The sequence below is a fragment of the Bombus vosnesenskii genome, unplaced genomic scaffold (genome assembly GCF_011952255.1).
Source record: "Bombus vosnesenskii isolate JDL3184/JDL3185 unplaced genomic scaffold, Bvos_JDL3184-5_v1.1 scf7180000013301, whole genome shotgun sequence".
Taxonomy (NCBI): Eukaryota; Metazoa; Arthropoda; class Insecta; order Hymenoptera; family Apidae; genus Bombus; species Bombus vosnesenskii.
In genome coordinates this window covers 105,210-175,813 of record NW_022882950.1, presented here as the reverse complement: position 1 = coordinate 175,813, position 70,604 = coordinate 105,210, and the positions used below count along the sequence as shown (strand labels likewise).

The 70,604-nt window shown below is 45.2% G+C and overlaps 6 protein-coding genes across 7 annotated transcripts; 4 read left to right on the top strand and 2 right to left on the bottom strand.

Moving 5' to 3' along the window:
- Positions 1–10,467: 10,467 nt before the first annotated feature.
- Positions 10,468–20,393, bottom strand: LOC117233938 (homeobox protein Nkx-3.2). The gene is made up of 2 exons (XM_033494677.1): positions 17,721–20,393; positions 10,468–12,824 (listed from the first exon to the last, which is right to left on the bottom strand). The coding sequence occupies exons 1-2, from the start codon at positions 18,598–18,600 to the stop codon at positions 11,965–11,967; spliced, it is 1,740 nt and encodes a 579-aa protein (XP_033350568.1). The 5' UTR covers positions 18,601–20,393; the 3' UTR covers positions 10,468–11,964.
- Positions 20,394–41,895: 21,502 nt separating this feature from the next.
- LOC117233940 (39S ribosomal protein L2, mitochondrial) lies at positions 41,896–43,132 on the top strand. Its single transcript, XM_033494680.1, has 2 exons — positions 41,896–42,152; positions 42,402–43,132. Exons 1-2 carry the CDS (start codon positions 41,918–41,920, stop codon positions 43,097–43,099), a joined length of 933 nt encoding a protein of 310 aa, XP_033350571.1. The 5' UTR covers positions 41,896–41,917; the 3' UTR covers positions 43,100–43,132.
- Positions 43,105–44,990, bottom strand: LOC117233939 (sideroflexin-1). The gene is made up of 4 exons (XM_033494678.1): positions 44,806–44,990; positions 44,500–44,676; positions 43,722–44,110; positions 43,105–43,634 (listed from the first exon to the last, which is right to left on the bottom strand). Exons 1-4 carry the CDS (start codon positions 44,988–44,990, stop codon positions 43,390–43,392), a joined length of 996 nt encoding a protein of 331 aa, XP_033350569.1. The 3' UTR covers positions 43,105–43,389.
- Positions 44,991–51,438: 6,448 nt separating this feature from the next.
- LOC117233941 lies at positions 51,439–54,582 on the top strand. The gene is made up of 4 exons (XM_033494681.1): positions 51,439–51,980; positions 52,514–52,781; positions 52,971–53,231; positions 53,821–54,582. The coding sequence occupies exons 1-4, from the start codon at positions 51,753–51,755 to the stop codon at positions 53,916–53,918; spliced, it is 855 nt and encodes a 284-aa protein (XP_033350572.1). The 5' UTR covers positions 51,439–51,752; the 3' UTR covers positions 53,919–54,582.
- Positions 54,583–58,751: 4,169 nt separating this feature from the next.
- Positions 58,752–63,718, top strand: LOC117233964. 2 transcript variants are annotated; one of them, XM_033494707.1, is made up of 5 exons: positions 58,752–59,057; positions 59,174–59,782; positions 60,946–61,119; positions 61,310–61,602; positions 61,971–63,718. In XM_033494707.1, the coding sequence occupies exons 2-5, from the start codon at positions 59,332–59,334 to the stop codon at positions 62,391–62,393; spliced, it is 1,341 nt and encodes a 446-aa protein (XP_033350598.1). In that variant the 5' UTR covers positions 58,752–59,057; positions 59,174–59,331; the 3' UTR covers positions 62,394–63,718. The 2 variants fall into 2 exon arrangements, with proteins under 2 accessions (XP_033350598.1, XP_033350597.1); XM_033494706.1 differs by having other exon boundaries at positions 59,174–59,905; positions 61,000–61,119.
- Positions 63,719–65,063: 1,345 nt separating this feature from the next.
- LOC117233945 lies at positions 65,064–67,418 on the top strand. The gene is made up of 5 exons (XM_033494685.1): positions 65,064–65,227; positions 65,464–65,603; positions 65,833–66,145; positions 66,235–66,428; positions 66,597–67,418. The coding sequence occupies exons 2-5, from the start codon at positions 65,486–65,488 to the stop codon at positions 66,971–66,973; spliced, it is 1,002 nt and encodes a 333-aa protein (XP_033350576.1). The 5' UTR covers positions 65,064–65,227; positions 65,464–65,485; the 3' UTR covers positions 66,974–67,418.
- The last annotated feature ends 3,186 nt before the right edge of the window (positions 67,419–70,604 follow it).

Genomic DNA, 70,604 nt, shown 5'->3' with positions numbered 1-70,604 from the left:
ACGTCGTCCCCCGCGAACTACTGCGAACGCGCGCGCGACCCGGGGGATAATCCCGTGTATCTTTCGGATAAGAGACCTATAAATTTGTTTGGCCTGTCACCCACCCCGTTCCCCAGGCAAGAGGCATTAAGGCGGCAAGCTCCAATCTGTTGGTTTACCGGCGATATGGCTGCCGCGGATTCCGAGGACTTCCTATTTCAGACGACGACACTCGGCAACGAAGCGAGGCGGAAAAGGGGGAATCGCGGGCGATGAAGCTCACAGGCAGTGTACTCGTTCCACGGCTGCCTGTATCCCCGGGCTTTGCCGGGATTCTTATGAATTTCCACCAACCCCGCCATTTTGTCGCGATCTCGATGCCACCCCTTGTCTTTCACGTCGGCCGCTGCGGATTCGATTACGCCCCGGCATGTTTTACAGTCAGATCGGAATTCTATACGAAAACTTGCTCGAACAATACCGCTACGTTTCTGTATCGCGAGATTGGCTAAAGATTAACCGTGAAAACAGCGTCTTTCGCCGATACGGAAACCACAATGCCTCCGTTGCGAGCTTTCGTTTCGCCTTTCCAACACCAGACACCGTTTAAAATCGTTCCTCCATTGAAACTCGATCGGGGCTCGGTCGTGCGAACTCTACCTTTCACGCGAATTATTTGTCTCGCAGCAAAAGGGGTTGGTCTTCAATCGTAGAACAGAACCAGCTCCCTAAAAGAGCCCGTGTTTTCCTTTCCTCGCGGCATCGATCCGCCTCCGATGAGGAGGCTAATTGCACGTGAAAACGGCGCGCCTTTAACGCGCTCCTCACTTTGCCAACCTACGTGTATACGAGCATTCGCCATTCGTGTATACGCGTGTGCGATCGTGTGTACGCTTCTAGCGACGCACTGCACCAATTTCAGCCGGCCGATTCATTAATACGGTCCTCCAGAGACCGGCTCTCCTCACCGCTGTGCTAAACGACCTCATTAGGAGGCACGCCAAACGCATTTGTCGTTCCCGTTCGTGATTTTCCGTGATACTGCTCTCTTGTTATGCAACTCTATACGCTTTCCCGTTGTCCCGTTTCATTCTTTTATTATTGCAGACATCGTCTATTCACGACGGTATCGCGCGGAACGGGAAAATTCTCGGTATAATAGAAACTTTTTCAATGATAAAGAAAAGAATGCCGGGGCCAATTTGCGACTAAGGAGCGAGAGCGCGACAGAGAACGCTGGAGCGGGGGTGGGCAAAGGGGTGGAAGGGTGGCGGAGAGAAAGGAAACGGGGCGCGTTTCAAACGGACGCATTAGAATAAAGCGGAAGATTAAAGTTAACGCGTTCCGTCGGCTCTGTCGTCGCTGGATGAATGGCTCGATCGCGTTCGTCATTAACGGTGTTTCGAAACCGTTTACACTTGGGAAATACCAACATTTTCCCATCGATTACTTCCCTCTCCCCTTTCCGTTTCTGTTTCGTATCACGACCGTTTCTCCTGGTTATTTTTCTCGTTTTGTTTTACGAGGCTGGTAATACAACGACGCTTTTTCCAGAGAGGAATTTTAACGAGGAGTAATTTATCGACGCGAACCGCGAATGAATCACGCCAGGCGCGAAAATTTCGCGGAAAATTTATATTCCTCCGACACGTGTCCACGTTCGAAATTTAACGCTCCGCGGAATTTCCCCTCTGCACTCCAATGGGTACGAGAATGTTTGTCCAGAGCGTTCAAAGTTCGCCGACTAACGCCACGAAGCTGCGGAATTGGTAAATTCTCTTCTTGTTTCATAGATAATACATTTAAAATGTGCAGAAAACGTGTTATCCGCTTCTGGTAGATTATTGAACAAGGGTAAGCCACCCCTGCTCTGGGGTTGTTACCATGAGAGAAAACACCTCCTGATGGCAGCACCAGGCAACTAAGGGCGCATCCCTTGTGCTGGTAAGCGATGACCATTCGTTGGTAGTTTTCGTTCATTTGTAACACAGCATTTTTCATTATCTATCGTGAATGCAAGGTAGGAAGGAAATGATATTTTCCGCCGAACATATTGCAAATATACGTACCATGTGCAGAGAAATTTGTTCCCAACACGTTCCATTATAGGAAATGTACGTAACTCGAGCATTGTAGTAGGTACATGATTATTACCATTCGAGAGATTTCGTGTCCACGTTCCGCGTAAGTCTGATAATTCAGTGAACCAAGCATAGGACTAATCCTAAGTACAGGTACAAGTACCTATCCTCACCGATATATCGTGATGTACCACCAAAGATATTTATCATCAATTTTCCAATTACATCTACAAAATTGCAAAATGACTTGTCACGTAAGAATCTACCGAAAGGTCGAAGATTAGGTTCGATAAGATTTCATAAACGAAAGCAACGATTAACCCCGTGCATCGGAGCAAGGTCGCCATCGATACGCAAACTTTCCTTACCACGGAGACCGCGTCACGCTCGATTGAAGCTTCCTCGACTGCGAACAGCCCGGACATAATTTGCCGCGGTACGGGAGACACTAAGAAAGTAGGAGAGATAGAGAGTCCAAGAAGAAAGATCTCCGAAAGCTTCTCCTCCCCCGATATTCCGCCCCTTTCGATTCGGTCTTCCGTTCAACGGTATTCTACTCGAAAGGGTTCTTCTCGGTGTAAAGCCGAGAATCCCCGATATAAATGTCAAGTTCGCCTTCCGGCTTTGCCACTCGAATCTCTTCTCCAGCCTTTTCTCCCTCCATCCGTTTGCGCGTTCCTCTTTCGTCACCGAGGGTGGTTTCGGCTCTCGTTGCCCTTGACGTGGCTGTATCTCTTCTCTCACCCCCTTTCTGTCGTTACCTCCTCCCCGCCGCGGCATACAGTTCCCGAGTTTTCCCTGTTAGTCCCGTGGTTCCTCCCGAATTGCTATCCCTTTCGAGTACACGCTTACACTTCGCTTCCCTCAGTTGTAAAGTCCAACCCCCGCGATCTTTCTTCTCCTCCTCGTTGTTCCATGTACCTTGGATATTCGTTTCCTTGTCTATTTACCAACCGTCTCTTTCCGTTTCCTCATCTGGCAGCACACGTTGGCGAAACAACAAGCACAAAGTGCAGAGAGAAGAGAGGAACAACGGACGAGCGTAATCGTAGCGATCTTCGCCCAGCAAGTGAGAAGGCAATTTGGGCGAACCGCACACCAGTGGGCCGGGAAAGGTCCAGCGGATAACGAACGGCCCACGGGGAGGTAATTAACGGTGTTTTCCAACCCCCGGAGTAATGTTCGTCGTTACGACGGCTTCTGCTCGTAGAGAATCGCGTCGAGCTCGGCTCTCGAGAAATCGGCCCGAGCTTTCTTCGACCGCGCCGTTAAGCAACCATTCTACGCTTCCGACTGAATGTTAGATGTCTGACCAAAGACAACCTGATGAAGGAGAACTTTTTCCTCGGGATTAACCAGTTAATATGGTTCTTAGAATGGGCAAGTTGTCCTTTCGAGGGAAATTTTCTTTCATTAGGGGAACGTCTAAAAACGTCATACACGCTTCGAAGAAGCATCCGATCCTGTTCCTATCGTAAGAAAATTTCTCCTCTATTGTTAATTATATCCCCAAAAAAGGCATCGATCTAGTATTCTGTCGTTAATAACGATAATAACTCATTCATTGAATCGCCCCAATTCTCCAGAGTTGTCTTCCCTCGCAAGGGTCTCGATAAACTCTCCAACAGTTCGTAGAATCGGAGGTCATGTACCACATCCAGGAAAATCAACAATCTGCCAAATGCTCGGGAATGGTTGCACCCAAAAATAAACCACCCTTCGACATACATATTTCAGAACCATCGACACAGCCTCTTTTTTTTCCTCTCTAAACATCCCTTATACTTTCAGAACGGTATCATCGTACAAAATCAGCGATCGTTGCAACGATCTCCATCGCGGCGATCGTCCCCATTCTTCGTCCGTGTAACCAAGACGACGCCACGAGGCGGGTGTAGATGAACACGGCGGCAGGTATGTACGTGCATTTGGCGTCGTCGTGGCGTTCGTACACGGGCGAACGAAGCCCGTGTACACACACACTTGGACACGACACGCCTACCTAACGCCGCGACTGCGGCGGAACGCGGCCAGAGAGTTGCCTCGCACCGGTAAATAATGCAAGCCGGGGTAATGGCGCTATCTCTGCGCATCTTTTATTAAACGTTCGCTTCGCCGCCCCTTCCCCCGGGCCACCCTCCACCGCCCCTCCCGCCGGCACTCAACTATCCGAGCTGGAACCCACATCCCCTCGGCTGCCGGGTTATTGCCACCCTGACTGCTCTCTTCTTCGCGGAAAGGTGTGCGCGCGGAGGGTCGCCCAGAGAGCACGAGTTGCCTGGACGTGGCTCATTGTTCCTCTGGCCGAGACCCGTCGACGTCCTCGATGCACGACGATGCTTCTTTTGGAAATAGGCTGACTTTGATGGTGGTAGATTGGAACGCATGTCGATCTAATTAGAGACGAATATCGAAGATTTGGATCGGTATCCCTCGGTTTACGGATGATCTTGCGTGATATATTCGGGTAGGCTTGATACATTTTCGAATTAATTTGGTTTCTTAGCGGGAAAAGTCGATACAGCGGGTTGTAAAGTTTTCTTTTGATAGTGGGGTGTTAATCCAGTTAGAAAGCTATTTCAGAGATTCAGACTGGTATGCCTTGGGTCGAGGTCTTTACGCGAAACATCGGACTGTACTTGAGAAACTGTTCATCTCGTAGATTCGTAACAAGGAAGATTAAGAAATTGTCTATTTTACGCATGATCAGGCTTAGTCGAACGATTCAGAATGTATTTCTCGTTCTACGAATATCCTTTCTGTAGACGGATTCTGATATTAGTGTCTCAACGGAGATCCATAAGAAGCTATTGGAATCGCATAGCATACGGTAGATCGAAAAGACGGCCGAGTGATTCAAGGTGTTCGGAATTCGAGCGTGGAAACGCGAAGGGCTGCAGCGTCGATTTTCGCGGCGGTGCTGATTTCAATTAGCATTATTATTAGAACCGCATCGGCGACAAGGAGCGGGCGATCGTCCTGCTCCTCGTCGGCTTGCACACGCACACCAGTGCCGCGTCCGAACGCGCAGGTCTCTCACGTACACGTATACGCGGACGGGGACCACCCCGAGCGACTGACGCTTTGCTAGGGGGTGTTTGAAAGCGGTGAAATCAATGCTTCTGTTTGCACTGTTGAGGTCGAACCGAATTCCGTTCTCCCGGTTGCGTGTGTATGAGTCTGCTTGCCGCGTGTGCGTGTGTATGCGTGCAAGCAGATACGGCAGCCACCACGTTCACCGACACACTCCGCCGATCGCTAAGGTGAAAGTGCATGTGGATGGTTGCACGCGCGCCGCCACCGCGCCGGTTTCGCCAATTTTCGTCAGGCAGTTTTTGTCGAAACTCCGACCGCCACCCTCCCCCCTCCTCCTCCACCCCTTTTGCTTCGCTTCGTTCGCGGCAGCCTGTCTTTCCATTCGGCTGGAAATCAATCGACGCTGTCGCTCGAGGATTAGATCGACTTGCTCCGATGTCGATGGTAATTGAACGGGGATGGGTAATTTGCGGTGAACTCGTAGCAATAAGTGCGGTAAGTTGAATCACGTGACTGTAAGTATCGGTTATTATTGAGCGTATTCGTGATTATAAGTGAATCAAGATGATCTTGGTTAGACCACCGAGCAAGTTGGCAAGTAAAATTCTCGAAAGGATAATGGTCATACCGGAACCATACCTTTACTTAAATCGTTTTTGTTGAAGACGACTCCTTTGATTAAACGTCTACAGTAACTGTTAGTCGTGATTGACTTTATCGTTACAGGTAAACTTTAAAATGTTCTAATGATTTCTGTAAGAAGTTTAGAAACGGCAGGGGTCAAAGATCTTGTTTGAATTATTGTAAAATAGATTTAGAGACGGATACGGGGTGATAAAAATTCTAAATTAGCTAGATATCGAGTTATTTTGTGTCGTAAATGACAGGGCATTGATAGATACTAAGCATTTCGTTCCTTTCTTATCCTTTCTCCCTTTCCCTTTAATCCTCTCTTTTTTCTTATTTCCTTCATCTCATTATTCATTCTATTTGTTTCAATCTTTCTCTTCATCCCTACCATGCTTGTCATTACTACACCATCTTTGTGGAATCATTCTTCCTTTTCCACATACAACGCTAATCTTCAATCAATTTTTCAATTTAATTCATTTAATAATTAACCGATATAGAACCAAAATATTGACAAATTTATTCACGTCAACATATGACGGTAGTAAAATTGCCCTCGCGAAATTCTACGTTGCAGTATTCAGGGATTAAACAGTATCTGGTGATTCGTGCTACATGAAATCACGGCGAAGCTTCGTGAATGAGTCTCGAGAAGAAAAGATTGACTGGCAACGTCATAATCCTCGGTGATTCCGTTCCACTAGCGCGAGACAAGCGAGACGCGTCCACATCGCGGCGGGAAACAGCGGCGCGAGTTGAACAAGGAAAGAGAGAAGCGCGGACGCGAAAGATAACGGCTCGCAGCCAATCGATCGATTCGCGGAGGCTTTTGTTCGTCTACGGTCCTGCTATCCGATTTAACTACGACAGCCCGGAATCGAGCCGCCACCGTAAGAACCGACTTTATCTCTCGTCCCCTCCGCGGCCAAGGGATGCTGCGAAAATATTGCTCAATTGTATCCTTGCTCCCGCTTGTTTACCAACTCCCCTTTCGTTAACAAAGATCTGCCTTCATTCTGCAAATGTTATCAATTCTTTCACATGAAATTCGTATGAAACTTGAAACAAAAATTTATCATTTAAAATCCAATTTTTCTACGTTTCGTACGATGGGAGGTTTACCACGTTTACCTCGATCGATCACTCAGTTAACAGATTCCAATCGAAACACCCCTTTCGTCGATTCTTATTTCACGGTTGTACAAGGCAGGACAGTCTCGTTAACACGTTCATTGGTTCACGCGAATTTTATATATTTCGCCCTGCGAGTCGTAATAGACAGAGATATAGTTCGCTATAACGTTTAATTTTATCAAAATATTATATCGTATTTGCGTTGTCCTTTTTCTTTGACGATATTATTATTACCGTGATAGTCAACGCGTCAAACTGACGGGACCAATTAATGGGAGCAACGTCTCTGATTCTGCGAAACGTCTCGCAAGAACGAAGGACACTCGTGGGCACAGAACATCATTTTCGGGCAAGTATTTCGGTCGGAGGCGAGTCTATAAATACAGGCAGAACTTGTACACGCGCAATGGTGACCCTCGTCGTATTCGCAGACACGGGAACGACAGCTATTGAGCTATTACACGCTTAAGTGGAGCAGGCTGACTGCAGTGGCGTGCCTTGCTGCTTCCGATGCGTGCGACTCGACGACCTCAAACTGCTAATCCGTACACGAATCCCGAGGATCGGAGTACAAGCGTTGCCGGAGCTGCACGCCTCGTGTACCGGAAGCTACCGAAGGCGGGGACAAAGGGAATAGGCGGTTGACCGTGGATAATTGGTAACTCTAGTCCGAGCGACTTCCTAACCCGCCGGCGTGTCTTTTCACGGTAATTTCTCGCGGCTGATAACGAGCCGGCCGGGAGGATTTAAGCGGAAACGCGCCGCCACAAAGACTCAGAATTTAGGTGACTTTCTTTGATTTTAGCTAAGTACGAAGAGGAAATTTCTGTGGCTTCTTTTATGGCTCTTTTGGGTAAATTTAAACCTGCATTAATATCAAATAAAGTTAATGATAAGGTAAAAGCATCGAGAAACGAAGAAACTAAATTTTTGATACTGTCGATCAGTTGACAGATTTTTGACGTTCTTTGACGAGATAAGATTCAAAATTGCAGGTCAGTCGTTATAGATCATTTTTATCGTTTCTAGTAACGTTTTATAATAATTACGATAAGCGTTGAAACTTAATAACGTAATAAACGTATTTCCCTCGTAGCACTCTTTACGTTTCGATACTGTTAGAAACTGTTACGAAGAATTGTGGAAGCGAACTATAACAAATAACCTGTAATTTTTAATTTTCTATGTGTCAAAATTTAGAGATGTCATTCCTTTATGTCTAAATTTCGACGATTAATACCATTAGACTCGTTGTTGGCAATGGTTAATAACGAACAGTCCGCAGTTCGATACTTTATCTTGCGTCACCTTCGTATCGTTCTATACAAACAAATTTGATTCAGCTCAATGGAGAAAACAGTCTCCCTGTAGCACCTCTGTTCCCCAAGTTCAAAGCGTCGATCAATCGTTAATTCGCGACGCTAATGAGCCAGGCAGCCCGGAAGTACGCGGGTCCGGGGGCACTAAGAGTCCCGAGACAGATCGTTAATTAGCGCCCCCTGTCTATATCCGTGTTCTCGGCTGCGAGGTTAAACGTCCTCGAGAAAGAATCGCCAGGATACACGGGAGAATAGGTATCCGACGACGAGGTTACGCCACTGTGTCGGGGCTACGGAACGTGGGGTGCGCGAGTGTCGCGCGGGGGTTGGTTATTTCACGGTCCACTCGCTCCACTCACACCCCTTACAGGCGGCGGCAGCGGTGGCAGCCCCTTTCCAAATCCACCCCTAAGAATTAATTCGAGAGAATCGTCCGGCGGCCGAGCGACAGCCGCCTCTTCTGTTCTCTTCCATCGGCCTTCACCTACCCTCTTGGATCATCTTCCCTTAACCCACGGCCACTTTCTTTTCGTCTCTCCTTTCGCATTACGGTTCGCGTCGATCTAACTTCCTCCTGGCTGCTGGCTTGATAACACCGTCGTTTCGAAGGGTCGAGATAAAGCAACGAAGGCCTGAAACGAAGGACCGAGGCGTGGGGAATGCGGCCTTTTTCATTGTCTCCGGTTGAACGGACCGTGAGTCTGATAAGGCTAATTTTCGCTACCCCCGATTTTTCACTGATTCCTGTAATACGAACGCCGATTGATTCGTATTTGGGATTACAATGACTTCTGCCGCCGACGTGTAGTGTTCTGGATTGATTTGCACCCGTATGTTGCCGCGGCCACGAACGATGGATAAAAATATTTCACGCTGTCGACGATGGTTCGGTGGAAAAATTCCATTGGGCCAGCATACACCGACCATTCAAAATATCATTTTCATTAACTTGGATGACTAATAGGCGTTAGAGATATAACGCTTCCAATGATATATTAGCTGTTCATCGACGAACAGCTATTTTTCAATTGCTAGACGCGGATCGTTCTTCGAACGTGACACTGTGCGTTTGGCTTTGTGTCAATGAAACTTTCCGTTGTCCGTAATTCTGACGTTTCATTTAAACCATTTAAAACCGGTGTCTCGTTACGAAACGATCTTTAAAGTTAGTTATGTTTCAAAGTTTTAACGATAGATTATATTCATATTCATCTTTTACCTAAATTTATTTTCCCATAATTTTCCTCTATTATCCTTTTTTCGTGTGATGATTTTTGATAACTTCTTGTATATCGAATAGTTATAAAATTTTAGTTTCAAGATCCATGTGGTACTTCGTCGATTTCAAATTAACCAGACTGACCTCGAATGTGTAAGCAAACGCGTTATAAAAAGTAGTGTAAAAGAAGAAAACGATACAAGCGAATCACTGTGCTGATTCATAAAGATACTGATTTCTGTGTGTCAATGGTCCGCCATTGTCCCACAGACAGTCTATATTCGCATCTTTACCGCGGACCAAATCAGAGCTCCGCCTCGTGTCTTCTAATTTCGGCATCAAAGCAAGGCGCGAGCGATTTTCCGTCAATTGAACGTGGCTGCCTTGAGGATGGGCGACAACAAACCGCCGCTGTATATCACGAGCCGTGCGTGGAAGGCTGGATGAGTTTGGACGAGTAACCGCTCAAAGCGTTGAATATTCTTCTTCCATCCGGTTCTAATGGCTCGACTCACTTAGCGTTCTCCTCTTGTTCGTCGTCTTTCCATTTCTTACGAAAACGTTGGCTGTACGTGTAACACCGTTTAAACGATTATCCTCGCAACGAGGGTTGATCGAGAAAAAACGGACGGAATCTGTCCGACCCGAGGGACGATTAGGATTTCAGTCCCACGAAATTGATTAAAAATTACTTTAGAATGGTTCGAGAGATGTTAGTTGTTTTATACGAAAGTATGAAAACCTTCGGGATACGTAGTTTCTCACGAAGGAAAATTATTCAAGAGGTTGGAGGATGGAAGGACATAGTCGAGCAAAAATAAGAGAAATATAGAGTTCGAGGATTTTGCAATGACGAGTCGCATAGAGTAATGGAAAATTGGAACACGCAATACGTAAAGTACACGTCAACGGACAACGATGGTTCCATAGAATAACTGAAATCGAGGGCGTATAATAGTCAAACTTAGAAGAGGATTCGTGATAACAATGATTCTACAGGATCATTGAAAATGGGAACGCATAATAGACAAAGTATGCTCGATTTGCAGTTGCACCTGTATCGAGTACAGACGTGATCGATCTTTCGTTGGTGCTGCGCGTATGCTGTATGGGATAATCTGCGTGTATTTACTGGCAAAGGCTTACGAGTGTAACGTACGGTATTTTATTTTACACAGGAACGTTCCACTGCGTTCCGACGTGGTTCAGTTTTTTGCAGTTCAGCACAAAAAATTTGCTCGCTAAATCCTTTCGCGCTCATCCATTCGCGACGTGCAACAGACACACCCGGCCAACCGTTTCTCTTCCGTTTACTCTCACGCACACCTTACAGCTACCGGCGTTTTCTCCTTTCTTTTCATCTTCTTCTTCGTTTTTTCGCAACCCCTTGATGAAGTTTACTTCGTTTTTAAAACGGAAAGGGGAGGCGGGCCTCTCATTTGCTGCGACCAACGGACATATGTTACAACGAAGGTGGCGAAAAAAAAAACGACGAGGCTCGCGTGTTTCCGCTCGACGAGAAGTACAGCTTTGATTCCAGCTCTTTAATTTCACGTTTCCCCCCTTTTTCATTTGTTTTTTCGCTCTGTCTTCGTTCCTCTGGTTACACTCATGTTTCACAGTCATCGTTGCCCGTATACAAACGTCATCGCGAATATCGGCGTCGAAATGCGAAATAAGCCGACGCTCGCTGCTCCGTTCGTTTAATTTTTTAATTATACCCGAGCCAAAAGGGGTGGGAAGGGGGGCGGTTTACGCGCGGAGCTGTAATCGAGCGCCTGTTATTCTTCGGCCGCGTATCACCGCGTATTTATCTTACCGCTTGGCCGACGGATTCCCCTCTCTCTCGCATGCTGACGAATTTTAAACGACCCGACAATATCCTCCAAGAGATATGCTCGTTTTCCGCACTTCACCCCGCGTAAACCGATTACCCTATCGAAAACGTCCCATGTGCGACGATCAACGGACACGAAGTGGAAACTACGGACGAAATATCCGAGTTCGAACCTACGGACTTTTACTTTCACGAGCCAGAGAGCGTATTTCCTTTAGTTCGAGTCCTCGATGGTGCTGCCCGGAGTTGAAGAACGGAATTGGTGGTCTCTCTCGCCACGGTATATACATTTATATAACAGTGTCTCGTGCAGATCTCGACGAATTTGACACTCAGGACATAACGTAAGACGTATCTACAAATAACGAAGCTAGAATCAAAATCCGCAGGAGACACTTGGTCGACGTAATTAAAGCGACTCGCAAACCTCTATCATACACCATCTTACATGCCCCACCTTCTTACGTTCACCTACCAAACGCAGTCTCTTCACCCCCGTCCTTCTTTATTTTATCCAAATATCCATCTACACAATGCGCCGCAACGCCATCGATACTCAAAACGTATATATATATATAACAATATTCTCTCTTTCATACCAATCACATTCTCTCTCTTCTCCTCATCGATAATCTGCACTTCTCAAGACCTCAACGTCGAACCAACCAGCACACACCTCGACGACTACGAAGACGAAGACGACGTCCGCGCGATGGATTGTCGAGTTCGCTACGCGTGCGGATGCGTGTGCGGATGTGGATGCGTCGACAATGCCAAGCCCGTGGAGGATGGCGTGGAGGTGGGTGGAGGACCGGACGCCGTGGCGGTGGTGGCGGATAGGTGATGACCGAAGAACGTCGGCCCTGTCGGAGGATAAGGTGGCGCGGCTGGGTGATAATAGCCAGGTGGCGGCGGTGGCACGGGCGGCGGATGATGGACGTGGGCGTGAGGATGGGGATGTGTGTGCGAGTGTGGCAGCGGGTGTTGATGAGGATGCGTGGCGAACAGGAAGGCAGGCGCGTAAGGCGGAGGATGTGGCGGTGTGGTGGGCACCGTGGGACTATTCACGTCCAGTCCTGGGTTCTGTTTCTTCCATTTGGTTCGCCGATTTTGGAACCAAATTTTCACCTGGGTCTCCGTTAACGAAAGGGACAGAGCCAGGTTCAGACGTTCGCAGACAGACAGGTATCTAGTGGTCTTGAACTTGTTCTCCAGAGCGACGAGCTGTTCGTACGTGAACGCAGTCCTGGCTCTTCTAGGTTTGCCTCCTGTGCCACCGCTTCCGCTGGTTCCATTCTGGCTGGTTTGGTTTTGACCTTGGCAACCCTGCGCTTGCACGCTGCTGGACGACGACGAGGATGAGGAGGACTGCCTCTTCTTGCAGTTCGACGATGGAACGTTGCTCGTTGTGGTGGTATTACTCTCCCGTCCAGCGTTCGAGGATTCCTGATCCGTCACCCTCATCTCCACGTCCTCGTCCTCGTCCTCTTCGTCAGGGTCCTCGTCCATGTCCTCCATTCCCGTGTCCGGTGTGCCCTCCTCGTCTTCCTGGCCACTGCCGCAGGCGAACTCGCCCCGCGAGTCACCATCTGAAAATAGCAATAACACCAGAGGATCAGCGGCGGGGAACGTCTCGCGGAGGAAGATTGCCGTAGCAAGGAAAGCGATACGGTGTTGTGTGACGAAAATTGATTATACCACGGGGGGTATAAAATTGCGCCGCGGGTGTCGGTTTACCCATGACAAAGCGGTAACGCGATCCCGGCCGTTGTTTCACACCCTGTCCTCACATCGAGACGCGGAAGATGCGCCGTTCGAATTCGATACCGTATTATACGGAAAAAGTGAAAAAAAAAAGATGATCTCCATTTATCGGAGCGGAAAATAGGCGAAAGAGTGTATAACCAAATCGAAGTCCCAACCTCGTGTAGGAACCCTTTCATCCCATCACCGCTATCGCGGAACCGCAGTCACAGGGTTCGAAACGCGCGGCCGTGCTACGTTCCACGGCAATCAGTTTAACGAGCGTGTCGTCGGTGCGGCCGCAAAAGCTGGTCCCGCGTATCGTGCCGCATTTAATTTAATTTCTGTTTGCTCGAGACACCGTAATCGCGAAAAGGTATTCCAAGCAAGATATCCCAGCGACGATAGGGCAAACTGGCAGACCGACCAACCGACCAACCGACCAACCAACCGACCGACCGACCAACCGATCTCTCTAGCCGACGAACGATCGAAACGCGCGAAACTCATAGAGAGGAAGCGACCGACCAGCCGGCCGCCTGGAACGAGGGAAAGAGAAAGAGCGGCCAATCGGTCGCTCAATGAGAGAGGAGATTGGAGATTCAATCAGCACGCAGATGTCCCGGGGACAGATATTCCCTGGCTCTGGTCCGTGGAGGCTGGGGCGCCCCTGGGAGGTTGGGGGAGGAGGGTGGGGTAGGTTTCCGGATAAAACCAGAGACAGAGAAGGAGAGAGGTTGGCAGTGGCGCGCGATTGAAAGAGACGGACGGAGAGGACAGGAGCAGCACAGGGTGTATCGGTAGAGAAGAGAGGAAGATACACGGAGAGCAGCAAAGGAAAAAGAGCGAGACGGTGGAACTTTATCCGAATTGGCGTGGCTCGTGGCCCATAGCCCGTAGCCTAGCACTGTGCCTGGGGGTTGCAAGTCCGTAGGGGGCGACGGATCGAGAAGGTTTACGCCGTAATGGGATTTGTATCTCGTTAACGCGCGATCGTTCTTGCCCCGTCGTACAGGCCGCCGACCGACTATCATCTCTCTCTTCCTCCTTTGCTTCCTCTTTCTTTGCCTATTTCCGCCATCGGCCTCGTATCTTTCAGCTCCACACCGTGAGCCACAGGCTACAACTCTCTCTTTCTCCTTCTCTCTTCCTATATGTGTGTACGCTCCGATTGATTGCGTCTAATTGAATCACGTAATTTATATTGTTCCTCGATCGTCTCTTTTCATCGGCCACCAGGTGCTACTACGTTTTTCATGCTGACCGATCTCGTGTTCGCGGGTTACTTTGCTCTCTGATTATTCGGGGAAAAAGCGAGACGATGAATTTTTCAGCGACTCGGAGCCATGCGATCGACCTATCTTCCATGCATCTTGGTAATTGACGATCGTCGAATCGATCGTACGCGACACCGACATATACCGTTATAAAGCGTCTCGGTCAATTAAGTTCGAACGCATCCATAATGAATCGCCTCTTATCGCGTTTATCGACTTTTTATAGTGGTACCACCGCTCGAAACCATTTATCTTGTTTAGATCTTCTTCATTAAGCATGATCACGGGTCCAACGCGGGGGAACCGATCGCGGGGGTTGTAGCTTCCCCAGGGGCACCGTAAGGGGGCACAGGGGACATCAACACAGTCAGGAACACTTATTTCGGTTTTCCTCATTAAGCACAATGACAGAGTTTGACAACGAGCGCGGCGATCTGGGAATACGCGCGCACTCCCCTTTGGATCGCCGCCGATGATGACGTTGGCAGAGCGTGCGAGACGTGTCTCTTGGATCGAAGCCTAGAAACGTTCTCGACGCCACGGACGATATTGAGATCGGTGTGAATCTCAGCCAACGGGGAAAGATAAACGAGCCGGTTGATCGTGATCGATTCGATTGAACGGTGCTGTTTGTTTTATTAGCCGACAGCCAAGATTATGGATGGTAAGAGTTGAATAATCATCTCGGTTTTTCGTACATACGGCTTCGTAAAAGCTAAAGCCAGAGGTTAGAAACATATGGTCACTTGTCTAAAATCAGTGGGGTTGGAAATATCTCGGTGGTGTTGATGGATACTGTAGGGGGTCGAAATTGCTTTCGTTAGCGACGATCTAAACAGCAGGCTCGACACGATTGTTCTCGTTAGCTGTAGTCTAATTATCTCCCGTTGAACAAGTCCACTATATTACGCTCCATTGTCTAAAAAGCGATTCTCTGAATTTTATCTTCCAACGACCCTCCCCGACCATTACGAAGGAGCTTGTACTTTCTTATTTTGAAGTGGCTACAAATTTCGCACGCGTTATCCTTATCGCGAGGAGGTAGCGGGAAAATACGAGCAATTATCATATTATTTCCCCGTGCAGGAACAATGCGACGCGTCCGCAGTCTAGGAACAATGGCTCGACCGGTACAACAGTGGAATCGGTCTCTTAACGAGCGGCGACGATACCATCTAGCCGGTCTCGATAAGAAAAACACAAGAAGTGGCGTTTAACGGTATCTAACGGCGAGGTAGCGGCCGGTAATTACAATTTTTCTAGAAATCTAGCGGAAAATCCAGGAGACTTCGAATCGCCGAGTCTTTCGAAGGGGTGATAGAGAGAGAGAGAGAGAGAGAGAGGGAGAGAAAGAGAGAGAACTTCTCCGACGACGATCGGTGGCATGTGCAAAAGGGGGACAGGGCGTAGTGTGGCGGGATGAAACGCGGGGACGATGAGGGAACGAGGGAGAGAGAGAAGTCATTATGATGCAGAAGAGCCAATTTTCTGGGCGGCTTGGCGCGATGCGACGCGATACGCCGCGATGCTGCGCGATTATCATAACAACCGACGATATTATTCCGTCGCCGGATTTGCCATGGGGGCGGACACCGTTCGCCGCTAGCAGCAGTCGAAACGGATTTCACCGATCGGCCGGCTGGCTCTGATGCACTTTTAATGGGTGGCCTGACCACCCTGGAAGATGGATGGCCTGAGAATCGTGTAATCCCGATTTCATCGCCACGATCGATCCTCCAAGGAATCGCCTCGCTCTTTCGTTATACCGTTCTCTCCTCTCATCGTCCATCCACAGACTTTCCTTCGCGTCCATCGGATCGTTTTTTCCGATTTTCGGAGGTCGAAGACGTATACGGTCCACAGCGTCGGTTGATTTCGTTTGCAGCCAGTGTCCCGTACCGGGATAAAGGGACGATAATGATGGGGTTCAAGGACTGGTTAACGCAGATTAGCGGAGCAATTTGTCACGCTCCGACAGCCCGCCCTCGCGAACCCCCTCCCCGCGTCTATAACCCCCTACATCAGCCAACGGTGAGTTCCTTTCCTCTGTTTCTACGTCGTTTCACCCTCTTCGTCCTCTCCTACCGCGTTATCGGTACCCGGGATTCTTCCTCTTATCTGTCCGCCAGACTCCATTAAATTCGAAAGTCAACTGTGAAATTGGGATTCGGCGCGCGGACTCTCAATTCGATCATCGAGAGAAGATAAGCTTTCCGCGGCAGATGCCCGCTCGGATTAGATCGCTTGTTGTGGGAAAGAATTTAATAAACGTGCGAATTTCTACCGTCCTTGTTTCACTCATGTCTATTATAAATCAGAATTTTTTCTAATCGTTATTCTTGTATCAATCGATCAGTGATACAAAATCTCCATCAATTACGTTCGATATCGTGGTTAGACGTCAAGGATGGTGTTTACTTTCGGTGTACGTCCGATCGAATGGTTTCGGGCCTTCGCGAGACGCGTTTATTATAAATAAGAACATATCGGTTATTTTTTACCTGTCAATCGATCGGCGGTACAAAACTTGGACGAATTAAGCTCGATATCAAGGTTAGACGCGAACAATGGAATTTGCTTTCTTCGAGTGGCTGATTAAATGGTTTCAAGGCTACGCGAGACACGTTTAAGCGGATCACGACGGAACGAGTCGCGCGAGAATGGCATTAGATTCCCCTAACGTTGCCTCTGCGTTAACTGCGCGACGTTTGACCGGTCTGGTTCCCGTGTTCCCAGTAAGGCGTCTACATCATCACTTTTGTCGGAATCCCCGTACACGCAAATAACTCTGAAACGAGCGAAATTGCAAGACGCATGGAGAACAAGCTATCCTTCTAGCGTCTAAAGTTAGAACGAGGAAGAAGCGAGACAGCACGCGTCACGAGGTTCGGTGAAGAGGAGGAAAGATGTACCCGGTTTACGAAGACGAAAAAATCACTTTCAAGATCATGGGATCTCGCGGGAGACGAGGTCCATATGTCGCTCGAAGAAAAAAGAGCGCCCGCTGGGCCATGTTTTGGCGAACGGTTACAAGGCGAGGAAGACCCGTTCGAGTAAGGAGGAAGCAATAAACATGCAGCTTCGCGGAGAAAAAGCCACCGGAGATTAGGAGACTTGGCGAGTCACTCGAACGCGACAGATTCTTTCCAATTAATCGGTCGCGACGATCTTTCAGACGAAATTTATGGAAGACGATGACGGTATATTGTATCTGTGATAGATTGACGTATCGTCATTGTCGCGTAGACGATATTCGTGACGACCAATATTCGTCAACTCCATTTAAACGAATCAAATCTCCCTCTTAATTTTTCGTACTAGCAGCGACGATATATTTTCCAAGCATACCGATTATCGCACAACGACAAAACAATGTTACAGCTTTTCTTATTCTTTATCCACGAACGTCAAAGAAAATGTAAATATCCAGCCCGAATGGAGATCCTAAAGCGGATAATTAATCACCTTCGTGCACGCTGTCGGCCCGCCGATGTCGTCGGTGCTGAACGCGATTGTGAACGACGCGTCCGCCGGTGAACTTGTTCGGGTCCAGGATATTCTCTACGGAGAATGCCAGGCATCGTTTGTTCGCCTGTACGGTGCTGGCAGTCGTGGTGATGCTGCCGGTCGACGTGCCCGTCGTTCGGGCTGCGTTTCCGGATGTACAGACAGTCATCACCGTGGAAGCAGCGGCGGCATGCGCGGATATGTACACAGGAGCCCCGTGGCCAGTGGTTTGTCCGCCAGTCTGAACACACGAGAAAGGATGCACGCCTCGATTCGCGAACGGGTTAAGGAACTGATCGGATCCGCCGCCCCTGGACGAAGGAGCTGTTAAATCTACCGGGCTACTGGGGTTGCTTTCGTCCACTTCGTCTCGACAAACGTCCACTTCTACTTCCTCGTCCTCCTGATAGCTTCCGTTTCTATTCCCAGGATGCACTTCCTCTTCCTCTTCCTCTTGTTCCTCGTCGTCTTCTTCGTCCTCGACGATATTTCTCCTGACGGAAACGTTCCTCTCGTGTTCCCCGTCTTCCTCTTCCTCCTCGTCCTGCTCTTCTTCTTCCTCGACTTCGGTGTCTATCCTCTTCTCCCTGGCCGATGACGCGTCCATCTCGTGGAACTGATCCTTGTCGACGGATCGCAGGATCGGCGAGGTCGACGGCGAGTGTTGCTGACGCACGTTGTCGTAGTGCACAAAAGGCTCGCTGGTGCGTACGTGGAGCAACACGTGCCTCCTTTCTTGAGGCGGTAGCGAGAGCCCGGCACGCATATCCGCTTCCTCCCGCGGTAGGACGACCGGTCCTAAAGGCGACACGGTCCTGCCTTCCTGCATCCTCCACATAACCCTCGCGGTTATTCCTCTTTACCTCACCTCTCGATCCTCCATTCCGTCTCGTTGCTAGAAAACACTTGTCCGGTGCTTGTTTACGTGCACATCCGCGTCGATCTTTCAAACAGCGTGCAACATCCTGATTCTTCGAGGCATCACTTACACCGACGACGATAATATCACATTCTACTTTCCCAGGTGGATCATCACTAATTCCTCAACTGTCGTTTTACACACCGTTCCCGATACTTACACGAAATACACCGACGGCTCCGGTTAGTATCACGCCTCGAGTTTGTTCACCGAACTGGCCCGCGCACCGCGAGGGACAACCAACGACGTTCACGGATGACCGTGTGGGAGCGAAAAAAGAGGTATCGCCGCGCCGGGGGTCCAAGCGATCAGCGTGGTCGGTCGCGCGATTAGCAGTGTCTTTGGTAGGCAAAAGCCGCACGCGTCCCGTAAAATCTGCTCTCGGGACTTCCACGTAGAGCCATGGTGGCTGAATAGGTGGTATATCGGCGTATTATTAGTAGCGAAGAACCGTCGTAGGAACGTCGTCGCAGCGGAAAGCAACGAACCCTCTGGTGGGGTGTTGTTCCGCCTCGAATAGGCGTGTCCAACCCCTGCTGGCTTACCAGAGTATTCCGGTATGGTTCGAGGGGCGTGCACGTCTGCGTTCCGCGGGGGTTGCGCGCACACACGTGCTACCCCTTGTTCGTGGTGGGCACCACGAGCGATCAGTGTTGGTTCGTATGTGTGTGTTGTGTGGGTGTGCGCGTGCGTGTGTTGGTTCACGTGCGCGCGAACGTACACGAATACGAAGACGTACTCAGACATCGGCATCGGGACTGAATGGATGGGCACGAACACGAAACGGAGCCGCGTGCAGACGTTTCGCGGCCCCACGAGCGAGCTTTCGCCAGATACTCGGGTATGTACACACAGAGTCTACCTTTCCTCCCTCTCCTACCGTCTATCCAGCCCACTCTCACCCCACTCTCAGCCCGTCCCGCGATCCGACCGGCTAAAGTGGTTTGTCTTTGATTTAACCACCACCGCCGCCGCCACCGCCGCCGCTGCCGCCGCCGCCCGCCGACGCTGTCGATGGAGGAACGCTTTTCCCTCCACGCACGTTGCCATCGTTCAACGTTTCCCGGAGAATGTGTGCGGAGGAGTTGCACGCTTTACTCGCTCTCGGTATTCGTGATCGTGAAACGCTGCCGGGTTTGTCGATGATCTTGGTGTGTTCGCCGGCGGGGGCGGGGCGCGTGGTGCGCCTCCAGGATCGTTGTGTACAGTAATCGTGCCGGGAGTATAATCGTTCTGGCTATGGTGGGTATCTCCAACTCTATCTCTCTTCTCTCCTTCTGTACTCGTACTCGTATACACGGACGCGTACATATTATACAACGGAGACTCTGTTCCTTTCTCGTTCGCTCTTTCGTCTCTTCGTCCGTGGTTCTTTGTTTGGTTCATGGTGGAAACGAGAGTAAACCAGAACCAATACTATACGGTTGGCTACTCGACCAACCGGTCGACGGGTCGGTCGACCGACCAACCGACCGACGGATAAAGGAACCAGCTACTGCCGTTGCCGTTGCTACTGTCGCCCGTTCACGGTGTTCCGCTAGTGCTGTTGCTGGTGCTGGTGCTGTTGCTGCTACCGCCGCCGCTCTTAACTCGGCGCACGGATATTGTTTACCCGACCATTTAGGTAATTGCTGGCCTACCGCCCTGCCAGCCAATCGAACGTAACCGGCGGATGAGCCTGCAATACCGAGCCCTCCCTCTCCTCCAATCAACTCTCTCTTCCTTTGTCCTCTACGCACGCTGTCTCTGTCTCCTCTTCTGTCGCGATTTTTCATCCTTTCTCTCTCTCGATCCGCCGCATCATCGCGTTGTTCTACCTTGTTTGTCGTTCGATTCGCGTTTATGTTGCAAGCTTCCCTCCGATCATCATCGAATTAGCTTGGGCCCAATCGTTCGACGAGATTGACGCCGCTGCTCTGCCGGCGATGATCGATTCTTTCCACGAAATTGGAGAGACACTCGCGCTCCCGTGGCATCCTCCCACCCTCCTCCAACTCTGTCCACGATCGACCGGATCATTCGATGACCGATCAAGCGAGACGATCGCGATACGTCCTATTAATAGTTTGATCGACGACGACTGAAAGGTTACGCAAACGTTTCTCCGGAGCTAAGGGTCCAATTAATTGGCCCGAGGGATGTTCTGTTTGCCTTAAAATTGCGTAATTCCTGGAATCTGATATCGATCGCTCGTTACAGATTCTGGACGACGTGTCTCGTATTACAGATCCTTTTCAGAAAGCTTTCCTATTTATCAAACGCAAATGGATATTTAACAGTCTCGAAGCAGCATTCCTAAAGCGCGAACTCGTGCTAAAAATCCGCAGATTTTTACGCCCTTGGCAAATGCGTGAGATGAAATATATCTTGCTTTGAATCCGCTTTATTAATTAACCGTAAATACCGACGACAGACGAATATAATCATTCCATGGCAAACAGATATAAATCGGTCTATATCTAACCCCAACCTAACTTCACTCTATAGGAAAATAGTTAAATGATTGAAACGTATATTCCCGAGTCCTTGAGCGGCGGAAACGAGAGCGGCTGAAAAGCTGGCTCCTCTGATCCACCGTTAATAAGCTGTAATAATAGGTCGGGGGCGGGCGCGAGTCGGCGACCGCGTCGCGAATCGATAGCATAATGAAGCAGATCAAATATTTATAATCCTACGCGGCCGCTTTATCGGTCGAGTTTTACTTCGGCCGTACAGATGTTCCTGGCGGAACGGGAATCGCGTAATCGCATCGTTTTCGGCGCGTCGCTGGCGCATCGACGGATGGAACGACGAGAGCGATGGTTTTCCAGGCACTGGTAGTTGGCAGCCGCCGGACTAATTTTCGACGCGGCGCTCGCCGCGCTCGGCTAATGAGCATTATCGTAAATTTATTTCGGCCCGGCTCGCCCGGCCACCGCATAAGAACTAACAAATTAATTTAATTCGTAAATGACACGTACGGCGTGCACGGTGCATTTACTGCATTGAATGCCGGCGCGCCGGCTGCAGCTCAATTTGCAGCCGGCCACCAAAGCTTAATTAAAAATTTACACCGACAATGTAGCCGAGTAGCGGCCGCCGCTCACCGTTCTGCACGTGCCTACTCTCGTCGTTACTCGGTTTAACTATCTCGCTGACAAAAAGCTTTCTTAGGAATACTGACGAATGGAGAAATACAAAGAGTGTTTGTGCACGGTGGAGAAACAAGGAAAGTGAGAGAGGAAGATGTGTTACGGTCGACGTGCGACTTTCAAACGCGTTTTATCATCGGATCATCATGTACGAAGGAATAGAAAAGAACAGGTTGTTATCCATCGAATAGGTTAGGGGACGAAAGGGGTTGCGAGGTCGCAGGTGAACACACTGCCGGATTACCCTACCTGGCAAAGTGATGTGGGTTTAGGCGAGCGTTCCTAATAGTTCTGAAACGGTGCACGAGTCGAGGAGCAAGCTAGGTTGATAGATAGATGGCTAGACCGGCAAAAGGAGGAGCGGAGCGAGAGGGTGGCATAGGGCGTGTGGGTGCTAGAGAAGGATAGAGCGATAGACATCGGGTGAACCGGGATAAAGACCGAACGATACCGGTCGACGATCCGCCAGAGAAAGACGTAAATATAGAATAAGAGACGATAGGCTAAAGAGAGAAGGGACGATAGAAGGTAGAACTGGAGGAGAGTCGAGGGGCGGGGGGTAGTTTGGAACGGAGATCGAACAGACCAGCCGTGACCAATTTGCGCCCGTTCGTGCTCCCGATTCTGATCCCGATCCACGATTCGCTCACGTCCACATGCATACACACACACACGCACACACACGCAAGCACAAACACATTCTACACTATCTCATCCTGGACATCCATATACACGTACGTACACGTATACACAAAGATAGAACGAAAACGTAGAGTTGGCCTCGATCTTCCCTACGAGCTGGCCCCTAGCAGGGCCAACGATGCCAAAAGATACTCGTCAGAGAGGAAAGTCGCGCTGTGTTGTCGCTCGTTGTACGCCGGCCACCCCAAAAGTTTCACGCCTATCTGGACCGACGGCACCACTTCTATTCGCGCCACGATAATTGGCCAATTAAAACCGGCCGAGAGCGTTCGAGTTACCTGGCATCCGATAATTATACGGTATCCTCGCGGTGGTTCGACCACGTATCCACGCGACCAAGGGGTGTCAGAAAGGGAGGCAGGCATCCGACCTCCTGGCGAAGGGAGGACTCCGAGCCGGAGGATGGATCCTGACGTGGAAGGAGGAGAAGCAAGAGGGAAACGGAGGCTGCCTACGAACGTAAGGTAAGGGGGTTGGGAATCGACTATTCCGATTACGTGGCTTCGGATTCTGCGACTCCCTTTCTCTCTGCCTGTTTCCTCTCGTTCTCTCTTCGCGCGTGTCCCACCCCTCTTGGCCCTCTCCAGGTCTTCCCTCTCGACGTCCTGTCCTCTTCTACGTAAATCAATGCGGCCAGCACGCCCTCTCCTTAACCCTGTGACGCATGACTGGAATATTCCTCGGTTCTCCGCGTTCATCCGCGGTCTGTTTACCCGGACTCGTTCCCCAGGTATCGATATAATGGCGTTCGGCTTCGTGTTCGTGCCCGTTGATTCGATAAGAAGGGTAGCGGCTTGCTTGGTCGTGAACCAGCCTCTGGTCCACTTGATCGACAGCTCGTTAGCCGGCATGTTAATTGATTCGATTTCCTGCCGCGAGGACAAGAGAATTTCCTGGCTTCGTATGGGAATATCTTTTAGGGGTTTTAGATTGTTTCGATCAAAAAAAAAAAAAAAAAAAAAAAAAGGAAAGAACGCTCGATTCTGTATTTAAAGTTGTTTCACGCGGAAATATTGTACGAAGAATTATATCGCCATCTATAATAACGATGGGTTTCCGACACGGCAAACAGAATAGAATTATTTACTTGTTTATTTATAGCTGCGACTACAATACCACGTAATTCACCCTTATAGTCGTTTCATGCATAATTCGAGAATATTCGATCGCTTTCTCAAACGCAAATACCGAGCGTTCCTCAATGCCAATTGGCGCGAGCTCCTTTCGCGTTTGAAATACGATCGAGTTCGGTTACACAGGAACGAATATTTAATTTTTTATCGAACAACATCCGCCGAAAATGAAGAGCAAAACTAATGGAATTGTATCGGCCTCGCGATCCGTGATCTATGTCTCATTAAGAATGTTCCAGTTTGATTCATTCCAGAGGCGAGTGATTGATCGTTTATCCCTAATTAGAGATCGGGGAAGTCGTGAAAAAGTAGATGAAATTACGCGTGACACGAGCGGAAATTAGGTTCGTGGCGAACAGAATGATGTATGATCGTTATACTTCAGTAACCTTAGCGACAACTACGTTAAGATACTCGCAGGCCGCTGCTCTATTTCCGATGGAACTTCTTCTACGAGGTAATTATCCTCTTAATTAGAAGCATAATTCCCCGTTGACGTTCCGTGTTCCTTTTGAAGAGAAACTCGAATAAAGAACTAAAAAAAAAAAAAAAAAGAGGCAGAGGAAAAATGGTAGAAGCGAGAAAGGTGGAAAGTTTTTACCGTTTTTACAGTTTTTGACGTGTTGGTACTTTTGCGGTATCATTTTGCTCAAGCTCGTAATCAGCCGGCACAATGCGGTGACTTTTAATGCGTAATCGCGTAAGCGTTAATTGTTGGTGATTACTGGTTCACAATTAACATTTTCTATAGACTATTGAGCATCGATTGATGTTAATTACTAAGCCCCCCTTTGTTTAATAAAGCTCGTTTTCAAACGATTATTGCTGCGCATTCGACTGACATTATTAGCGGATAGAAACGTAATTGAAAACATGCCCGCAAGAATCAGAAATTCCATCGATTCGTTAATACTTTTCTTCTGTTCCAACACCTCGAAAATAAAATTCCGAATCCTTCTAAAACTTCCTAATCGCGTTTCAACGAACGAGACGAATGACCATTTCCACGGTACGCTGGGATAAGAAAAAAAGTCTCTTACCATACCGTTCACCGTATGATAATTCAAATTGGATCGTCAAATCAAATCGATTAGTCGCTACGATTCCTCTCAGCGACGATGTACATTCACGATAGACTCGTAAACCTCTTCTTCAAAAAGCTCGACCGTAAATGGACGATTCCTAAATACCTCGAAAAACTTCTAAGTATCCGCAAAAGCGTTAAACTGTATCAACGTCCATTCGGCAAATCCAATCGGATCGAGTCGGAGGGATTAAGCGTATCCGGGACAGGTTGCGACAATTTACGCTTCCCCGCAGAGTCTCGGGCTAGCCAAAGATATTCCAGAGGCCGCGTACCCGGCGTAACGGGAACAATGCCCGTAACGGGGATCATAATGGACCTAATGACGACACAGCTTTCCGGATAATTCGATGTCAAGGCAGGAGGAGGACGATTTCCAAAGGACGCGCGTGCGAAGCGTCGAATAGGGCCCAAAGGAGGTGATTACGCGATGCCTCGTACTCGAATGGTGAACGGCTGGTAAAAGGGTCGCCAGTACATATATAATATATCGCATTAGACGCGGGGGAACGGAGCTCGGGTATCGCTTACGCGTTATTATTGCAGCGATACGACACGCTACGGTGTCACCCGTGACCTCCCATGGGGGCCGCGCACCATATCATATACAATATAGGTACCAACTGTCACACCATCGGCGAGAGGCCGGGGATCCCATGGAAACCGGCTAGGCGTGCTTTATGGTGCGTCAAATTAAAAGATTCCCTCCTTTGCGTTCCCTAACTGCGATCTGATCCACTTGCCCGACTAAACGGGACGAGGAGCGTGTCTTTTACGATCTGCGTGCTGACGCTCGACGCAGATCGGCCCGCGGAAGTTCTTGCGCTCGTGATTGAGCCTTAATTCGCGCCCAATGGACCGGCAGCCGCGTGAAACTCGCCCAGAGAATTTTCTAATTCCATGGCACGGGATTTCTTAATCGTCTTCGATTGGGATGAGAGTGTAGCTACTGCGATAGTTGGATGAGCGCAAAGTGACCGAAAAGTCGTGCAATTGCGAATTTCTCGAGAAAGATAGGCTCTTGGAAAAGAATGATATTATTTTTATACCATTCTATATTATTCTACAACATAAATTCCGAACATCGAACAAGAATCTTTATAAACTGAATTATACCCAAACGCTGTTCGAATCGAGGCAGCAACCTTTCCTGTTCAATCGTCTATGAGATACGACGATATTTCCAGATCTCCAACGTCGGTCGTTACCGCGATTTATCGACAGCTATGAGACATTCCAAAGAATCTGTTAAATCTTTGTCAGCTCGTAAGGTGTCACGAGCATAGATATCGGACCGCGTAACGAATCGGTTCGATAATGCGACCGATTAGCCTCGAATCGTCGCCAAAATTCGAACGGCGCTCGATTAGTCGACCACTTTGCACGTTTCGCTCGAGAAACCGCTTGATACCGGAGGCGTACACTGTCGCGATCTTCACGGCAGTGGTACAGTGCGTGGTTAAACAGGCCGACAGCTATGAATTTCCGGGCGATGTGCCATCTGCCGCGAATTACACCTTGATCCGTCTTAGATCGTCTCGACGAGATCGTACATTGTGAATAACGCTCGCTAGCGCATCAAACAAACGTGACCGTTCATTTCGCTTCTTAAAGACGTACGACCAACGCTATTAAACGAGACAAGAGGATGAACACAAAGGGTAAAACGTTTGATGGTGATAATTCGCGGGAATATAATACGCAACTGTATTCGGATAAGCGAGTGTATTCGTCTGCCGGAGTGTAAGCTATTTTTGCGGTTGCCCGCTTTGTAAATAGTCCCTGGCGCGTTTCGAATGCGGGAAATGATACTGAGTTTATAACGAGACGGTACGAGCAATTATTTAATGGCGTAAGCTATGATCATCGGTACAACATGTTGTACAAACTAGACCACCCATTAAACTTCCAACGATCACTCATTCGATAAACGAATAGACTGTAATAATCATGCAAGTACGAATAGTACTCGTCCGAGGGTTTGCTTAAATCTATGGCGACTTCCGACTCTTTTAAACGTCAGTCTGTCAGTTAGTGAAATCTCGAGACTCGCGGATTCGATTTTAATTCATCCACGAAAAAGGAGAATAAAAATCTGGACGTACGTAGGTACGTAGAAAGTCGACAGAGTCGGTGACGGAAAAAGGTCCGCGGAGTCACCACAAAGGCCACTACACGCGTCTCGTAACTTCCAATTCGTCCGCGCGTCTCTGTGACGCCGCGCGGAACGCCGCGACGCCGGAGACGTCTGAATTCTTAACGACTGTACGCGTATTAACGACGCGGTCGGTGGCAATTTCGCGCGAAACTTACGGCCGCGGCCCATCGCGGCTCGTTAGTAAAAATAATTCCGTTCCTCGCGCCACTGGAGATCAGAAAGCGGCGCGGGCGATGGCGGGGGCGGGACGACGTTGGACGATCTTCGCACGCCGTTGCCGCTCGGATCGAGGGAAAACGGTGGAGAAAGGACGGGACAAAAACGCGAATACGCTGTACACGCGCTGGCAATGTAAACGAACGAGTCTATAAGTCCGCGTCAAGTCGGCCCTGGTGCGAATAAACCCGGACAGTTCTGTCTTAGCCGCGCACCACCTCCTTCTCTTCTTCCTACCTTCCCGCCCCCGTTTCCCGACGCGTTCGTTCGGCCCTCCTCCCCGTTGCGTTGGACGTTTGCCTCTTCAAAGTGTCAAGTGACAAACGGTCCCGCTACCGAGTAGGCGTAGTCGTCGGGGTGGATATAATTTGTCAGGAAATCACCCAATTAGCCTCCCAGTTATGCGGCCCAACAGATTTAACCAATTAGTTTAGCTATGCGAGCCCTAATACATTTCTACGCCGCCGCCGGCTACCGACCGCAGCCGCTTCGCCACCTCTATCTCCCCTTCGAGTTCTTCTCTTTTCTTCTCTGCCTCTCTTCTGCGATTCTTCTTGCGATCCTTGTTTTGCCTTTTCCCTCTGTACGGTTTTACGTTTGATCGGTTGGATACACTGCGCGCTGCTTCCAGGCAACGACGAATCGAACGTTCGGTGTGATCGTTCGAGGAGCGAGCAGATATCGGCTGGTTCCGATAGGACAATGCCGGTGAGAGCTCACGCGTTCTGCACATTCTGAACGCGTTCCACGCGCATCACACCGGGGCCAGGGGAAAGTGGTTAGTATCTATTTATAGAGAGAGCACCGTCGAGCTCTTCTCTCTGTGTTGAATAGCAGCTGAAAGAGAGAAAGGGAGCGAGAAAGTGGGGCTGGTATACAGGGAGTCGAGAGGTGAAGCAATTTGTCTCCCTAATGAGATGTCACCCCATCCGTACGCGTGCAGCCGCGGCCAGTAAGGAGACGGACGGGCCACGGTGAAACCGATCGAGCAGAAATTCTCGGCAACCGTGTCCGTTCTTCCACTTTTTCTGCTGGACGCGATTCTTCCACGGGGTTCTCCGCGATCGTGGTGGTGATTTTTTGACAGTGACCGATGCATCGAGCGGCATCGCCCTTTTTCATCCGCTTCGTCGGTCGTGAGAAACGACGATCGAGTTATTTTCGATACATCTTAAATTCTGTTGTCCTTAACAAGTTTGGTTATCGCTATCACCTGTGCTACGTGATTAATCTTCTATACAAAGTACACATTATTAACTGTTTGGTACAAGCGGGTACGATACATATTTCGATACGAGCAGTTACAATATTGAACTCATTTTCTAATATTGGGTTTCGGCTTGCTATGTGATTATAGAAATGCAAATAAACAAATGATAAATGTAAATAAACTAGCTGGTAATGTAAACAAACAAATTAGGAACGTAAATAAACAAACAAATTAGAAATGTAAACAAGCATCGCAATAGAAACAGTAAGCGAACGAAGAGTAAAAATGCACGATGTTTAACGTGATAAAAGTTGCATAATCGGATATTAATAGCACTTGTATTTGAATAATAGATTTCCTACCAACTTCACGTATGTGATTTAAGAGTAGCGTAGATTTAATTTCAAAGCGAATGAATATATAACCGAGGTGCCTGATGAGAAAAATGAAAGAAACAGATCTCATAGTTGGAATAAAAATATTGTTATTAAAGATTATTAATTATACCGTAGGAAATATTTCTCTATCTCTCCGTTCTTCAATTCGCCGTAGTAACGTACGTGTTAACTGCCTCGACTTCAAAGAAATATTACTTTTGAGTTACTTCTGATTAAGCGACCACGAGACACGGAAAGACGTCTCGGATAAAAAATGAACCGTCACTCTCTCGAACGAAGAAAAACGATTAATACCAGATTATACGAAGTCTAGCACGTCTATATAAAGCCTAAGCTTCCTGAACAAACAGCACGGCGCATAATAACGTTAATGACTGTTCGGTTGCTGTCCCTTGCACCGAATAAACCATTCCACTCTGGAAACCGCCCATGTCGCGGGTCGGGTCGCAAACGAATATACGTTCGAAGCGATAAAACGAAAGCCATGATTTTGTCAGCGACCTAAGACGTTCCGGAAATAAGCGTTTCGATTGCGCGATAGAAAAACGGGACTGGGGGCCGTGTCGTGGCCACCGTTGGAAACCTTTACGTCGACTGGTTTTTATTCACGAGGCAACGAGCCGCGGCGGCCCGGTTTCGTTAAACGCTAGGGGGATTTTTACTGCTCGGTCATTGGAGGGCGGGGGGCGGGTTCGTCGATTTTACGCGCTTTTACGGGGTAATCGGCACGCACCGCGACGCCAGCCTCCGAAACGTTTAAGGGCATGAAATCGTCAAATAGTTGTGAAACATTTACCGAAGCGACGGCGAACAAAAGAGGGCTACCAATGGATTTGCGTTTGGTTACGAAAATACGATTAACGTCCGTGAAATATTCATCGAGCTTCCGGTATTTTTTGGTTCTTCGCCGGTATCGTGTTATTGTATTATAATATTGGCGAGTTTACAATTATTTCTGTTGTTTTTTCTTTCTTTTTCTATTAGATATGAGAAAGACGGAGAAAGAACATTAGCAAGAACGTTACAAAGCTTCGCGTATTTTCGTCATTATCCCCAGCCAGGGTTTTTTTCACCGGTAGCAAATCTCTGCCAGTGCTTTAATCGCGGCCAAGAGAGGTCGATCAAATGGAGTAACACGGCACATGGGTAGAGAAATAGAGAGAGGACGGTCAATGGGACCAGTTGGAGTACAGGATTGCTCTGGTCGATTCTAATTGAATCGTCCTTTGGCCTCTAAGCGATCACAGTTCCGCCCACTGTTGCCGACGAGTGAGACGTCCGACTCTCCCGGCCTCTCGGCTTCTATTACGCGTTTCCAGCCGGAGATTCCACGACTCGTCTTATTTTAGGACGCCATCGAGACTGTTTCTTCTCCTCCCTATTTTTCTCTCTACACGGAAACCTAGACTATTCCTCGTCCCAGGCGATAATTGTTGGAAAATTAATTTCCCGTATCGAGAATTGGCGTGAAACGAGGTTCCGTTAAATCGAACGACTTCGATCGAAAGAGTATCGAACGAAACGGAGGAATCGTAGTTGAAATTGGGAAACACCGTTCGATGAATACCTTCTGTGCGCGTTAGACGAAGTGAAAGAATTTGGGTGATTAGAGCGATACATCGATCGCGAATTCAGATCGTTTTCTCTTCCAAGAAGACTCGTACGTCGAATCGACCTCCGCTTGCCTTCACCCACGCGGACCACAATTGCGCACGAGGTGTCCCGTTCACGCTCTGCTTCGAGCGTTATTTTTAAAAACCGTCCAAGAATTTCTCTCTCGTTCGACGAAACTTAATTCCGTCCTCGATAAAATCCGCTCCGAATCTCCTCCGTTTTTTACACAGCCAACGTCGATTGCGAGAGAGAGAGAGAGAGAGAGAGAGAGAGAGTCATCGAAAGCCACGAGGGGGTAAGTTGCAGGTGCTTCGTGATCGGTCACGCGTTTAAAAACGCTGCCAGCCAATGTTTCGTCCCCTTTTACGATCCAAGTAAGGAGTCTCCCCTTTCGGGAACAAACGGGCCGGCGCGCACGCGTGGGTATTAAATTAATGTAGTCGACTCCTAGGTCGGCGATTAAACAAAGGGTGAAAATTGAGCACCGCGTCCTCCCCGCGGCGGCATCGTGCACGCTTCGAAACGGCGCATCGGCTACACCCACCCTCGGCTATTTCGTCGCTCGATCGCTCGTAACGCGCGCGGCTTCCGGCGTGGACAGCGGTGGTTCCGAGTATCGCGCTGCGCTATTGGCGTGTGTTCGCGTGCTCGTACCTTCACGGACGAGTAATCGTTCCTACACTCGCGTCTCGTTTACTTTCACGGACGCGGAGCTCAGCCTGTGTGCGCGATCGTTTTCACAAATACACAGGCTACGAGACCAGTTACCAGTTCGTTCGTGTGCGAGAGCTGGTCGGTGAGAGAAAGGTGCAGCGGGGGTGTGCACACGCGTTTAATATATGTAAACTCGGCCGCGTATGTATATACGCGTCGGTTATACCTATGTACACATCGGCCGACCGCCGTGGGGCGGGCTTCGTTCGTTGAATGCGGTTTAATATTAATGGGAACTGATGATAAGCAGCGCAAACAAGCGTCGAGTCTCCCGGGAGAGATCTGCCTTCTGTTACCCGGGGTGCAGTGGGGCCCCATACACGCGTACACATCCACGTCAACGACGACGGATAGGATGGCTACGACGACGACGACTACGACCAAGATGTCGACCTGTTCCAGCGGACTAACGTTGCGCACGGAAGTGCTCGGCAGCGTAGGGCACACACGATCATCTTCCCGCAGAGTGGTACCACGATCGTTTATTCGTCACGCGCACACACGTGCGCGTAGTAGTCGTACACGTATTGACGACTTCTACACGCACAGATGCTTACAAATGAGGGAGAACTAGTGGGACATCGTTGGACCAAGGGGGAGAAGAGAGAAGGAGAGACTCGTTTGCCGGTACTTACTTTAGTTGCTTCGTCCTTTTCGCCTCCACCCTGTTCTCTGTGGACGCAACCCCCTTCTGTCGTGGCGAGCCTCTCTTCCGTGGCTCCGCGATTGTGCCCCGGCTAACCTATTCGGTTTCGGCGCGAGTGTTTGCTCGGCAAATTAGAAAACGATCGGCGATCGACTCGCCGAAGGGAGCCGAACAACACGGCGGGGGTTGTTTCGTCGATGGGGACGCGCGCGGGACCTAATGCGCTGCTCGAAATTGCTCGCTAATACGTTATAAATTCCCGGCTCGTTTGTTAACATGCTGTCCATTGTGGCTTAACCGTGTGTGTATTTCTGTTATAAGGATAAGTAGAACGTACTCGGAGATCGTCCGTCAGGGAACTTTGAAGAAATATACGTAATGATTTATCACGGTCTAGGTCTCATTTTGGAATTTCGAGGCCCATTGCCTGCCAAATTTAGGGCGTATTCCCGGCTCTATGGCTTCCGTTATGTTTCTGGTATTCAAGCTCGTCGCGCTGTACACTATCTGTGCTTGATTAAACGGCTCCACGCTCGCCTACAACGGTTATTAGTACGCTCGACTGAGAAACTGCAATTATACCTGCTCGGCAAATATTTCCGTTGCCTGTGAATTAATCGTTTAAGAATAAACGGAAAATTCACAATCATATTCGGTTCAATCCTAAGCATGATTCCGTAAACGAGTAATTCTTACGAACAATGAGGAATCCAATTGGAATCCGGAGGAGTCGGACGCGAATAATCGAGCATTGGCAACTAATTTGCGCGACGATCATCGCCGCGACGCTACACGATATCTCGGTGGTGCACGGATATTCTCGTCGCCGCGGTGGAAGCCGCAATGAGAAGTACAAAGCTCCCGCTAGTTTCTGTAGTAGGTGAGAAACGGGAGAATAACGGAGGAGTGAGTGAGTGAGTGAGTGAGTAAGTGAGAGAGAGAGAGAGAGAGAGAGAGAGAGAAAGTGAGGAGGGAGAAACGTAGAGTAAGTAGAGGAAGCGCGGAGGCGGTGGTGAGCGGGTGGGAATAGGGATTCCATTATTTAACCGAGGTAGTTTAGGCGAGTATTAGGGGTTTGAGTTTATGACACCCCTCTGCTGTCCGGATTGCCTATTAATACGATATGAGGCTCGCTGTACGGGCTCGCCTCTATTCGCATCATCGCGCCAGGCGAGAACCTACCCAGAGCACGAATTTTTTTATCACAACGACGTTTCGTATGAATGCGAAAATTCCTTTCCCCGCGACGCTCGATTCGAGCCCGACGCAACCCCCGCTGGTCCGAGTGTATCATCCCCTTTTCACCGGGCCCGATATCTTTATTGCCTGTTTTCGTTCCACGCAATCTCGCTCGGTAATTTATCCGTTCGCTTTTCGCTCGTCCGATTTTATTCGCCGCTGTATCTCACGGATTTTCCGCCAGGGGATTTTCTATTTTTTTCTCTTTTAATCGATCGCCATGGAATCCTCCGGTTCGAGCGCGTTTCTTTGAAAATATTACCTTCCTTTCGAAGGACAAAAGTTCTCTGTTAAACTGACTCTTGTTGCGTTCGAATCCTGCTTGGAAAGCTGACCTCGATTACAGATGGTTCGCGACTTCGCTTCGTACGACGGTTTCTTTCAGACACAACGCCGATGAACAAAGGAGGGCTCCTCCGCTCGTGGAACAACAAGCTCCGAGTAACTAGATCGAGAGGTTACGGATTCTCTGCTACGGTAACGATCTTTCCTGCGCCAGTCATGCTGCGGTCGCGCGATTCAAACTTTACGTAAACGTTTAAAACACCGCCACCAGAGAAGTTTGTACTTCGGCTTATATCCGCGTACAAATTGCCTTTCGCTTAAGAGCTAATTAAGAGGCAGACCCATCCCGTCGGGAAACGATTCTACCGCCCGGCACAAAATATCCCTAAACTGGCGAACGTATCCTGACCCCATGGAATCGAGAACTCGAGCAGAAGGAGCAGCCCTCCTTCTTGTCTACCTATACAGATCGGGTAATCGTTACGACGTACCGTAGACAGATAAGAGCATCGACTGCTTCCGCCTCGATTTCCTCTCCCCTGCCCTCCTTGCCTGTTCTTTCCCTTCCAACTCCCTCGACCGGTCCATCGGTTCTAGAAAGCATAGAATCCTCTTGGATTCCCCGGAGCCGATTTATCCGCGTATACTTCTAAAGTGGCGGGTGATCCTCGATGAACCGTGACTGGTCAGGATTCTAGCGATTCAGGCTAGAGTACGAGCAAGCTCGAGTCATTGAAAGCGTGTTACGTTCGATTTAAGAGTTACGAGCGACCCAGCGTTTAGAGTATGGCGAACGATCGCTAGGGGTCCGATGGTTTTACAGCTTTTTTTCCCATTTGATTTTTTACTTAGATTTTTCGGATCGTTCGATCGACGAGCGGTGGTTAAGATCATTGCGGACGAGGCAGTTTCGATGGAGGAAAGATCAGGGACAGCGTGGATAAAATGGCAGGCTAGTAAACTGTGAGAAACTCTCAGCTGATCTGGTAAGTAGATGCACTGGGGGATCACGCGATTTAAGGGGCACTTAATTGTGTGTGGATGGTGTGACATAAAGCAAAAGTAAAACGGTACATGCAATCGAAATTGGTGATCGTGGAAGTCAATTTATGACAGAGTTTTCTTCCAAAGTTATACTCTGGCGCTCTGAATTATTCGTATTAGTAATCGATACGTAAATGGTTTACTTTCCTAAGTTTATTGATTGCGCGAGGTTGACGAAAATAAGTGGTAAATTCTAAGTAAATATTGAAAAGAGAAAAAAGAAAACAGATTTTCTAATATCATCGTTCTTCCATATTTTTTAATTTCTAGACAAATCCAGAAATTAAAAGCGATATGGTTTGCGAACAAGACAATTGCGAATGAACACTCTAAATACTTGCCACGCAAAGTTCACAAACAATGTGATTTAAAACGAGTTTTGTCGCAATCGATAGATACCAATTATTTATATCGCACATCCGTCTAAAAATCTCCACGACGTTGATTTCATCCAAAAACTAGTAAGTGTCTTGTGATTTACGAACAGATGTGTACAATATTTCCCAGTTGTCTCTCGGTTTACCGACGCAATTAAAATTCGCCTCGCAAGCTCAAGCACGTTCATTGCCACGCCATTAATCCCCGAACATCCTACTAAAACCAACAAGCGTCCTATCCTCCCTCCACCAAAAATCCCCACAACGATTCTAGCTCTAAATACCTCTAAATATTCGCCGCGTGCTACGACCACTCTAAAGGAGCATCTGATTCTTCGAGGGAGCTACGACGAACGAAAGAAACGGCATGGAAAAGTAGTCGGAAATCGTAAACTGCTCGACACCTCGGCCCTCCTGGACAAATAAGACGGCGAGTGGAGAAGACGAAGCGGCGACGACAACCGCGGCGATGAGTGGGACGACGCGGTTTGGTGGTACGCGTTTCCACTACGCGGCATTCAGCTTGACACCGCTCTCCGACTCGGTTCGCCTTCCATTCAGCCCAAGAGGACGACGACGACGATGCGAGCCTGGTATGGAGGGAGGCAGAAGGCTGAGGGGTCGGGACGGGACAGCTAAATAATAATTCTCACTTAACTAACTCGGTTAACTAGCTTCGCCGCGGCTAATAATAAAGGCGTCGTCGTGAGCATGGACCGGAGCGGTGTGGGTCGAGTCGGCAGAAGAGAGGATCGTTTTCAGAGGGTGCTACGACGTCGTCGAGTCACAGGCGATGAGCATGGAGGGGAGGGAGGGACGACCGCGGACCGCGTCGAGGTCTGAAGTCAATTTGTCGGAGAATGCGTTGGCAACACGTGCGGCGCTCGACGAGCGTCTCTCTTCTTCTCGCTTGTCCCTCTCGGAACAGAACAGACCGAACGTCCGTCGAAAAACTCTCGACGAGATTTCGACGGCGCGCAGCCTAGCGGCCGGGAAAAAGCCAGACAATTAGCCGGCCGACGAATTTCAACGGGCCCTAGACCAGCAGTCTGCCGCTGAGGAGCAGCCGCAGGGATTTCCAGAAGGACTTCGGTGACATATGCTCCGAAGCTTAAAGTCAGCGATCTGCGTCCCTCCTTCTTCGTGGTCCAATTAAGAAAAAAAATGGAAAATTAAGAGATTCTGGGAAAAACGCAATGTACAGAGACCAACGCAGCGTGTTCTCTTGGAGGAAATACAAACGAATAAACAGACAGTCAGGGATTTAATCTGTTTAACAGAACGATGTGTCAGAAGAAACCACCCTACAGATGGACCAATTTAAAACAAAATACACAAAAGACTATCGAAGAGGGTCGACGGACTGACCACGGGGGTTAAGAAAGAAAGAAAGCCAAAGGCATCGAAAGGTATTTTTTATCGGTCGCCAGTCTATGCTCTCATGAGAAGGTGTATCGTGCCTCTCCTCCCCCTCCACCACTCCACATCTCGAGCGGTCCAGGATCGGAGATCCGGGTCGACCTTTCGGTCGTCGGGGGTGCTCCGCAGCCCGCCACTACGTAGGTATCCACTTATAAACACGACCCTACTTACTCTTTCCGTAGTCCTGGCCTCGTAGGACTCGCGTCAGAGCGGTAAAAGGGTAGATAGATACACGGCACGGTATTAGTAGGTATTAGGTGTTGGCCTGGGAAAGGCTGCACGTGCTTGCGAGGAATCCCATCCCTCCTGCGAGTTCGGATAATTCTTTAAGTGCTTCCTTTCCCCCTTCACGTTGCCGCCGATCTCGCCACTCTTACCCGGGGGGGCCGATCCTCGGTCTCGACCTACCCCCTTTCTCGACACCACCCCCTCTTGGAGAAGACCGACGTGCTCGCGGAGCTACAGGCCCCGGCTCCGGATCTCTCTATAGATGCGAAGTCGTCGCCTCTTTTTCCATCGTCGTCGTTCGTTTGTCGTCTTCGATGGATCGCGAGATCCTCCGCAGCCAGCCAGACGGCTTTCAGCAATTTTACGTGTGTACGACTCCGATTCGGCTTTCACCGCGTTTGAACGCCGGCACCTTCCATCGGAGGCAGGCTCCCCCTTAATCTTCTTAACGCGAAGTTAAGCATCGCCGAAGCTAGATGCGTCGACTTTAATGCATACGATAATCGGATAGGCTTGAATGGACGTCTAACGCGAGAGCGACGCTCTTCTAGATTAATTATCTATTAGAAGGCGGGCCATAGTTAGCGCGTGTGATCAAGAAATCGAACCCGTTGTCCTGTAGGTAACGAGGAAGAATTCACAAAACGGTAATGTTTCAAAATTTTTGGGAAAAGATTCAACGGCTGATGCGATTAATCGAACGATCGAGAATGTGTATTGTGAAAGTAAATTGGCCGCTATTTGCGAATCTATGGTTTCCGTAGGATATTTTCCGCAACTATTTGGCCGATTTACGTATTCTCATTCCGGAGCGACATGTCGCGCGATAGCGGTATAAATAGAGCGTTACTTTCGCAATTTGAAACGGCAGCTTTCATAATTAGAATAATATTGCCACACGCGAGACTCGTAATTTCCGTAACGCGGCGCAGTCGAGCGGCGGCGTAGTCGGTAAATGACATAATTATCGCTGAATGAGCGCTCGTATCGTGCCGGCGTCCGCCGCCGTGCGGAGCAAAATTACTTCGTAACACCTAGTTTTCCGCTCGGAAGTTCCGCCGCATCCGGTTGACGCAGCGAACGACGAACAAAATAATCCAACACGGAGCACGAGTCGGGCGTTCTGTTCACGGCGTATCGCCTCAACTTCGTCGACAAGGACATCTAGGAAGCCATTAGAAGGGACGACGATGCCGATGCTTCGCGCGGAAAAGTCAACGAACCGTTCGAAGGCTCCTCGACATCTGGATGAAATTAACTCGACCGGCTCTTCCGCAGACAGACTGTCTGCCGCAGCTTCTCGCCTCCTGTGATATTTTTCAGGAGCAAGGAGACTCCCGGTTTCACCGACAGACCGACGAATCGAGGATTAAGCGACCCATTACGTCCGGAGATCTTCCGTTCGCCGATAGCGGATGAACGATTTAAAGAATCTAAAGTGTAAACGCAGGCGAGGATATTCGTAAAAGACGTGTGAATTCGAGGACGGTGAATGGAAGAAGAAGTACAAATTATTCCCGTCGACGTGGAAAAAGTATCTTCTTTGGTTTTTCGATCGATGACAATCGACATCGTTGGCAGGCTACGCTAACAATGGCGGACAATGGCTGGCGCGGCGAATAAAAAGCGCAAGGTACGCGTGGAACCGGTGAAAAGCATTGAATTCGTCGCGGTGGATTTATAGGTAATTATTTTTCTGGAACGTGTCCGCGTGTTCGACGTCCCATAGGATGAGAGACGCAGAGGCGGAGGAGGTGGTGGAGACGGCGATAGAGGTTTTGAACGGGGGTTGTGGACGTGTTTCGTCAAGCGAATATCTCCGGCGAACGAGAGCCACCGCTGGGCGTGGAAACTAAAGCCTGATCATGTCGCGGATGTACATTTTCTACGGGATCGTATTCAGAGAACGACGCAGCCCGAGAGATGTGGGGTGTGGAGAACGAGCTGGTGCAGCCAAAAGGGGTGTGGGGGTGTATAACGCGACAATTGTCGGATACGACGATCCGCGCGAATCGCGCGCACAAGGACTTAGCTAGTCCGTGTATATATGTGCGTGAATCCTCACCGCGAGGCCGAGTGGAACAGCAGATCCAGAAGGATGAGTATCGGGTAAGATACACGAGCAAGAATAGGATAGATAGAAGGGAAATGGAAAGGGAAAGAGGGACGGTGAACGACAGCGAGGGCGAGGGGTTGTATAGATACATCCCTGCGGCGGTGGTTTGTAATATTATGATAACCCTCCCTGGCTGCCTGGCTGCCTCACCCCTACCTCGTTTCCCTCCTACGCGGCCCAGGCTGCGCGGCCACCCTCTTTCAGCGGCCATGTTGCCGGGAAATATGATTATTGTTATTATTTGCACCCTCCTTCGACCGCATCCTCCTGACTCCTCACCTCCTCGTGGCAATCCTCTCATCCTACCGCTGTTCTCTCTCCCTCTTTCTGTCTTTCTTTCACCAATTCGTGCCACCATCGTCTACCGTTATGATGCTCGCAACTCGGTCCTCGCTATCCTCTCCCCTTCCCTCTGATCTACCCTCTGATTCCTTTTTCTCCTTCTCTCGTTCACGTTCTCTTTACTCATCCCCTTCGATCAAACTCGATTCTTTCTCCTGCTGGCTCTCGTCTCTAGATCTTACGAAGCGACGACTCTTCTCCGCTCGACGAATTGAGAGGAAACGAACGAGAACAAGTCCGAGGCAACTAACCGTCAACGGTGGTTCTGTCTTTATCTTGTCGCATCGCTATCGAGACCTTCTCGTTTACTTCCATGTCTCTTCGTTCTTCCGTCTTCTCGTCTCTCTTCCGCGGTAGCTTGCAAAACTTTACGATGCGAAATGCCATCTCCGCGTCGCGCCTCTCAATCCCTCCCACCCTTTTCTCTCGTTCCACCTCGTTCCTTCGTCTTTTTTCGCTCCCGACCATTTTACTCTGCTTCTTTCTTCTATTCGTTTTATTTTTTCCAAACTTCTTTCTCTCTCCGTCATTTACCTCGGCCGCCCTTTTTCTTACTCGACGCGCAGTTCATCCGCAACTCGTCCCTGCGGAAACGTTTCATCGACCGAGACCATCGTTCTCCTTCCATCCATCCTTGTTTTTTCGCAGCTCTCCTCCGGGCTTTTTTTCACCATCCCCGAAACTTTCCTCGCGTGACTAATATTGAGAAGTATCTCCGCCGGTACAGGAGTAGGACAGCTATCTCGAATCAGCCTGATAAACGGAAACTTTCGTCCGCCTTTAAAAAAAGGGAGGGTGTCTCTTTAAAAGTAACGTTCGTGTACTAAAGTTCGAACCTGTTTTTCGATCTTCTTCGAATATATATATATACATACACACAAAAAAAAGAGAACGTGTTCTCCGGGAAATCTAGATTTCAAACTTAAATATCCTTGGCACGTACCCCAAAGTAGGCGTCGCGAGGATCGCGACGACCTGCAGGCCATTTCCCGGAAATTCGACTAATCGTGTTATTCGACTTCATCTCGGTATACGTGTCTAACGTCGACAGTAAGCAGTGTTAAGTGTAACGAGAACCGTGGCGTCATGTAAGAAGGTAAGAAATAAACGAACACCAACGGGGTGGAAGGGAAATGGGTGGGTGGTGGCGCGAATGACGAAGGAACGAACTAACCGTAGGTAGGGAAGAGAAAGAAAGGAAAAAAGAACGATGCAAGGAGGTGGTAGTTTCGGTCTCGTAGTAGTCGCGAGAGTCGTGGTAATAAATGGGCAACACGAGCGCTTATAAGGGGTAGGTAATCTAAAGCTTTCGAGGCGGCAGCGCGGCGGGGAACATCGAGAGAAAGCGAATAGGAAGATGGAAGTTGCGGAGGGAGGAAGAGGGGGTGAACGGCGTGTAGGATGAGAGAAGAACCGGCTGGAGGAGGAGACCACGGAGGAAGGGGGATAAGGGTGGTTACGGTGAGGGTGTGAGATAAGGTATAAGGTGGGTAAGATGGCGGACAATTTGCCGCTCGACTACTCTTGCCCGCACCCCTCCCTCGACGATTCCACCCCTCCCCCTCTGGCCCATGTACCGGGTAATAGATGTTCCTCCTTCGCAACCAACAGAGAAACGTTGAACGCGCGCGCAAGCACCGTTCCCTTCCTCCACCCCTTGCCTCATTCTCCCTTCCTCTCTTTCCTCTCAAGCTACGTTTCCTCTTTCTCCGTCTCTTTCTGTACGAGGAAAGAACCTACCCGTGGCTTTTCCATCCCTTTCGTACTCGACGCGTGCTAGGTGGATGCGCGCATGAACGTATACGCGACGATGAGAGGAGAATCACGCGTGCACGCGAACAGAGACACGTACACGGCGGAAAGTTGCGGCCGCGTTCGCATATACACGGGAAACTGGCTCCGCGGTATTCACGTTCGTGGTACGTAGGTATTTTAAACGCTCTCCACACCGTCACCTGCCGCCGCCACTGCTCGCTCCACCCTTCGCGCTTGCACCCCCGCCCCATCCCTCGGCCCACCACCGACAACCTACCCGCCAGACCGCACCAGCATGCTCTCTCTTAGCATTCCATCCGCCATCTTCTCACTTAATAAAATAATTACCCCAGGCCAATTAAGCGTTCCCTTCTCTCTCGCCCCTTCGTCCCTACCATTCCATACCTAGCCACTATCTTCGTCGCACCTTTTCCCTTTTCTGTCCCTCGTCACGAGGGTTCGCGTATACTCGCGCGTTCTTGCTCCTTTGAACAACGCGACCTTCTTTGGAGTCGCAAGCTATTTCGTACGGCCGTTACACAACCGTTTACTCGCGATTATTATTTCAAAAAGCCCGCCAAACAGGGTACGATTAAGCCACGAGAGAATTATTCAGACACGATTACGCGTGCCTCGGTACGTAGTTTCCGATTCGATTCAGTTCAGATAGAAATGATATTGTGCGCGAAAATGTCGTTCCGACCTTTTTTATTCAAAAGGTTAAAAAGATTACGATCGGTTGTTTTCCGAGTATACGGAGCAGGGGGACCGCGAGGGCGCGCTCGCGTTGTTCCCGCGTTTTATACGCGTATCGTTATTTAACGGCTCGTCACTCGCACTTTTTCCCGTGTACGGGAGAGATTTAACGTGCACCGGCGATAATGCATTTTATATTTATGCACCGGTGAAAATTTAGCATGAAACGACGATGCATTGCTCGTCAGCATGGAAAATCATTTATTGATTTCCAATATAACGTTGTTTTATCTTTCGTATAAATATAATGGCCCCGGTAACGTACCTGATGAATCTGGCACGCCCTATTTTTCATATCTGTCAGTGTTTCTTCTCAGCTCTTCATTTTCCGATCGTTTGCTAGCTGCGTTCAGGTTCTTAAGAAGCGTATATCTTTCAATGATCATTTTCTCAAGTACGTATGACGATCAGCGATACCGATTTAACTCTGTAATTACGTTATCTGTTACATTTTGCTTAGCACTTTCGCAGCACACTTAGTAACACTATCGCATTAATTTAAACGGAAAATTCTAAGTTAACACGACGCGGAACATTAACGCGTTCTAACTAACAATTACGAATCAAGATACATTAGAAACATTCCTAGTGACATCTACCGGTAACCGCTGGATTCAAACATGTTCTTTAGATGAGACGATGGCACTGTAATCGACCTGAGTCAAAATGTCTGCCATGTCGTTGGTAGCTCGTGTTTTCACGAGACATGTCGCCAATATTTGTTACAAACCTGCCTCAGTGCCGGTTCAAGTGCAGCCGAAAAGAAATCAGTGGAATTTTGTGAAAGTCCCAAAACCTGGAGTGAAAGGGAAAAGTTACCGAAGAATCGTCCACTTTAAAGACAAGTATACGGTTGAACCTTTAAATGTTACGAATTTAGCAGGGAGAGATACCGTTACAGGTGCGTGTTATATTTAAATTTCACTCGTTTTGCTTCAATATTGTTCTCTTTTGAGAAGACATTTTCATAATTCGATGAAAAATTACTTTCTCAAAGTTTATATCCCTAACCCTTATATAGATTTCTTGTTTTCGACAATACAGCCATCAGTCGGTAAAGGAATTTCCTACTACGGCGGGAAATTCGATTAGCGTATATCGAAATCAATGTTACATTTTTTCTCATTTATGTTATGTACGATTAAAACAGGAAGATTGGTGGCAAAAGGTATCGGTGGAGGAATCAAACACAAATATCACTGGATCCAGTGGATCAGAGATGGGCCTACTGATCTTAATGAACCCCCAAGAGAAGACAAAGTGTTAGCAGTATTCAAGGACGGTTGCAGAACCTCGTTCGTAGCTTTGATTGGAAGCGGTTCTAACTTGCAGTACATTCTCGCGACGGAGAATATGAAAGTTGGAGACATAATCCGTACTCATAAAGGCATTCCTGAAAATCATGTCAGAGCCTTTGAAGGAGATGCTTATCCATTGGGAGCGTTGTCCAAAGGGACGATAGTTAATTGCGTGGAAAAATATCCTGATAAAGGAGGTTTTCTCATTCACGCCGCTGGAACGTACGGCACGATATTAAGGCAGGATGGAGAGGATCGTGTGGTCATTAAAATGCCAAGCAAGAAGGAGTTCAGCATCCACAAAACCTGTATGGCGACTGTGGGTAGACTGTCGAATGTCGAACATGGTACGACGCCAATTGGTAGCGCACAGAAGAATAGGGAACTTGGAAATCGACCGAGAAGCGGTCTGTGGCAGAGGAAGACTGGTCGATTCGGCCGAAAAATAAAACCTCCGGCTCCTCTACGGAAGGTCGGCATAGATCAAAAGGATAATATCAAAACTAAACTTGAACTGAATATTGTAGCACTAAATAATGTAAATTTATAAATTGTATTCAATAAATGTTACTTTATTGTACCATTTTATTGTCTCCGTTACTTTTCCTTGGCGGTATTTGGTAGTTACGACGAGCAGTAGTCGTAATATCAGCGAATAGCGCTTGGGGATATGTTTGCATATTTATATATATGTTTGTATGTTTTTCGATTCTAATAGAATCACTTCTGAGTCGTCAGTGACTTATACATAGAAATATCGCGATTTAAACTCTCCACTTCGCGATACGTTTCTTTAATTTTACATATTTTCCCCGATAGCATTTCAGTCTTGCGACTTGTTCAAAGGCCTTTATTGTAATACACTGTTCGAAGATTAGGATTTGCGAAGAGCACCTGATCTCGTACATCTGGTTCTAAATCGTCCACCGAAATAGGTACTCGTTGTACGAACAGAGCACAACAAAGAGGAGTGGCGAACGTCAGGCAGACTCCGCAAATTAAAACTTGTATGGGGACGACTGCCCATTTCGCGTTACGTAACATTTGTCGTCGGTCCATGAAATTCATTAGAATGGGCGACAGTACTAAAACAGATATAACATTTTTTAATTCTCTATTCATACGACAGACTTCCATATCGAATAACAGATGAAAGCAATTTCAATACTTACTCATGCTCGGTGCAGACATAAGAATACGAGACAGAGTAACAGCGGCAATGGCTTTGCTTGCTGCTCGTCTACTGCTGCCGACCTTCGTACCTTCTTCCGTTTGTAATTCGATCCCGTTTTGAAGCTCCGGCATTCTCATGAAGGGAATGTTTACGCAGTTGGCAGCGGCAACTGCTGCGAACGGTACTAATCGACCTACCAAGGGTGGTGCATTCCGTAAAAGTCGATTTAACCCGAGGGCTGTCATCACAGCCCCTCCACTTGCAATGGCGTAACTTTGTAAAATCGTGTTCATGGGGATTGGACTCGATCCACTGCGGTTTGTGTAATTGACGATCGCGTTGAACGATTGGTTTATCCACTGCCAAATGACGACGTGCGCTGTCGTTCTGAAAAATTATAAATGAAATATTCTAACAAGGTTTGCTATGAGAATATCTTATAAAATTCATCAAAACGGATCCTTTCGCTATTGTCCTTGACATGCGTTTGACATCTGCGTCTGTTATGTCGAGCAACGAAGAGTCTCGAGATAAAGTTCCAACACGATAATTGAATTCTTCTGACATACTGATTGATTCTTCTCTTTCGCTTTTATCTGGTCGCGCGAAAACGTGACTGTCGGTCGCTGTCGTCGGACGTCTGTGTTTGTAATTTGGAATTACACAAGGTGAAAGGTCTAAACGGCGTTTATCGGCGCGTTCGATAAACTCGATCCCCTTTCCTCGAAACTATGTAGTATATATCGCGAGAATTTACGTCAGCAATGAGTACGTACTTGTAAAACGTCAACATACAGCCGGTGATCATCATATTCATCGGAACTTGGGCACTCATGCGTCCAATTAGCAACATTTTCTCGCCCGTGTCGGGGTGGTACGCGCTGTCGTATCGGTATTTGCATTTCCACAACTCGTCCTGCGTCACCTTTAATTGTGCCAGGCTATCTCCTTTTCTATGTTAATACAAACGTTACGTACGAACATTAAGCCAACAACAACATAAACAACCTCTATTAACATATATTCTGATGCAAAATAATAACGATGTCAGATGCATTATCAACATAATACATATTAACTACCTGTACTTTGTGACGATGTCTCGGGCGTGCTCGAGCTCCTTGGCGCTGAGGAATAGATTCAATGGGTTCGTGACCGTGAGGAAGTGTAGCGCCCTACCCTTGTACGTGCTTTGATCCCAGTATGGCTTCTCGATGTCGATCTTTCGCTCGTCAGCAAACGCGCTGACGTCCTTGTTATTCGACATTTTGCAAGTCTTTTCTGCTCCTCAAACTTGTTCCTCCTCCCACCACCGACACACACCAGTTTCTTTCCTACTCTTCCACGAGCACTCACCCCACCATGCGGTCGTACCGGTTCTATGCAAGTCAGCAGCTCCTGTCGGGTGTTGTTCGTTCGTTCCTGAAGTAAGAGAATTCCTCTTGGCGTGATCCTCGCGAGAGGACGCTCAGACGTCAACGGTAGCGGATCTTGCGCCGACGACTGAACGATTCCACCGTTCACAGCGGTGTCGTTCCGTCGAGTACTCGGCACCTCGTGTCTCGCTCGACCTTTCGATCCATGCACATCTCTCTCCTCTGCTTCTCACCCCTTCGACGTCGTTATCGATAACGTGCGCGCGTGCGCGACTACTGTCCATCATTTCTCGTTTGTTCCTTCCGCCAAGAGATGGTGGTGTGTCTATGTTCGGTTTGCAAGTTGAAATTCTGATTTTAGAGTAGACTGGGTTAAATTGGATGGCTTTAAATTTTAGCGAAAGGTATTTTGGTAAATTTATAAATTTAATGGAGGATTAGGAGATTATTTTAATATTTGGGATAGGAGAGTTGGTAAATACTTAAGAGCAAAGATACCAAAGGATAGTCACAACCCTTCTTAGTAAGACTTCAACCCCCCAATAGATGGGGCCACTTGCTTTCTATTGTTGTAAGAGCAGTTTGAAATATCAAGCGTTCGCGAAAATTTAAAGTTCATCGTAGAATACGAATGCTTTACTTCGTTTAGATAACACTCCCCACTATCTGGACGCTGCCTTATTCAACAAGTAGGCGTGATTTCGTGTTACTTTGCGATTACGCATCGCTTGACGACAATAAAAACACTGATCGAGTAGCAGTATTATTAACGACCAAGACACGATCAAACAAATTATCCTATTGCTGCATACCCTATTTGCTTTAAACAGAGTCGAGTTAGAAATAAAACGACAGACATGTGTTGTTTCGAGGATATATTTATTTTATAACTATTCGCTTGAAATCGAAATCTATTGCATCAAGTGGCGAATATTTTGTTTCCCTAGCCTGATGCATCTTCTAAAAGGCTGGTTTTATAAGGGTTGTTTCTCATCCTAGCAGAAAAATACCAAAACTAGATTCTGTGATTCCGGAAACCCCAAAAAATTGTTCTGTTTGTATATAATAACACATAATTAAGAGACGTATGAATTTAGACCGGGTTTTTACGGTTTCTGACCACTGTGCAAAGCAATTCTTTTCAAAGCAATAACAGTGCCCACTGAAAATTCACACATTCCATAAAAGGAGTAGTGGTCAGCCAATATAACCATCGACCTCGAATACCAGCTTCTTCGTTGTTTTCAGTTTTTTAGATTATCAATTAATAGCTTCTTTCATTTTCTATCCCTACGCTATTACTAGTTTAGTTTGTACATATTTGATTTATCGACGGGATAAGAAAGACATCCGTGCTGCGGTTCACTTTACTAATAGTCGTATGACATCACGTTTCTCACGTTCTTTGCATACGAGATGCACGTTACAAAAAAAAGTTAATAGGATGAATGCTCCTAATTAATAATTTCAGGGGGTGCCTATTTCTAGGTCACCAATCCACGAAGGAATGTTTTATCGAATTTATTGCATTCATTACCTAGCCAAAGAAGCATATTTACCGTTCTAGTTGCACTTCATTTTGTATATTTCAAAACGAGGTCGTTAGCGACACGTTGCATCGCCCCAGCTATGCATACGCGTTTGCAACGTCGAATCCACTGTTTTGTTTGATTTAATCAACCTCAGACGCATCGACATTGATTCACCATTTCTCTGTCGTGAGCTAGTTGTCCACTCTGCAACCTACTTCGTCGCCTGTGTTCGCGCATGCAACTGAAACCGAAAACGAAAGGCATGATGAGGCGCACGCGGTAACTTTATTCCGTTACGCGCGATTATGTGCGCGCGTTTATATTGATCGCATAACACGGATCTTTAAGAGATACGACTTTTCCCTGTTTAATCATACTGTCCAGTTTAATTACGAATCGATCGAATCCCGATCGTTCGTTTTTCCTCAATCCAGATCTGGATTTTTCTCAAAAACAGAGATATTCAGGACGCAGAGTTTTTCTCACCTTTACACGTGTTTCCGTCAACAGAGAAACAGATCAGTTTCTCTGTATTTACGAGCATTTTTTCGCAAAGACGTTTTACACTTCACCTAGTGGCATAATTCCATTGCCGGAGACGTATTGATGTGAGAACAAAGTCGACCAAGCTGCTATTCTTTTTGTCAGAAGATCAATAATTATTGATGATAGAGTTCAGTACTTTCACCGGAATAGATCTGCCGGCAACGATGCTCGTTCACGATCGCGTTCCAGTGAATCTCGAGAGTAATAATTGCATATTGCCGTAAATCTAGGTATCCTTGGCTTTGTATAAAATAGAGGCTACCAAAGGTAGACGATAGGCGAACCGTAAACGCGGCCTGACATGACGAATCTTCTTTCTTTTTCCCTCGTCCATTTCTAGCCGTGATTTCTAGCGATCACTCGAGTTTCCGAAACAATAAAATTATTCGCAAATTATGCAAAGCAGGAAATTACTCCGGTCGGGAGTCTAGAAATTTTATTGTCCACTGCGATTTTTCCTGCGAGGCCGTTTGTTGATTCAAACCTCTATTCGTTCCGTGAAATGTAGCCCAGTTGGTTTGACATCAATTTTTATGGTGCTTCGAAGAAATTCTGTTGTTCGTCATTATTTCTTTAAAAAGATTGGTAAGAAGCATATTAAGCATCTTTATTAATGTGTGCGCGTTTTGCTTCATAAAGAGCTTGTGTGGTATATATATACACACACATACACACACACATGTATATATATATATATTGGTCTAACGATTAAGATACACTGTATATATTTATATTATCTTCTGACAGATAATAAGAAGATAAAGATCCTGTTTCCTACTCGCTGCCCACATATGAATGGTACGCGTTAAAATAAGACCGCTGTTATAGTGATACCGTTTCAAGGAAGCGGTTTACTATCGCTGTCGATATTTCTTTGCGCTGAGATATTAGCTAATATTTGATCATTATAAGTAACTCCCACAATTATTACATAAAGCAGTTATCACCTACTTCACTTGTATTACTGGATTCGGATAATCGTTTAACACGTTCAACACATTATAAATTGTTTATACAATAGTTATTGTTTATTTACATTTTCTGCTTACATTTCTTCTTTAGCCTTCTGTCTTGTTCACAGATTTGATTTATTTACATTTCTTTATTGCCTTTACACTTGTCTACTTGTTTTCTTTTTACATATGTTATGTGTTCATTTGCGTTTTTTATTTGAACCAGATGCATGCCATCATAGGATGTTAACTGCAAAATTCTGCATCATCGTGATAGACGTGAAATAGAATGCATTAATCAACTCAATACTTTCGACGGTGATTAACGTGCCTCGAGTTCGAATCCGTGAACTACAATTCCCTCAGCCACATATTCACCGCAATCCTTAAATAACCGATGTTAATGAGCAATTCTGCTCTCCCTCTTTTTTTTCAGGTGTCAAAATAAAATCGATTCACGATCAAGATCTAATAATGTTCTTATTCGTTGTCACGTTGTTATGATTTGACCGGTCTGAATTGAATCGAACGTTCGATTTGCAACGATCGACGATGACCTATCTTCTCGTCGGCCGAATAGTTGTTTTATTATATGTTCGTTCATTTCTCCTGTTTCCTAGTATCGATTTATATCATATCACATGATTTGCGAAAACTGGGTCAACGAATGATCAAGTTAAACAAATTGCATCGTGAATGTGGCGTGTCTAAGGAATCCGCCCTCCAGGCATCGGTATCTTAGTTTAACCTGGTCGTCCCTACAATCAAATCTACATACATTTTTTTCGAAGCGCACATGATCATTGATAAAATATGTTTGATTTATCAGTAAATTACTTTTTAGAGCTAAGACATTCTTAATCATTGACTTCAAACGGTGTTCTAAAAAGGGTGAGGAATTTTTACTTTAAAGGTATTTTCGGTAGAAAAATCGTCACCTAATTAACATGATCAAGGATCATTAAAATAATTAAAATTTTAAGGTCAGCAAGATATCAATTTATAGTTGTTATTACGCTATACGAGTACAAATTACCAATATCGACGTACGCGGTATTTTACGTAGCTATTTACGACGTAAATAGTATTATGGTATGTAAATTATTTTGAGGAATGATTAACATCGTCTTGACAGCGATGAAAGTTTGTTAATCGCGAGATTTTATTCGGTATAAAATCTATCAGGGACTTCCTTTCCTCTATGAAACTACGCAACTCTATGTTATTAACATATCGCGTAATTAAGCTTCTCGATAGTGGAACAGCCGGAGATCTTATCCAAGATAGAAACTGCATGTGCACGAAAATAGAGAAGCAAGCTCATGGTGTTTAGAGAAATCCAAATAAAAGTTAAAATCGTGCGAATATTCCTTTTGCTTGGGACAAGTCACGTCGCCATCCTAATGCATAAATAAGACCAACGAGTAACTCATTGCGCTGCATCGAGGTCAAAAGAAGAATCATGTCTCCCATAAACCGAGATCGCAAGGTGTAATACATAAATTAATTCTGATATGGTTCTTGAATTTTTATACTTCGATTTTGGTCTCGTTTTAACAAATAAGATTTTAATGCTTTCAACCCTCACGAGGTTATGGCAATGGGATGATACGTTTCAGGATAATTTTCATCAAGATAGTTGGGCTGCTATAATTTCTGCAACGCCATTAAGACCTATCGGAGCATTGAATTATATGTACTATGAATGATTGTATATATGACATTTCAAAAATTATTTACGATTAATTTACATTTTTTTCAAATGTGGATGTTTTATAGTCTATATTATTATATTATTGTGTCCATCGTTAAAAGAAGAATTCATCTCCAAGGGTCTAAGAAAAATCTTACCATAAAATTGAAACAATATACATCCTTTCATATTTTAACTAACCTCAAATTTAAAAGTTACATAAAAGTAGATGGAGAATATTTTCTAAGATAAATGATACCATGAGTGGCCGTTATGTTCTGCATTTGAAATCTTATAAATCAGTTATGTAAATAGGCATAATTGATCAGGCAAGAAATATTAGTTACACGTATTAATTATAATATATAATACAAATATAAGTAAATAAGTAAGCCTGATTAATAAATCAACTTGGTCCAATTAAAACATACGTGACATTCATACGATACATGTAAACTTAAAATACTTTGAAAAGTAGTACATGTAAATTATATGTAACCGCTTTTGATAAAAGGTAAAAGGGAAGAACCTAATTACCTTATAAGTTCTGTATATACATGTAACGTTGAGAAGATATTTGACTGTGGTATCAAAACTAGAGTTCCGAGCACCATTTTTACCTGTTTGCTTTTTTTTTGTTTACTGGATCTTGTAGTTCTTGTTTGGACAATTCGTTCGACAACCATCATAAAATTGAGACGAGTTTTCGAGAATGTTACTGACAGTTAAGAAAACTATGTCACTCATTACGACCAGTTAGATAATCAGAAGTAAGTATCAAAAAGCAATGAGAAAGTAGGCAAAACCTCTGCCTGCTCTCCTTGCAGATCGTCAAACATCGTGATAAATGTTGCAGTTTATACTTTTTTTACCACCGAATGTAAATTTTTTTTTGCCTTTCAACTTGTCATTTGTTATAGAAAGCTTGTAGATTTGCAACAATGTATCTTTGCTGATTTGAGTTATTTTTTGTGAAGTATATGTGAAAGGCATTTCTGTATTTTCAAATTATTTCATTCTTATTTTTTTCTTATTATTTATTTCTTATCCTTATTTTTTCAAGTCTAATGTGAAATGTTTCTGTGCATATCTTATTTCAATTTTCCCACTTCATTAACCCAGTCTTTCAATCATACGTGTGCTCGTATTCGACTGAATCGTAATTCGACTGAAAACGTTTAACAAAACCTCTACTTCAACAACGAAGGGAACTAACCGGTCTCGGAAAGAGGCTGGTCGGGAACATCCAACCATGTACAACAGTGTATCTCCTTTCTCGACACATGATGGATGTGTTAAACCGAAGCAGTAGGTTACATTGAGAAGAAGTCGAAGAGTCGTGGGATGCAAATGTCTATGATTGCTATATATAATGCTAATTAGTTAGATCGGATCAGTATCAGCCAAAGATTCGTAGATGCAACTTTGCTTAAAATTCAAATTTTGGCGAATATCTCTGCAATTACGAACGAAGTCGTTTACTGGTACTATAATGACTAATTATCACAGAGTTTGCTGAAATTGCTCTACGTTTTAATTACGTTTTTGATCTATTGTGATAGTTAATTTCATTATGAGCACCGTTCACCAGGTTCGCCATTGCCTTTACAAACATTACAACGCGAAGAATCAAGTCTCTGTGCAGGATTATCTAAGCCATGGACCGGTACCCCCACCGACCTAAATGTACTACATATAAATGGTCCGGACACCTCGTAACTATCGTCAGAGAGCTTGTGGACTTAATCTTGTAGTCTCGTCTGCATAAACAAGGCGTGGTGCTCACGTACCTTCATTCATCTATTTCTTCATCTTGTGAATATAATTATGGAAATAAAAGTTCATCGAAAAAATTCCTGTATAAGTTCGGGATAGAGAGGATCGTTGCGTCGACGATCTTTGTTTTTTTGGATTTTCATTCGCAGAATCATGAAGTGTATACGAGACGATTGGAAGTTGGGCTGGTTCGAGAGAATTAGCTACGTTTTGTTAGTGACTTTTTATTGTTTTTCGAAGCACGCCTCTGTATTGGCGTTTGATAATTCAAACAATACGTTTGTCGAAAGATCTCGAGTAGACTGCAGCCTGCGCAAAGATATAATCACTTGTGGGAAATACGAAGTTGCCAGGTGGCTTCATGACATTGTGAGGGAGAAGGTATGACAGTGATATAGCGATCTTTATTTTGTTAAGAATTTTATCAGATTACAAATGGATAGAAATTTGAACATACGATTAGCTTCTAAGAAATGTCATGCACTACATAGCTCCAAATAGAAGTCCGCGCTGTTAAGCCGCATTGTACTCGTTATTTCGAAACTTGTCGTAAAAATGAAACAATCTTTTCCACAAGGTGCTTTGTTGTACGGGTAAAGACACTCTTTGAGGAAAATTAGTGGAAGTAGCGTGTAGCTGATTGAAACCCGTAACGATTTCGCTGCAAACTATTATTATCATTCGTGTTCGTGCAACAGCGAGAGTATCTACATACACGTTGTACCCACGTTACTTTCGTCAACTTTTACTTTTTAATTAACGCTGTCGGTAATCGAATCGTACAGTCGTGGCCTATATGTAGAGTTAATTCCAAACATAGATTTTCGCATCTCGTAACTTCAGACGACGTAGAACTACAATAAAATTGTAAACAATCCAATAAAATTATAATTAATTACTTTCATTTTTATTAGGAATACAGCTATGGTTCCCTGCGTATTGTGAGAATCCCATCCATATCTGGACAACCGATACTCCCAAAGTTACCACAGTCACGTGTATTCAAAACCGATGCGGTCGAGGCCTTGAACTTCGTCAGGGACTGCTTGGAGGATCTGCTGACGAAACGAGCTTTGGTTTACACGGTTGACAACTCTGCCACTGGCAGGAGTTTTGGTAGCGCGCCTATGATCATGGACGAGGATGAACTTATTCAAATGCAGAGCAGAAAATACCCTGCTGGTAATTATATTCTTAATTTTCAGAACTGAGTCTCTCGAATGTAAACCGTGTTTTCAAGAAACGTGTATTTCGTTTTATCAGCATTGCAGATAGTTGCATTACTGAATTTCTGAAATATTTCTGAAATACTGACTCGCGAATAAATTCTTTATCAATTTTCATATCGATGATATTAATCGTTTTATCTAGATAACTGGAGACTTCTGAAGAAGAAAACCTCCATAATCCTTCCTCTTCTAATCCTATTAAACCTATTGAAAGTGAAACTGTTGCTTCTACCCATTTTCCTCGGTGTTCATTTCATCAAGAAGCTACTAGTGCTAGCATCCATCATTGTTCCCTCGTTACTGGCGCGTCTGAAGATTTGTAAATTCGCGAATTCACATTACCAGGGTTACCCTTATCACATGTGGGGTACGGCCGCTGATACACCCGTCGATTATCCAACAGGTAAATGAACACGATTATATTTTTTGTGTCACGCTTCCTTAATTCAAAGCGATGAAAATTACATCGGTTGTAAGAAGCGATTATAGGAGACTAGAATAGCCGAGACGGTCGAAATATCATCAATATACGTTGAGCCAATGCTCGATGACACAATATTTCTCTCCTTGTCAATTAATTACAGTTATATAACACTCGATGATTCCTAAACGTGGAATTGTCGTATAGAATGCATTTCGATAGCTCATTGATAGTAGTAATTTTAATAATTGCACGTGTTTCTTGGGATATGGAAAATTTGAGTGTTACTCGAGTATGATGATCGCTCTTCCATAAGCACTGTCGAGCAATAGTTGCGTTATTGCCACTTTGGACTTTTCTATCGGGACGAAATTTCAATCGTTCCGAAATTTTCTATTTGAACGAATTATTTATTGGGGAGAGTCAACAATTACTTTAAACTATTTCGAATTATTATACAATATTTCAAAGTATCTCCATGTATATAAACTATGGGGAAATTATTTTTAATTATTTTAAATTACTATGAAATATCTCAGTGTCTATATAATTTTTTTGTTATTTTCTTCAGCATACGGACAAGAGGAGCCATGGTCTCACAGAAGTGATTACGTCTCAGCAAACTCTCCTTACATGGGATACCAGGGTTATCGCAACCCCTATGGATGAAGTTAGGGAGCACGGAAAAACATCACTGATCTACTTCAACTTGCCATTGCATCGAAACTCAAACGGACGAACTAAGATTGTGCACCTTCCGCTTTCTTCTCTTAGCAACTTTCGACTGTGTTCTCTACGCATTTGCGGTTTTCTTCTTGCAACTCGCTAATCCCCTTTCTTTATTCCTAAACATCCTAATTATGAGGCGACAAACTACAAACGAGTTATATTTAGCAATGATTATCGAGTGCGTTCCTCGTCGCGAAATGACTTTCACACGCCATGCTCGCTACCGTTACAAAATTGGTAATGAGCATCGCCGTACGTAAACGTTGCAATCACGAACACGCGTCTGATGATTTTCTTCTGCAAACTGCAGAAACTGTTCGCGAGTATTGTTGCGTGGCACGCGAGCCTCCAACGTCGTCCGTGAATATTTGGGTACCGTAATCTAATAAAATCGAATTCGCGAACAACAACGCCTCGCGTGATGTCAACGCTGATCACTTCCGGGCTAATAATCGGAGGGCGGGGTTGAAGCGTGTGGCCTGCTCGAGAATGTACAGACGCGTAGTTTGTATAGTAGCGAGCGATCGTCAGTGACCAGATAGTAAATAACTTTTGGTTAAATAAAGTTACGAATAAAGAAATGATTTATTACTTCCTTTAAGATAGGATAAGCTAGATAGACTTCATGTTTCATACTGTTCCTTTAGCATGTAATAGTACGGGTTTGGAAAAATCTATCTGAAGGTTAGGAACTTCTTATTCATGCAGGAATGGCCGTGCATTGTTTATTACCATAGTTGTAAGGGCATGTCTCAGTATGACAATGACCTCTGATTTCGGAACAGTAAGCGTTCTACCAGAAGTTCACATTCGCAGATGCAGACTGATTTCGCACGATGTTTCTTTCCAGCATAAAATGACGTCGACCTTCTCTAGAAATCTTTTCTCCGTTACGATCATCGCTACATATGTAATATCTAACGCTGGCTAAAAGTCATTTGTGCATTTCCAACGTTCTCCAAGAGATATATATACGTAGTTGCCATTACTCGTTGAAATAGCAAAAATACATCCAATTGTTTCACAAGCTTCTAAATTTTCCTCTTCCAATCTTCTAGTGCGAAATGGAGTCGGGCGATGGTCGATCAATCGGTGCAGGTGAACGGCGATGGTCAAGGTCATTGGAAACTTAAAGGAGGCGCGGCGGTTCCCCGTACGAATGACCTACTGACAGATTTGGACGGCCGCTCCGGCGTGTGACGCGTGCTTCCGCACGCGCGTGTTGACCCATGCACGCATGCACGATCGGGAAGACCGTTATAGGGCCACATACGAGTTCGAGGCGAATGTGGCGCGGCTGTCTTCGCGTTCGACAAATCCGCGGGCGAGTATCGCGATCGTTGCACGCGATAGCAGTTAACCATTCGCTGCATTTAATAACAATAATCCAGTCAATACATTGAAACAGTTGGGCCTGCGATCAGTGCGAAATATAGCCGACACGCAGCTTGCACTCGCTGTAACTCGACCGTTACGTTACAACCGACAGGGAACGGAGTATTAACATAACGGCATGCGCTATGTGTACTCCCGATGTTCGATATACCATGGGTTGGTTCGAATGGCGTTGAATTAATCGATACGCGAATCGATAATCGAGAGGGTTGCGTTTGTTGTTGATGTAGATCGAAGTTAGAGGAAGAGCGAACAGAGTTTTGGAGTAATCGTAATTTGGAGCGAGTAGGAAAAAAGAACAGAGTCTGAAGCAATTAGAAGTTGGAATGAAAAGTAAACGTAGATTCGAGTGAATCGATAAGAACGATAGAATGTGAAATAAGAAGCGTCAAGGTGAATTCTGTATTCATTTCACGTATAGAGAGTAAGATAGTGAAATCTCTGTTTGCGACAGATATTCGATTCTATTTCGAACGGAGAATGTCAGGTTATCTAGAAATTCGCTTAACTTCGGTATGTAATAAATCGAACAACTCGGCAAAAAATTGGTATTTAAGATAAATAATAAGATATAATAATAAGATTAAGACAAAGATAAGGTAAATTTGATATTTGATAAGCAGGGTTTGTTGTTACGTGCACGTTTGCTTCGATATTAATTCTCAAGAATTTGTAAGAGAATCTAAGGAATCTGAAAAGCATTTAACCTTAACGCAACGGTTCAAGAGGTCTTTCGTTTCGTTTTTAAGGAAACGATTATGGAAGATTGATGCGCGCATGTAAAAGCTGCATGGAGGAATCTGATCGATACAGAGCAAATGATGGAGCACTTTCTAAAACCGGTTGACTTTTTCTCTTTTATAATACTTACATTTTTCGAACTTTTTCTTACAAAATTGGATTAGCAGAGTTCGCTGCAGGTCCGATAAGCAGACGTACAACAACGTAACGTACAATTAGTCTAAAATATGGCCACAACAACAATATAATTTTCTCTTGAGTTATTTCGAAGTGGAACTTGCTAACACGTCGATGCTCTACCTCTTTCATTTCTTTCAAAAGTTATTGAATTATTCATCAAGACTTGTCAAAACTACGAAGCAGTTCATTAATAATTTCTTAAGACGATTTCTAGAAGGTTAATAACCCGTTTCAATTCCCAATTCCACGGACGCGAGTATCTATGAAATTTATTTAATCTTGAATAGCATTTAAGATTTAAATGGATAATAAAAATTACTTTGAATAACGAGAAGCGTTTAAACAAAATTTAACTGATTTAGTCTATTGTTCTCTCTCTCTCTTACAACAAAATACAAACATAGACAAACGTAGTCCCGTCGCGTGGATCCTTTCTCTCCGCTTGATATCTTCAAACGATTAAATCGATAAGAAATCTAACCCAAACCATTACAATCTCCGGATGACAGCCGTAGGTGAAGTTCTTGAAAACAAAAAAAGGGAACGATGTATTTTATCCTGACCCTGTTCTGAAACGAAAACTTTTTTACCGGTTAGGTGTACCTGTGCCATCGAACCAGCTCACGATAATGATTAAGAAATCGAACCGATGCTTCCAGCTTCTTGATGAATTATAGTCGTAAGGTAAATAGTAGCCCTTAACGAGTTAATGACATTTCCATATTTCATTCGTTTCTTAGATATCTTTTGTCGTATACCCTTGTCTAATTATCACGCCAAGACTTTAAACACTCCGATATCGATCTAACCTAAACCTCTCCGTTCTATTATGTTAAACGCATCTTGCTTTCTAGATACAATCTACACGATCGCATCTATTTTCTGAGATTAAAATTCTTGCCACGCGTCCAATCGAATTTTCCTTGGCTCCAAGTGAAACACTCGAGTACGATCATCGATTTCGAGGAATAACCGAACCGTCCGTGAATTCGGGACGCGGCCACAGTGAAATCGTCCGTAAAAGTGTGCTCGGTGTATTCGTGTCCAGGCTGTTTGGGCTTACACACGAGACACCCTTTTCTCCTGATTAACGTCATTAACGTTTATGATTTTTTCCACGTTCGTATCGAACAACGCTCTCTCGAGTACTACTTCAAACGAGCGCGCGATGAAAACGCTGGCTTCTGGATGCAAGATGTTTGCGATTTTTCTTTGCGCGATCTTTTCGACAGGAAGTAAAATAAAGTCGAAACCGGATTAGCGGCCTACTTGTATCTGAAAATACGCGTGTTAATATTTATGTCGATGGTGCAACGACACTGGAGACACACGAGTTGAATACCGGTGATTTTCCACGACGAGCTTTCCGCGCAAGCTTTGGTGTCATGCATTTATCGAATCCGATTAGATTTCTCCTTGCATTCGACGTCGCGTCTCTGACAAGCATAATAGTTACTCTTGTGTTGATCGCACCACCTTTTATCTATCGAAATATTTTTAATTATTCGTCATAGTTCGGTGATCCGTTCACGAGAATGAACGAACGAATTGATTACAAACTGACAGATATGATAACGATAAAAGTGAAGTATTCTAATCCTTGTTATTACACAGTGATAAACAGATAAATAGGGAAACTCCTTAACCAAATTTAACTGAACTTAGTTTTTAATACTATTTTTACAGTGCGTCGAGGAACAAGAAAAGTATTTTTTAACCCTATATTTCAGAAACAAAAAAAAAAAAAAAAGGAATAAAACTTTTCACGATACAATTAGTCGAATTTACGAATAGACATTTCTCTATTAATATGTTTGCTAACAAGTAAAACTCAGCCATTTGTGACGCTATTATGATTTGCATAAAATAAGTAATAAAACGCTATCGTTATAATAAGATTGCGGATTTCTATGTATTTATGGGTGATAATATTTAAGGACATAGGATAATATATAATAAAATATACAAAGTACAGTACTTGCTAAATTTTTAATAGGCGAAACACATTTCTCCCTAGACCCTTTAGTTATTTTCATAAAAACAGCATAACTATCCGTAGTTTGGTTACAACATTATGTCGCATCATTACAAAACTGGAGTCAAAAATTCGAATTGAAATCAGAATTAATACGATTTCTGGACCAGATCGAAAAAAAAAGGTAAAGAATGGTTCAGATGGAGCGTCATCAGCCGAAATTCCAACCGGTGAAATCGGTCCGGCGGTCGTTAGACCCGCGTCGAATTCGATTGGATTTGAATCAGAGGAGAACGACGACCGTCTACGTGCCAGAGGAAAAGAGACGAAGCGTTTGTGGCGGGAGCGCAACCAACGAATGAACGAACGTAGAAGAGAGGAAGGTAGAAAGGAACGGACAGAGGGACGGACAGACGGATGGCCGGGTAACCCAGATCGGATCAGCCGAGGCGATGCTACGGAGGCTCGGCAGTAGTATCGAGTCGATGGTCGCGCACCATTCCGACGTCTTCGTCGTTCCATTCACCAAGGTCTTTACAGTGTTCGATTCTAAACAAAATATCTAAACCCACACGTTCTCCAAAAATTCTTCGATATTTCTACAAGACGATTGCTAAGTTGGTTGCACACTTTCATGTCATTTACGTGTTATAACTGTGAGAATAGACAGTCTCGTGTATCTGGTGTCACTTCAAACGAACGATCATTTTGGGAACCAAGAAGTCAGAGGACCGTGAATTCTCGACTATCAATTAAGCTCCTTGATTTCCGAGAAGAACTCGTTCACGGTAATTATTACTTACTCAATTGACATTTACTCGATTGGGATACCATCTGTCATACGTCTCCGCTACCTCAGTTCAGAGATCCGTTGTACAAGATCGCATTGCTTTTATTATTTCAGGAGACATCGAGCGAACGTCGCGGACCGAGATGCAGTTATCTTTCGGCAATAAGAGAAGCTAGTCAAGAGAGAAAGAGAGAGAGAGTTGGTGAGAGAGAGATAGAAAGAGAGATAGAGAAAGAGAGAATCGTGCGAGACAGGTTCCAAGTTGGGGGAACATGGGTGGATCGAGAGACGGCGTCTTGCTCATCTTGGCGGTCGCGTGGCTCCGATTGACGGTCGGGGTCGAGGACCACGTGGCGGCCTTGAACGAGACCGACCATCCAGTTCAAGTGGATTCTATCGAAAACGAGGTATCGTTCAGTAGTGACGAGTTGGATCAGCATCCGCACATGATGCCCGGTAAACCTTCGAAACTCGACACGAACATTAATCAGATGATACAGACGGACGATAGGTCACAGTATCAGATCGAGGCGACACGAATGGAGAACGCCACAGCGTTTCCGTTGGAATCGATGGGTTGCCAGGACAACAAGACGACGCCTTGCGCGCGAAAGGATCTGTCCGATCTGTTCGACAGGTTGTCCAGGATCGACACGTACAACGTGACCGACTCGGTGCAGATCATAAGAAATCGGGACGTCATCGGCAGGAAAGACGAAAAAGGTAACGACCGGCCGGACGCAAGCCTACTCGATAAAGTTCGCCGGTTCGCAAGAGAACACGTAGTAAAGATACGTCTGAGCCAGGACTTAATACCCGGTAGAAAAGCTAGAACCTTCTTCAACGGTGAGTCTACGGAACGTGTTCGTGTCACGCTTTCGTAATCTCCGCTCGCACCAACGGCGCATCCGCGGGTTTCGCAGGATCGTTGTTTTATGTTGCTATGAACGTTGTTGCCTCTTCCGCGGACCGATTTCGTTTGCTTGTCGCTGTATTTCCCGCTCGCTGAGGAGTCGTGGAACGCGTTCGAGCTGATAAAACTGGGTCTTGATTGTAGTTGCTCGCGTTCACTCCTATACAATATTACGTATCTGTATGAAATGAAAGGTGGGCGTATCATGCGGTATCTGTCTATAGTGTTCCTTTGTGGACATGTTGAAAAATTCCTTTACAAATGGACTGGATGGCCAACACCGTCTAGAAAGTAGGCATGTTTGCGTAGTTTTTCAAGTCGACTTTCCCAAAACAAGAATCACGAGAAGTGAAAGAAATGGCGGAAGAGAAGAGTAAACGTTTGACTTGTCAGAAGGTAGAAACCTGCTTTCGGTTCATTTATTTTTACGCCTGAATTTCCAACCCGCCGATTCAGGTTTTGTCCAAAGTCGGAAGACTGGTTTCGACCAAATGACACTGCGATCAAGGCCCAAGCACGCTTTTCGAGAAATGTTACACGCAATACACGAAAATACACGCTGCCCTGGCGCCAACAGGGCGAAGAGTCGCGTAACGAAACGAACGGACAACACCGCCATCGCGTGTCGACGATACGCTTTTCACACATCACTGATTGGCTTCTCGCTAAAACATGCTAAAAAAGACGGTTAGCTGGTTCACCGCTGATTGGCAAAACGAAAGATTCGGCTTCATTCGCGACAATCACCAACGTTGCGTAATTGTATTCATTTAAGATCATCGTGGCAATTCGAGAAATACCTTACATGTATGTTGAATGATTTTTCAGAAAGAGATCTTATGTCTGCCACTGTGTGAAGTAACTGAGAAGGCGAGTGAGAAAGAGAGAGATATATATATACATATATGCTGGCTGCAGCATGGCTTACAGGACTAACCGCAAGGCTTTAATTTGCTGGTACTTTTGCTTTCAGCCATCTTTCAGGGAAAGAGTACCTTTTTAACAGGATTCGGACTTGGTTTTCTAGCATTTGGCCTGAAGAAGCTGCTGCTACCTCTGATCTTTGGTGTACAGATCATTAAGAGTGTCCTACTGGCGCTTTTCCTGCCCAGTATCATCGGAAGTATCGGTAATATCGTCGGTAAAGGTACGTACTTGTACCACTTACTTTAATTGACAATGTGATTCTGTAATTCTAGATATCCAAACTGTTTCACTTATAGTAGTCATCTTAAATTGGTAATTGAAACGTGCGATAACAGATTTAGTTTATCTGTTTGTCTTGTTTCGTGGTCGAATTGAGAAAAATCCGGATATTGATCGAATTTGCTTTGTAGGAGTTTCATCGTTTGCGCAATCATCGCATACCACGGCGCAGCCAGAAGAAAATTTCGAGTTCAAGGATAATTCCGATTTGTACAGCGATGACTACCTGACGCGACAGCCGGTAGGAACATTACCAGCCTCTGTAATGTACGATGAAAGTATGATGCAGTCTCAGAAGAGTCCAGAAATCGCATCGAGATATTCCTTCGTCGATCCTAGAATAACTCACGCCAATGCTGTTGCTGATCGTTATTACACTCGTCACGTTGCTGCTCATGGACTTTCTAAGAAGCAAGACTTTAAGGTAATGTCTCTTTTTCTAACAAATTTTCTACATCAATAAATCATCGACTGTTATAATATTACATTCACTGACGATTTCATTATTTTTCTTCAAGATCTCGCAACCTTCTTCGTACCCATACAGTTGTCGATATTTTATCTATTTTATTCAAAATTTCTCCAACAAATTTCCTAGTTCAATTAATTGTTAACGTTATATCCATTGAAGATCTCATTTTCACAAATCGTCATTCAGATCTCAAATCTTCAAATTTCGACTTACGATCTATGGTAATAATCAACATTTATCCAGTCTATTCACACTGTCCTACGAAAATATAATTTTCATGCATCAAAATTCTCACAAAAGTTCTCGTAAAAAATGAGCAGGTGTTCCACGAAATTCCAACGAGTTCACTGCTGCTAACTAACTACGACCCATTCTACTCACCTCTGTTATCTCGCCTGGATGCCGTGTTCTCTCGTCTGGGCCACACGACGGAGGGTTGCAGAGAATACGCCGTTTGTGCGATGTACCGAAGCCCCGCCAGGTACGCACCGTATTCGAATCTGGTCTCAGCACAGCTGTCCAGAGAGCTGAACGAATTAAGAAGACCCAGTAGCGATAATCCCGATGTCCTGAGGTTCTTCCGGTACATGAAGGCCGCGAAAGACGGACAAGATGGCGTGAAATGCGAGAATGCGTACGCGAGTTGCGCGATTGCACGAGAGGATCAAACTCTCAGGCAAAATCAGGCGATGTTGGCTACCTACCAGGACATCGACAAGCTCGTCCACGCGAGGAAGTTATAAGAAAGAAGATAGAACAGCGAGGATTCAATCCTGGGACTGAACGACCGATTGAAACCAAATCGTGTTTTTATTCGGTTACCTGTGATTCGTTGATCGTCGTTGGTTGTACTTTGGTATACAGGTATCGAGCACTTTGAGCGAATTTCTGTGGCGATTATAAGTTGCAGGGTACAGTTCTTGAAAATAGTCTGAATAGTAGGTATAATAGTAATTTAGGAAATCGGTGAATTTACCTCAACTATGAATTTTTATTATTTGGCTCCATGGTACGATCATTTATTCATACGACCACCGAGTACGTAATTTGGATATTTAATAACTCATTAAATTATATTAAATTTTAAAAGTTTTAAATTGTAAAAAGTTTCGATTAATTTAAATGGAATCTGAATATCGAAACTTTTGATATTTATGGGTTTAACAAAAGAGTAGTTTGGAGAGCGCTTCTTATGCGGACGTTGAGATCTCCGCGAGGTCGCTGTAGCGCCTAATTACACACGGCCTTCTTACATATATTTTCAGGTTCCTTGCTGTTCAGAATATTTAAAAGATCACTCACCAAGGCTCAAAGATCGCTATCTCTGTACCTGCTTATCTCTGTACACGACGACATATATTGTTACTCGGGCAATTACGTACTCAATAGTCCAAACAAGATCAAAGATGCTTAATACGAAACAATTTCACGCAATTAATCGGTCAGAAGGCTGACAACGAAGGAAACAAATGGCAATCATTAGGTCGACCGTGATAACGGTACATGATAGCTGGATCGCTGTATATCATTACCGGTATTCGAATGTTACGCTCTTACGTAATAGTCGACTTACCATGGTTAGAAGTAGGTCCGACAAATAATACGCGATTAGAGACACGCACGATTTACCAAGAAAGAATTTTATGGCCGTGTATTCGTGGAATTCGATGTTTCGAACTGCCAGGTTCGAATTTCCATATAGTGATGCTCGATTATATTTAGTCGAGTAATCATGGAAAATCGTGGTGTCGCGACGTCGACGACGCCTCAATTTTCCACCAATGAAACGCAGTCATTCGCGATTTAGCGGTTTAATTTCAATAACATATCGAATGATTGTACGACGCGGAACTTAAGACCACGACGTTTCTTTAATTCCTATTTAATTCCAATGTGCGTCGGTCCACGCTCCGCGGACTTAGATATTTATTTATTAGCCACGAGGAATCGTGGTTCTTAATTTATTAATTAATAGTGCGAGGCGTATGAACGCTCACGGACCGTTACTGTCTATTTATTTATTCGATAAGAGACTCGATCCGACGCGGGTCAACGCAATCAATTCTTGTACAGTGCGTGAATAAAACGCTGTGAATGCGCTACGATCTTTTCTTTCTCTTCTAGAAATTGTTCTATTTACTATAAGCAAGAGAGTTACATAAACTAAACGTTCTACGTGCGCAATTGATAACCTAAAAAATTATGTGTCTTGGTGAAATTTTAATTGCCGCAGAAGCTCGAGGAAGCTGTTACCTGTAGAATGGTTCCAAGAAAGGATGATCAAACAGAAGACACAAACACACGTACTATGTACGCGTGCGCTGGACACGAGAGAAAACGAAAGGGGCAGAGCGATGACGCACGCTCGATCATGGATTACGAAGGAAAGTCCAACGACTCTGTTTCATTCGTCGCTCTTGCTCGTCCCTCTTTGTTCAAAACCGCCCGGTTCCGGTCCTATATCCGGGGACCACTTTCACTTTTGATTTTTTTTTACGTCTTTTTTTCCCTCTGTTCCCGCGTCAACCCACATCCTTCCCCTTTCACTGTACCCTCTATGAACGCTCGTTCATATAAATGAAGTGATCAGACGCGAGCGGATGCATCGCATTGCTCTAAGTTCATCCTCCGGTGTTATTAGCTGTAATCTCGTTCTATCCTGCATCTCTGTCGAAAAGGTGAGAGTCGCGCTCGCGACTGTAATTTGTGTAGTCTCTTCCAGAATGATATTAATTTGACAGTGTAATTTTGTTGTTGTGGTTGTAGCATGGCCATTGCGGTAACATCGTGATAAGGTTAATATTTTAGTACCGGTTTAGTAAACGAAAAGTGGTTTGGTTTAAAATAATGGAATGAATTATTGAAATTTGTTTCGTCAGTGGAATTTTGTGGTCACTGGGTTGCGGACTTTTATGCACTTAAAAACGTATTTTTACGTAGGTTCTATTCTTTTGGCTTTTTATAAAAATATAAAATTGTATAAATCTCGTAGTCTGATGATCACACGTAAAATGCTTATGGAGTTAGATTATTATGTAATTGGAATTATAAGAAGATGTAACGTTTACATAGATTAAGGGTTGTAATATCGATGTACGAATCAAGTCTTCGAAGTTGAATCTTGCAAAATCCCACGAAATATTAAGGTCTAACGAAGATTAATCCCTAATGATTAAGAAATAACATATCGTTCGCTGTATTTGTATTTCGCAATTATTTGTAAAACAACAAAGGTTTCCACGAGATCGTTCGACGTATTGTAGAGTCGAAAAAAATTAATCATAATTAAGTTTGGTGGCTGGAAAATTTGGCGCTCGATCAAAGAGAGTGCGTGATCGGCGTAACAAATACTATGGACGCGCGACCGGAATACAAGGTTATGGACCCGGTTCCTTTGAACCAGGACTCCGGATTGGTTCGTCGAGGTAACGGCACTTCGATATCTACCGCGCGGTTACGATCGAAGTTGGTCTCTGCCAGACACTCGAGTGCGGTTCGTGAATCGCGACCAGCGTTCTTTTTTCCACTAAATCGTGAAACGATGTCGTGCCGGGATCCAGTCGGTTGATGGAGTCTGGTAAGAGATAGCTATCCATTTTTCATTCGAAATTATTCGCTGCTCTCTGTTTTTGTTTTTGATTGTGAATCGAACAAGGCGCAGCTATTTTGACAGAACGCGAATGGCGCTACGGTATCCGTCAATAATTCGTTTGCTCGTTTTGGTTCTTTGTTTCGTGTGAATGACGTATCGAGGGATATTGTTTGACGAGCGTTTCACGTGAAACTAGTGTCGATAAAGAAACGTGACTGCAGGTACAACATTCAGGTGAGAAGCATGCGACTAGTGCAATTGCTGGTAACACACGGTCTGGTGCTGTTGTTGACGCTGTTGGTACCCTGTCTATCGGTTACCTTTGAGGATGGAACTTCCTATGAGCGCTCGGAAGCGCGCGGTAAGATATTTCATATTTGAAATAAAGAATGTTTACTTTAAAATTAAAGTAGAAGTTGATTTATGGATATAATTGTAAGAAATATCTATCGTCAGTTTGCTAGAAGAGTGACACGTTTAAAGAACCGTCAATGTTGAGATATCTGTAAAATGTGGTTTAAAAGCAAGCTATTTATTAGAATAGCAACGCTATAATTATTATATAATAATATTTGAATTTATAATTCCAGAGAACCACGTGCCAGAGCCGCCAGAGCCGCAAGAGCAGGTCGTTTTCAATAAAACGCGTCAAGGTAAAGGACTTTTCGACTGGATCGGTCTAGGCACAGGACGAAATGTAGATCCATACATAGCGAAAATAAATCAAGGCTGCTTAAACGGCGACCTGGCGGAATGTTTCAAATCTCAGGCTTTGAGTTATTTCTCCGATTTCTTTGATCACTCTCATTACGACCTGAATGATTATGTAAAGGTCGTTAGAATGTCCAGGGACGTGGTACAGGAAGTCAATCGTCAGCCGTACGAATATTCTGGGGAATCAAGGTGAAATTTATTCTAAAAACGTCTACGTAATTTCCTCTGAGATCGATACGACGCAAAATTTCTCTTTACTAATACTTTTATCATTTCAGGTCTAGCGACTCTGAATGGGATCAACTGATGAAATTCGTTCTTAGAAAGGCGGAAAAATTCGTGAAAACCGTGGCTATCGAGTTGCACATCCCTTCCGAAGAAACTGGAGAAAATGAAGTGTACGCTCCACGGTTTTTGGATGAAATTGCCGACGAAATTGACACTCTTGAGAATAAAAAAGACACTCTCTTCTGTGAGTCTATCTCCAACAAACATTGTATCCCTTTTTCAGCTTCGATACTAATTAGTACTATTACTAACTATTATTAATTTTATTCTATTTATATAATATTATATCATTATAATATCATTATAATACTATCCTTACGCATATCATTAATTCCATTTTTTCTCCTAACAGCCCGTCATCAATTGAAGAAACTCCTTATTCCAATGCTCATCGTACTGAAGCTCTTCAAATTGAAATTACTCCTGTTTCTACCTCTGATCCTGGGTTTAGCGTCTTTCAAGAAATTCCTCGGTTTCTTAGCCATTGTGATACCTGGTCTAATTGGATTTTTCAAGTTGTACAAGCCACTCACGCAGAATTATCATCCACCAGTGTATAGTCAGAGCGGTATAGCTTATCCTTATTACAAAGAAAATTCCAATAGTTATCTTTATCCTGAACAGGATGACCACCATGGTCTCGAGTATGCAAGTGGATATCACAGAGATAGCAGCGTATCTTTTGGTCAGGATCTTGCTTATCGAGGCTATCGGCAATACCAATCATAAAAACACTCAATTTAAAAAATTGTTTTACATTGCCTTTCTTCGCTCTCTTTCTTAATGTTAAAGGACCTGATAGTATTATGATATTTGCGTTGATTATAACCATTTCTATCTTTATATGATCGCGTTAAAGTCTTTGAGATAAGAAATTTTTGAGAAACTCTAATTCGTAAGAATTTATATGTAAATTTTCGATATGAAAATTTACGACACAAGCTCTCTTCCTAGATTAGAAATTATATTATGCTGGGACGCGTTGCCATTGTTGAACAGCCAAGCTCTAGCTGGTGTACAAGCTCTAGCTGATCAGCCATGTTTTTGGTTATAATAGGCGAAACTTTTAATTGATCTATTAAGTTCTGTATATATTACTGAAGTGCGAATGTAGATACTTGCATGATCAATGGAAAGTACTATTCTTATGTTATACGTGTGCTATTATTTATTGTGTACGCCGTTTAAAGGTTTGTAAGCCTAGCTTTATAATATAATTAGTTATTATTAATAAATTGAATCGTTTTCTGTACGAATTTCATAATTTGATATTATTATTTATAATTTGATAAGTATTATCTATAATACAAAATTATATGACAATAAAATAGAATATTGAATCGGATTTCGATATTAATGTCAACATTAATAAAATTTCAACATTAATTTCGCCAAAAGTATCTACATGTCTCCATTTATGTAAAACAATTTCTCTGATAATAACGATGCTTCTGGTTTTCTATTAGTCTGTAGTTGATTTGGTGTTGCATTACGATAACAATCCAATGAAACGGAAATTGCAATAAAATTGGGTCATTGGACATGAAAAATGAAATCTTGACCAGAGGTGGAGCAATAACATTGTCGATTGCAGTTTTCTTAGCTAATAGGTATAGTGAAACGAAAATAATGAATAGTAGGTCGATGCGAACAAATTCATCGACTTGATTCATTTAATTTTTCAATTCCTTATTTTTGTATTACGTTCATGTGAATTAATGTTTACATTTATTATAAGATTGTCAAAATTTGTTAGTTTAATCAAAGATATGGTTATCGTTCTATCGATATATTTCTCAATGGAAAATCATTCGAGAGCGGTCTTGTACAACGTTCCGTAAATATCACATTACCTTGTTACCCCTTTTTCTTCATTTTTATAGTTCATCATAAGTTTTTCGAGCCGGAAGTCGCTGGAAAATAAGGTCACGACACTACCAATATCGTAAAGAAGATCAGATTCAGTTTCTGATTTTATAGATTTCGCACATTGATGTGAATTACGATGTTCTTGAGGAAGTACGAGAAACGAAGAGAAGCACGTACTTCTCATAGTTTATTGCTACTCCTCTCTTTTGAAATATCCGGGGCTATACTCATAAATAATTAACAGTCAGTCTTCAATGTCTTCTAAATAAAAATCTAAATTCAAATAGACGTTAAAGTCTACTATAAAAACTTATCAAAGTATACCTCAATTAATCATGTAAATATAAAATTCAAACTTCACCTACGATTTCTTTTCTTTTACAATAAATTATGTAATTTTAGATGACTAATTAAAAGATCGAATTTATTACATTAAAATCTGATATTGAAAGCTCTGTAAAGCGTAGCTCAATGAATTATTCTACGAATAAAATTTCTCTACGTTTCATCCTTCGAGTTAGCAGAAAATAGTGTGTCATCGAAAGCCATGTTAATTGTCCCATCGATAATATTAATTTCTACGTTGTCGCTTACATTACCATCCCTTCCTTAAGACACAATTTCTCTCGTTAACATTTCCAACGTATTGACGGAGAAGCAGTGGAGTTACAGTAATAATACTCCCGATCAAACGGCAAGTTCTTCCATTCGACTCTTTCATGTCGATAGACGTTTCAGCGTGGTTCACGCGTCCCTTCCCTCTTTTCTCCGCGCGACAATCCCGTGACAAGCGCCTCGAATCGCGTGAAAATCTTGTCGCAAGGATCACGCTTGATTTTTTCTCTCTTTCTTTCCTTCGTACGCTTGAAAAGGAGGAACAAGCATGCACGCGGCAACCGGTTCGATGCGATTCTCACTCGCGATCCAGAGAATCGGATGGAACGGACCTGTTGACCAAGTGGCCTCATTCGATCAGAAGACCGGAAGCGGCCCGCCGTCCCCAGCTAATACACGGAAAACACGGAAAGTCATGGCGTATTGCCTGGCAAAAAGAACCGATTTTGCAAACCAGTTTGTACGAACGATGAAATCCCGCATTTCCGTTACACGTGCGACACTCCATTCCTCAGATTCTTCAGGGTGGTCGAAGATTAGCCCGAGTGTGGAGAATTAATCAGAACTAAATGTAGGTTTGACTGAATACAGTTTCTATAATCATTCAAATGTCTTTCTTCTTATGAAAACCGCGAGAGAAGAACACGGTAAGTCACACTTCCCATTTTTCTTTTTTTTTTTTTTTTTTACAGAGAAGTAATTTTAAAACTTATTTATGTCGCCAATTAATCCCACGTTACTATTCACTTTTGTCGAGTATCTTGAAAAAAAGTCGCGATCGTCGTTTCCGATCCGCTTCTGCGGTCGCAATCTCGAGTCCTGAAAGACGACAGATCCGTTCTACTGTTGTTATAGATCCTTTCATCCGGAATTACGATCCAAGTCGCGCGTCAGCCATCTGAACGCGTGAAAATGCTCCTAGTTTCACTTTTAAACTACCGACCATTAATACAGGACGATGTCGCCTATACGAATCTCCTTGATTGATATTGACGACTTGAAATCAAGGTCGTTGATGGTCTTCCGATCGAACAGTGGCTATCGTGACCTTGATACACGCATGGATTCGAAGGGGTGGCGCGGAGGGAAGCGAAATTTCCCGTACGGCACGGTCGACCGAGCCGCGGAACCAAGTTGCGCTAAATCGCCGATACGAACGGTAACGTGCGAAGGAAAAAAAAATGGGGGAACAAGGTTACCTGGGAGAAAGTTAACGAAACAGGTAGACATCAAAGGCGCTCGAGCAATGCAAATCGACGAGGGATCGCACGTGATCGTTCGTGATTTTTTGTTCGATTAGGCGAAGAATTAAATTCCTCTTCTGTTAGCTAGCTAGCTAGCTAGCTCTGCTCCGGAGAACGGTCCTTCGTCGATGGATTAAGATCTGCGATAGAAGATGTAGAATGCGATATGATGTATATGTATTTACGTACGCGTTAGATGAATGAGACTTTGACACGAAAGTGTGTCTGCTTTTACCTGGTAGATTATAATTGATGTACCTTCTGGTTGTTCTGGTTCGTTAGTCGAATTTCGCGAGATAGAACGCGGGGCTTTTAGCGTAATAGATATTTCCGAAAGACAGATGTACCGGACACGGTTTTCTATTAGATTGTCGTGATTGGACTTGGCAGAGATATTAATCGATGCTGGAAATGAAATATTCCTCCGCATATCTGATGGCATTTCAACGTATAACTGTGTCGGCCTGCATTTTATCACATTGTACTTCCTCTTTTCTTTATTTTTAGTACCGAAATTTTCGTTTTACGTCTCTTATCACGATGAAATCCGTGACATGGAAACAGTATGGAGAAATTTATGACATCTATAAAAGTATATAAAATCAAACACACCATATTGGTTACAACACTCA

Coding starts and splice junctions, on each gene's coding strand:
- LOC117233938 (XM_033494677.1), bottom strand. CDS start 18,600: ATGTGGAGGATGCAGGAAGGCAGGACCGTGTCGCCTTTAGGACCGGTC. Junction 12,825..17,720: donor GGCCGACAGCGTGCACGAAG/GTGATTAATTAT, acceptor TGCTATTTTCAG/ATGGTGACTCGCGGGGCGAG.
- LOC117233940 (XM_033494680.1), top strand. CDS start 41,918: ATGTCTGCCATGTCGTTGGTAGCTCGTGTTTTCACGAGACATGTCGCC. Junction 42,153..42,401: donor AGGGAGAGATACCGTTACAG/GTGCGTGTTATA, acceptor CGATTAAAACAG/GAAGATTGGTGGCAAAAGGT.
- LOC117233939 (XM_033494678.1), bottom strand. CDS start 44,990: ATGTCGAATAACAAGGACGTCAGCGCGTTTGCTGACGAGCGAAAGATC. Junction 44,111..44,499: donor TGTATGTTGACGTTTTACAA/GTACGTACTCAT, acceptor ATAATTTTTCAG/AACGACAGCGCACGTCGTCA. Junction 43,635..43,721: donor TATGTCTGCACCGAGCATGA/GTAAGTATTGAA, acceptor TATCTGTTTTAG/TACTGTCGCCCATTCTAATG.
- LOC117233941 (XM_033494681.1), top strand. CDS start 51,753: ATGAAGTGTATACGAGACGATTGGAAGTTGGGCTGGTTCGAGAGAATT. Junction 51,981..52,513: donor ATGACATTGTGAGGGAGAAG/GTATGACAGTGA, acceptor CATTTTTATTAG/GAATACAGCTATGGTTCCCT. Junction 53,232..53,820: donor ACCCGTCGATTATCCAACAG/GTAAATGAACAC, acceptor TATTTTCTTCAG/CATACGGACAAGAGGAGCCA.
- LOC117233964 (XM_033494706.1), top strand. CDS start 59,332: ATGGGTGGATCGAGAGACGGCGTCTTGCTCATCTTGGCGGTCGCGTGG. Junction 59,906..60,999: donor AGCTAGAACCTTCTTCAACG/GTGAGTCTACGG, acceptor TTGGTTTTCTAG/CATTTGGCCTGAAGAAGCTG. Junction 61,603..61,970: donor CTAAGAAGCAAGACTTTAAG/GTAATGTCTCTT, acceptor AAAAATGAGCAG/GTGTTCCACGAAATTCCAAC.
- LOC117233945 (XM_033494685.1), top strand. CDS start 65,486: ATGCGACTAGTGCAATTGCTGGTAACACACGGTCTGGTGCTGTTGTTG. Junction 66,146..66,234: donor GAATATTCTGGGGAATCAAG/GTGAAATTTATT, acceptor TTATCATTTCAG/GTCTAGCGACTCTGAATGGG. Junction 66,429..66,596: donor TAAAAAAGACACTCTCTTCT/GTGAGTCTATCT, acceptor TTCTCCTAACAG/CCCGTCATCAATTGAAGAAA.